Source organism: Zalophus californianus, chromosome 14 (genome assembly GCF_009762305.2).
Source record: "Zalophus californianus isolate mZalCal1 chromosome 14, mZalCal1.pri.v2, whole genome shotgun sequence".
NCBI classification, from domain to species: Eukaryota; Metazoa; Chordata; class Mammalia; order Carnivora; family Otariidae; genus Zalophus; species Zalophus californianus.
Window position 1 is genome coordinate 88,892,040 of NC_045608.1, and position 72,089 is coordinate 88,964,128.

Consider the following 72,089-nt stretch of genomic DNA (forward strand, 5'->3'; position numbering starts at 1 on the left):
GTGAAAGCCCTGCACCACTTGATCAGCTAAGTTAACTTTACATCATGCCTGGATGCAGAAGCCCTTGTGAGGACAAACCAATTCCATCCCATCAGTGCAAACACAACAAGAGGGTCAGTGCTGACGTATGCGCTGTCTGCTCTTGTTTTCCCTAAGTAGGCTTAATCAGGGTTAGAAGGGGAATGGGCTCTCTGAAGTTTAAATCACGGTAGGTAATTCACAGACAAGAATGGAAGAATTTGTTTACAAGCATCTTGTGTTATACTTATGAAAATAGGAAGGAATATGATTTCTTTATGCTGTGAGAATCACTACTTCTTCTGAGAAGCCATAGAGACGCTTCCCCTGCTTCTCAAATACATTTGAGAATTTTCCCCCATAAACCTTCAGATGCTCCATTTTAAAAAGTCATTTGGGCAGGATATTATATGGCTAAGAAAATAGGAATGGGATGGAAAATGTGGGAAAAGAGGAAACTTCAAGAGACATGAAAAATGTTTCAAGTATAATTTAGCAAGAAGCTCTGCCCTCAGAAGACCTTGCTAAATCTCTCTGTGCTGCAAAAGCTTTTCTATGACTAACAGAGGAAAGAATTCAGTCATCAGCCCATCAGCCTGAATAAATAAACACCCTCACTCCCACCTTTCCCAAAATTCAGTTAGGAAAAGCAGAGCTTATAAGAGCAAAATCAAGAACCTTAACAGAGCAGATTGATAAATTGGGCTTCGTCAAAATGAAAACCTTTGCTTTTCAAAAAACGCTGGTAAGAATTTAGAAATAGAAGCCTTCTTTCTACTGGGAGAAATCTTTTGAAAACCACATATCTGATAAAGGACCTAAATCCAGAATACATAAATCTCAATAATAAGAAACAAAACAGACTAATTAATAAATGACCTAAAGATTTAAACAAACATTTCATCAAAGAAGACATGTGAATGGCAAATAAGTATAGGAAAAGATGCTTTCCATTATTTGCTCTTACAGAAATTATAGTTCTTAATGTATTGCCTGAGCTTCAGACTTCTGCAAAAATTTTTATACTGGATCCCATTTAAATTTATATTTATTTCGGGATGAACAATACCTAAAACAAAAAAACCAAAAACAAAACCCCAGGTGAGGTATATATGTCCTTCAAAGCCCAGACAGCCTCACAAGACACTGCACTTTTTTCTCATTGGTAGGGTTTAGCAAAGATAGTAATTTATATCATGCTATCTATGGAATGCCTCCCAAGAACTTAACACATTAGCTTAGCCCTATATTTTATCTGACCAAATAAACCAACACCACCCAGTAATATGTGCTACAGCGGCTCTCATATCCTTTGGCTTTCTCCATGATATCATCAATGTCATCAACTAAGTTGCTTTGATGATGAATCATAACTAAATCTTATCTCACCAGATGATTGCTGTGCACTGGAGAATTTAAATATTCCTAAGAAAGACAGTGAATTTATTTTGTAGTCTTGCCTGTGAAAAACAAATCATGCCTGTCTTTCTTCCATATTTATAATGGTAAAGAAAGTGGCACCTGGGTGGATCAGTCATTAAGCATCTGCCTTTGGCTCAGGTCATGATCTTAGGGTCCTGAGATCGAGCCCCACATTGGGCTCCCTGCTCTGCAGGGAGCCTGCTTCTCCCTCTCCCACTCCCCCTGCTTGTGTTCCCTCTCTCACCGTCTCTCTCTCTCTGTCAAATAAATAAATAAAATCTTTAAAAAAAATAATGGTAAAGAAAGAATCAGCTGAATCTCTCAATGCATGGGTGTCACTTTTAGCCTGTTGGATTTTTTGAGGAGTGGAAGCTACTTCTGCCTCAGCTGAGCCATCAATGGAACTACTCTGTTCAAGCCGTGAGAGTCAACATTTAGTTACTCAGATCCACCTGTTTTTCTCATAGCAAATCAGTGCAAATAAGTACATCCACTTCCATATTTTTTTCCAAAAAGGCCAAAATTTCCTATTGACCTCCAGCAATTTGGTACAGTTTAATATTTACTATCAGAAAGAGTTCAGACAATTCTAAATGTTCCCATGTAAGTGACCAATTAAAGTTGCATAAAGGATAGATTTGTCTGACATTTGAATACTTTTCTTCTCCATTCATTTCGATCACACATTCGGTTGTAGTTGATGGGACTGTACAACATAGAGTTCCTTGTTTTCTGATCTGAGTCTCGTTGAACCCTAATGCCTTCTACCTCAGTCTCACTCTGCCTTTCGGGTTTATAGTCCTGCCCTCTGATATTGACCTCTTCACAAACAAATACTATAGTTCATCGGGTACCAAAACCAAATATTTTCCAAAAGATTTCTTCTACACAAGTAGGCCATTCAATTTTAATCATATCATTTGGCATTGGATTTCTTTTGGAGGTCAAACATGGAGATTTCAACCCTCATATCTAAACTTTTTATTTGTATATCTACTGCTTTAACAGATGAGAAAATTCAGCACGCTGCTCTAATAACATTTTGCCCCAGACTCCTTTAGCATAATGGATTTAAATTCATCCAAACTGGAATAAATAGAGTCTATGTAGGTGATATCACATTTTATGATTGTTTCTCCTACATTGAATGAATTTTATCACTGCATCTGAAGAAATGGCTTAAAGTATCAATTCAATTTCTTTACAAAATTACAAAATAATGTCCTTACCACTAGGATAGTGACACTTTCAAGGTTCCATTTTTATGAGACAATATTTGTTTTTAACTGCAAATGAGTCCTACCTATCAAAGATCTGTTAAAATTTAGATTTTGTTCAGTTAATCTGCAAACACTATTGAGTGTCTATTATGGAAGGCATCCTTCTATCTAAGCACTGAGAATATAACTCTGAAGAAGTAAATATGACTGTCTACTGTCTGTAGGGGTAGGAGAGAGGAAAGAGACAATTAAAATAATAAACAGTGGGAAATTATAATTTTGATGTTTTCTATGATGTGTGGTGGTTAAAGAGAATAAATGAACAGGAGTGTGCAACTCTAAATAAGTTCACGGGAGGCCCCTGGTTAGGAGCAGAACACACAACCTAGAATCTGAACAATGAGTAGGAGCCAGTTCTGCCCAGGACTGGGAATGTAATTGTAGCGAGAAGGAGCAGCAACCACAAAGGCTGTGAGGAGGGACAAGTGTGGTGTCTTGGAGAAGAAAAGTGGTCCAGTGTATCTGAAGCATATAGACTAACGGAGAGAGTGGTAGAGATTAACTGAGAGTAGTGAAAAACCAGATGCCCCAGCGTCTGGAAAGATAGGAGGTGTAATTTGGATTTTATTTGAGATTTAGTAAGAATGCCATCAGAAGGCTTTAAGTAAAGAAGTGAGATGTGCTGTGACTGCTTTATGGGGAAACAGTCATGGGGGGTGGCGATATTAGAGGCTCCCCTAAATTTTCCCCTTGAACTTTGATGTTCAAGTTGATTTAAACTCTACACAATTCTAAAAATGGTATTATGATTAGGATTCTGTCAAATAAAATGAGAAACAAAATATACAACCTCTTTATCTGTAGTACTTTAAGCAAAGTCTAATTAGAAGAAAAAAATTATTGGTCTACAGTACCTCACACTATAAGGCTTGTTTCTCTGTGAAACTTCATAAAAATATTTAATTATTTTCATAATAAGCATGATGCAAAACATTACTACTAAAATATTTGATATGTAATCAAATTTAGATCTTCAACTCTGAAACATACAGATATATTTATAAAACATTTAGATGGAACATTTAGATTTAGATGAAAATCCAGTGTCTCCAAATCATCTATTTAAACTCCTATAACTCGGGTGCCTGGGTGGCTCAGATGGTTAAGCGTCTGCCTTCGGCTCAGGTCATGATCCCAGGATCCTGGGATCGAGTCCCTCATTGGGCTCCCTGATCTGCGGGAAGCCTGCTTCTCCCTCTGCCCCTCTCTCTTTCTGTCTCTTATGAATAAATAAATAAAATCTTTTAAAAAAAATAAACTCCTATAACTCACTAGGTAAGTGTCACTTTCACACTTTATGGCAGACATACCATGTTATGCCTCAACTAAACAATGGAAATAAAAGAAAGAGAAATTTGTAAATATTGATACTTAGGATGACATGTAGAGATAAAAGAAAAAAGAACAACAAAACAACAGTTTACCTGGCACTACATTTTTTACTAGGAGTGTTTGGTGTGTAATAAAGATTGAAACATGTCAATATTTGTCAAAATATATCATATTTAAATATTTATGTATTTGATGTCAATAGAGAATCTAAGTTTAAACAAGAGTCTATACTGTTTATATTTGGTATGAGAGCATATGAAATCCTTTCAGTAAATTTCAGTAAATACATCCCTACTTTCAACCTCACTTCCACAAGTCCTTGCCCCACTCTAGATATTTCATAAAATAAATGCTGGTTATTATTTAGTGACATTTTAGTCAGAGGCTCAAGACTTTGGATCCCTCTATTAGTGTAAAAAATGAATTTTATATATTTGATCTGAATTGCTAAAACTGGAAATAATTATTTGTATGAAATATTTCAGAATATTTTATCTGAAAAACAAAAATATAATTTTCTTATTGGGAAGATATCCATAGCTTTAATTAATATGCAAAGATATTTCCAAATTAATATGATGTATATGTAATTTTGTAAAATATTAACAGTGTGTATGTATACAGGAAAGGGAATTTTGCAATCCATTCTGGATTGTGTGAAGAAAAGCAAGTAAAAATTTAATTAATGGCACAAGTCATATATATTTTTCAGACATGGTATTACAACATTATGATTGTCCTTTCAAGTTCCCCCTGTCCTGAAAAGTAGCTGCTGGCTATCCCAAAATGAAGTGGATTTATATGGAAATAAAAGTCTGCCTACCTTATTACATTTGTATACTACCTGACCTTTTTCTAATGTTGACATTTTAATCAAATTTCCTTAAACTGTGACTCTTTGAGTCACTACTTGGAGAAATAGGGGGAATATTTATTTTCTATGCATCTAATTTATAGACTATATTAATCCTGTTGTTTTATAGGCTAATGACACTGTAAATTACCTAGTGGGTCAGATCCTGTTAATTGCCCACCCAACGTCTATTCTCTCTTCCTCCTTTAATAAAAGATTCTTAGTTTTATTTGAAGTGGCAATAAGAGCAGCTAAAATACTCAGTGTCCTAAGCTCCTGTAAAGCCAGGTGTTGCCTTACGGTGGAGTTCTGGCCAGCACGGTTTAGGAGCAGGCTCATCCATGGCAAGGCCTCTAGGGAGGTTTAAGAATAAGCAGGCATGCCATTTTGCCCTTTTCCCTTCTGTGATGGTTAATTGTATGTATCAACTCATCTGGGCCACAGGGTGCCCAGACATTTGATCACTTTATTTTGGATGTTTCCACAAGGGTGGTTTTGGATGAGATTAACATTTTAATCGTTGGTACAGAAGATTGTCTTCCATGCAGGTGAGTCTCATTCAACCAGGTGAAGGCCTGATTAGAGCGAAGATTCACCCTCCCCAAGTAAGAGGAAATTCTCCATCAGACTGTCTTCAGACTTTATCTGCACCAATAGCTCTCCTGGGTCTCCAGGCTATAGGCTTACACTGCCCATTTGGACTTGGCAGTCTCCATAATCATATGAACCAATAGGTAGGTAGGTAGGTAAGTAGGTAGGTAGATAGATCTACCTACCTATCTGGATTTAATTCTTCTAGTGGGAAGGTGTATTAGAATTCTTCGGAGAAGCAGAACCAATAGCATAATATATATCTTATATCCCATAGGATATATTATATCAAGATAACTTTGCCAGAGAATTTCGCACCCGAATCACATTATATTGACATTTATCAACATATGCCTTGGCATTTTTCCCATCAGTTCACAAAGAGGGAACTTCTAAGAAAAAAAAAAAATGCTAGAATATGCATTACCTTTCTTCAAGTAAAGATAAAAGATGTTATTGATAATGTTTAAAAGTCATTAAGTTTCTTCTTGATATGAACTCATAGGAGCAATTTCACTTGGATTTCAGTGACAAAAATAGTTGTGTTTCTTCTGTCCAAATCTTCTCTTAGGGTAGCTCATGAGCTTGCAAGGAATTAGGTAGCTAAGCATGTTAACTTTGTCATTGGCTTCTAAGAAACAATGTTTAAATTTTTGTAAACCATTTTGGATACTAAACTTACAGATGATTTCATTCTACTTTTTCAGACCTTAATATTTTCTTTCCCAAGTTTGCTCATCCACTCACTTTTAACCTTGTTGTGTAGGGAAATATACATTTCCATAAGCCTTTCTTGCAACAAAGCTATTTTAAAAAGGCAAATTACAAAGACAAGACAGTAATTAGCTTGAAGGAATAATTATCACAATCATACTTTAGTTACTGAATGGAGGAATAAGGGAACGGGAAGGACCCCACATTTCCTAAACTCACACATCGCTGCTCTGTGTGTCAATAAAGTTAGGCATTTCCTCTACAACAGTGATATTGTAAGCATGGTCTGAGGTCCTGCAGCATCAATGTCACTTGAGAACATGATAGAAATGTAGAAACATGGATCTCACTCTGGGACCCACAGAGTCTGAATCTTAATTCACTCCACAAATGACTCAGACACGCCTAAGTCACTTGGTCTGAAGCTTGTAAAAAGGTGCAACCTGATGCTTCCTAGTGCCCCTACCATAGTATGGTAGAAACTCCAACTAAGGAATAAAACATATTCATCACTGCAAATTTATTAACATGCATAGGCATAACACAGAGGTTATATGAGGTGGTGACATCTATCAAATTTGCAAAGTGGTACAAAGGAAAAATATAATAAACTGTAAGTAGCTATAATCCATTGCCTATGGTGTGTAAATATTATTTTATGTGTTCTACAGGTTTTATTTCATTGAATCTTTCCATGAAGATTAGATGTGTTAGAGTCCATAAATATCCTCCAGTTCTCTGGAAAGAAAAGACAAACAGAATGATTAAGTGACTTGTCTTGAGATTACACAATTTGTGGAAACTGATTCAGAAGCACTGAGCACAACAGAGTATGTAAAAGACTTACTGCGTCTTCTTATCTGACAGATGTAATTGGATTTTATCATTCATAGCTGCCCATATGCAACTATTTCTGAAGCAAAATCTTATTAGAAGTGCGATGTTAGTAAAAAAAAAGTGTACATATTTCTGGAACTGAAAGTGCATTCTTTGTATATTTCGAGGTCCTGAAACAAAACTTCTGGATCCACTTATATTACAAATTTGTTTTGCATTTTGGGCTATGTCACTGACTCGTTTTGAACTTCTACTTAACTATTTACCTTGTAGCTGTTGGACCAGATATTGTTATCAAAGAACAATTGCTATCAATGAGGGCTTTATACTTTGAATGTCAATCTCATCTTTGGTCCTGTCAGTAGTTAATATCTTCTTATGGAATAATTGAAACAAAAAACTCACCACTGCTTTTGCAATATAAATGTGTCAACACAGTGAAAAAGGCAAGTATTGTCTTAGTTATTCTGAAGATAGTTTTGACCTTGCAAACATCCCAGGAGTGTATCGAGAATCCCAAGGGATCAGCAGACCACACCCTGGGAACAAGTGGTGTAGTAAACGATTTATCAGTATGCAAATGCCTTCTTGGTTACCCAGAAGTGTCTTTTGATTAATGTTTTTTTAATTTAAATTTTTTAATTTTAAATTTTAATGAAGTTAAATGTATTTTTTCTTGCAGGTATTTTTGTGTTCTGTTTAACAGACTACTGTCGATCTTAAATTTATCTTCTTTTTTTTAAGATTTTATTTATTTATTTGACAGAGAGAGACACAGTGAGAGAGGGAACACAAGCAGGGGGAGTGGGAGAGGGAGAAGCAGGCTTCCCGCGGAGCAGGGAGCCCGATGTGGGGCTCGATCCCAGGACCCCGGGATCATGACCTGAGCCGAAGGCAGACGCTTAATGACTGAGCCACCCAGGCGCCCCTTAAATTTATCTTCTTATAGAAACATTATAATTCGAGCTCTCACATTTATGATTAGGATCTGAAATTAATTTTTGTGCTTTGAGATATCTAATGTGGATATACAATGTGTATATACAAGGGATATACAATAGTTTCAGAACCATCTGTTGAGCAGGATGTCTTTGTCCCCACTTACTGACATGGTACCATTATTTGGTAAATCAAGTAACCAGGTATACATGGGTCTGTCTCTGAACTCTAATTGGCCTCTTTGTCTTTCCCCGTGCCAATAGTCCATGGTCTTAATTATTGTCACTCTATTGTATTTCTTAATATGTGGTATGAAGAAATCTTCCATTTGTTCCTGTTCAAGGTGGTCTTGTTATTCCTGGCCCATTAAATGACTAAATTTGAGAAGATGATTGTTTATAAATCATATGCATATGAACTACCATGTGCATATGAATCTGTAAGGGGCAACAGAGATGGGAGGAGGAGAAAAATAATAAATTAAAGGGTGAAAATTTCTGGCAGAACATTAAAAGAGATAATATTTAGTACTGAGAGTATGGTTATTTTAATTTTCTTTTTTAGGTTATGTTTTTTAATAAGCATGCATTAAATTTGAAATAAAAGAGTAGCAAAAAAGCAACCATATTTCCCTTTCTAATAACATCCCTTACAGAGATAAAATCCTTCATTTCTAAATGGCTGTAGATAGAGTTCCATTATATCTTCTCCATTCCTGGCATTCAAGTTCCTAGAAGTGATCAGCTCCATAATATGGCATGCAGAAATAAATTGTAAATGACTATGAATTGAGATCATGAATCCAAACATGCCATTGTACTTTTTGGCAAGAGACACATAAGTGTTAATCATCACATCCAATTTGCCAAGCAAATACATCAAAATAATAATAATGTAATTACATATTTGTGAGTTAGATAACACATAGCAGTCCTCTCTAGATTTGTGAAGGTAAACGCGGCCAATCTATGTTCATCTCTGCCAATGTTTATTTATTTGTTGGTTGATTCTCGGGCAGTCAGTAGGTAGTTGGCATTAAATCAGGAAAAAGAGATAAATATTCTAAAACCCAAGTCTCTTGAATGCTTATTGAAATTAAAACACCTGAAAACCCCCTGTACCCCTCCCCCCCTCCACATACACCCTAAGAGGAGTAAGAGGAAAAGCTGACTGGCCATGTCCCATGAGAAAAATATTTGCCACAGACACCGCATGCCAGGTTGCCTATCTGTCCAGAAAACTGTCTCTTTTGTTCTTACGGCTGGGCTGGCTTAGCACCCAGGACAGCATCAACGTTCCACAAAATGAGAATGACCTCATCTGTCAGGTCAAGCCCATCCAGAATGGAATCAACCAGAAGATACCTAATTATTCCTAGTTGTTGGTGGCTCTGGTTGTTAGATGCCTGGACACCCACATTGGAGCTGAATAACCATAAAAAAGCTAAAGGAGAACTCTCAAAATCTGCAGGGGCAGAGGAGAAAGGGAAGTGATGACATTCTCCTGCAAGTCCAATATATATATATTTTTTAAGAGCAGGGAAGTATAGAGTAGAATGTCTCTGCAGGAAGGGCTCAAGCATATGGAAGGGACCATCATTGCTTGTAGGCACTGAGCATGCACGAATGAGTGACCATGTGAATGAGGGAGTGAATGTGCTAATTAATAGGAGAACCAATGAGTTGCTTTCATATCTTTGAATAGTGGATGGTGGGGAGTTCTGCAGGGGTCCGGGGAAGGGGTTACAATCTTGGTGCTTGAATCCAGCCCTTGAGGGACCTGGGCGATGTGCTCATTTGTCCAGGCATGTCAAAATGAGCGTGTGGTTCTGGGAAAAAGGGCCATCTTGAGAGCAGCTGAAAGGCCCTGGCTGCTGGAAGTGGGAACAGGAAGAGGGCAAGGCCTTGGCGTGCCTTGTCTTCATCTACAGTAAGTTCATACCACAAGCTGCTTCCAGTGAACTTCATGGACTAGGTCAAGGCTAACAGCCTGTTCAAATGAGGTGCCAGATGGAAAGCTTTGCAGGCAGTTGTTTTTCACAAGGAAGGTAGAAAATATGTATTTTCAAAAAGAAATTGGAAGAAAAATATGGTTTTGTGGTGCAGAGATCTTTCCCAGTGAGAATAGACAAAATTAAGACAGAGATCTCTGTGAGAAGCTACACGAATGGCAAATGGTGACAGCAAATATGTCATTTAATCCTTGGGCATGTCCCCTAACGGAAAATAATTCTTTCATTGAGCCACAGCAAAATTTGGGGACACATAAGGGTTAAAAATCCCAAATGGAATGGAGTTAGGGAAAGGTACAACCTGATAGATAGCTGAATTCTAGTTTTAAGTAACTATTCTATCCAACATAGTGTCAAATTTTTAAAACTGTAGGTTCTGGCCTAAGATTGTAACAGCTCACCCTAACTACATCAGAAAGACTTTGAAGTAAAGACTGGAATGATTGGAAGAACGAGCAGACTATGGATCCTAATCTGAAATAAAAACAGGTCATCTCCCTCTCTTTTAGATCCATCTTTGTAGGTCAGTTTCAGTTCCCAAATAGAAAAACTGATGCATTAAAACAACTAGTAGAACCAGAATGCAAACGTGCACTTGGACCTGTTGTAAAAATTCTGTTTTGGCGCACAGAGAATTCAATCAGAGAACTCAAACCAAATACAAAAAAACTCCCACTTGGAGTAATATCTGATATCTGATATTTGGTCAAGCATGTCTAGATGTTGTTGGGAAGATGTTTTTTAGGTGAGATTAATATTGTCGGTAGAATTTGAGTAAATCAGATTACCATCCATACTGTGTGTGAGGGCATCATTCTTAAGAAAAAAAGACTTCCCCTGAAGAAGGGGAATTTTGCCAGCAGTGGGCCTTTAGACTAGAGCTGCAACACTAACTCCTGCCTGGGATTCCAGCCTGTTGGCCTATCCTTTAGCTTTTGAACTTGCCAGCCAACAATTGCATAAGCCAGTTACTTAAATCTCTCTCTTTTTCCTCCCCCTGCCTTCTCCACACACACACATCCTATTGGTTCTGTTTCTCTGGAGAACCCTGACTACTTATTATATATGTATATATATATGACTAAAAATGTGACTACTAACTCAATCAATCTATCGATTCAATGTAATTCTAATAAAAATCTTGCAAGATGTGTATGTATATAATTTTATATACCTTTATAAACATACATTAAAATTTACATGGAAGTTCAAAGAACTTAGAATAAGAAAACAAGGTGAAGGGAATTCTTTTAACTTATAACAAGAATTAGTGTATCATTTTTGATTAATTAGGATAATGTGCTATTAGGACAGGGATCAGCAAAAGGATGGAAAAATAAAGAGCCTTAAAAGGGACAAAAACTGAAATCTGATTAATGACAAAGCTGGGATTATAAGTGAGTAGGGAGATATGGTCTACATAATGAGTGACATTGGGCCAATTCAGAATCTGCGTGGAAAAACTAAAATTAGACTTAAATGTATGTCATTATTAATGCTTGGTATATTAAAATTCCAGTATAAAAAGAATATTTTCAAAGACAATATAGAAACACACCTTTATGACCTATGATAGAAAAGGACTTCTTAAATAAGAGACAACAAATATCATCCATATGAAAAGATATAGTGTAAATTCAACTATGTTAAAATTAAGAGCTGTGGCCTCTGGAGAACTGGGAAATAACATCTTTTGGTAGAACCACTGTCACTGTTAACCAAGAAAATAGGTACTGCTCCTGGCAGAAAGAGCAGTATTTTGTCTCTTTCTTTGAAGTCTGTCCCTTCTTCTTGCCCAGTCCTTCAAGACTAGTTGTTCAAGAAGGAGAATCAGGAAAGCAGGGAGGCGGGAAGAGACAGTAGCCCCAGCAGTACAGTGACGACACTCTTCTCACCCACCACAGGGCTTGCAAGTGCCTGACAGGCCTGAGTGGGTGCAGGGCAGAGACAACTTGTGAAGTAGGTGGAAATATACTAAACTAGATTTCCTAAATCCTTAAATTGAAAAGAAAGCTTTGGTTCTGCCCTAACTACAGTGAGATGGCAGTAAAGGGCACTCAGCACAAATGTAAAGTGATCATAGAAAAATGAAGAGATGCGCTATGTTGGTCCTTTGAGTTCTGTTCCATCTATTGATTGGTTACATATATTGGCAAATTGATTTCCAGAGACAGGACTCCATGTGAGGTAGAGAAGGGACACTATCATAAAAAATGGGGTGCAACAGCTTTCTATGCTCAATGGTCCATAATACAACCAAAGGTATAAAAACAAAAGATTCTTCTAAAAGCACATATTGAGCATAATATTCATATTAGGAGATTTAAGAGTTATAAAATTAAAAAATATTTATGAATGTTGGCTTATGGGGATGGATTCTTTCAAAGGTCTATCTGCTTTTTATGTTTCGCCACCACTGGGTTTGTCCTGTGTACGCCAGTGGAACCACATCCACACATCTGACTAACTCAACTTTTTAATTCCTCCAGTGCAATTCCCGAGAAGCACCATCGGGTCCTGGCTTAGTCATCGATTGCAGAGCTGAGGTATGCGATGGACACAGGTGTTTGCCACATATTTCTCTTCCCTAGTATAGTACTCAGGTTTCAGTGAGTCTGTTCTAGCTCCTCAAATACCAGGAAAAACAGCAGTAAATGTTGCTTTGTATCTCACACTTGAATATTGTACAGATCTCTGTTGAAGAGGAAAATACATATGTCAGATATCCTAGCGGGGTTTGAGTGTTCATGCCTCATTTCCTGATTTGAGAAACACTGAGCAAAATAACTGTATTATTTTTTAAGTGTCTTTCAACAGGAAATTATCATAAAAATATCTTTAAACATAAAATATCTTACTTAATCTAAAACACAATTTTAAAACATTCTCAAAGTCTTCACAAACCATTTGTAAATCTCAATGAAACTTAACTCAACAAAAGGAGTTCATCTTACTCTCTACTTAAAAGTTTTCAGCAATCAGTGTTAGTGTCCAATCTCAAGCTAGGGAGCTACAATGATAATGAGGGTGCTACACATTGATTCCCGACAACTCAGACCTAATTTCCATCTATTGCCCAGGTGAGTATTTCAGCCTATAACTGCTTCCTTATAAATTAAAAGGTATATTTTTGGTAGCAAATGAAAGGCTCAATTTTAATTCATCTAATAGTCTCCTTAATGATATCTAATTAGGACATCTGTTAAGGGTTCATGATGTTACATTCTTCATTTACTTTTTCCCATTAAGTTAGCATTATGGTTACTTCACTCTTTTATTAAAAGTTCATTATTAATGGGCACATATATAGATAGATATGTAATTCATATATATGTATATGTAACTTTTATGATGCTAGAATATACACCCTAAGTAGACTGAATGAACTTCTTCTATTTTTAGTTAATAATTGGACTAATCTTATTAAGGATTTAGGATCTCCTTTTCCCCTTTCTCAGAATATCTCTAGATTGGAGTCCTTCCATAGAAGTTCCATCATTAGCTGGATATATCAGTTGACAATGACTCAGTGATCTAAGTGATGGTATAATGAGAACACATATCAAATGTCTTTCTTTTTTGCTTTTAAGAATTCTGTTCTTCATCAGTATGTCAGTACCGTGCTTTGAAATATCTTCTTAAATGAAAAAAATAGAGATAATTTTTTTTATCCCCCACTTGTAATTTTATGGGACCCAAAGTCTCATTATCAAATGTACCTTGTTGGATTTTTTTAAAACATCTGTGGACAAATACCCTTGTAAAATAATATGTGTTTCAGTTCTTAGAATGAATTTCTTTAGCCTTACAGATCATTATCAAAATGAAATCATCCAGATTGAAGTCCTGAATGTTTTTCACCTGAAACTACCATGTTAATATCTTTACTTCTAAAGATATATCTAATTTCAGTGTGTATCTGGTTTTACCATGCAACATTGACTATAAGTTCAGCCTTAATCCATTGTACATATGTATTTAATGTCCCCAATTAATTTTATAGGCCTTCGGAATGATTACATTCTATTAAATATTCCCAAGTAAGTTAAATTCACTGGGCAACTATTTAACTCATTCTGGTCACTGACTTATCTTGTTCTTTTGAATTAATAATGTTGCTCAAGTATCACATAACCTTATAATACCAGTTTCTGCATAAATCTGTAGAAGAAATAAAACAAACCACAATATCTCCAAGAATGATGATAAAATGGTGTTTGTTGAAATACCTGTGGAATATCTTCTTTGTGTAAAACGTGACAAATAAATCCAGGGGGAGAAATAATCATATCTCGAAGAATAAAAACACAGAGATCACCCATAGATCACTTAGAAAAACATGTACACCACATTTGAGGAATTATTATAATTTCTAAAATAATAGCTTTGGGCTGATTATAGTAATAACACAATGGCACTCCTGTTGAAACACATTTAGAGAAAATGTTTAAAAATTATGAGAAACTGTTTAAAAATCATGAGAAAATGCAAAGGTGTCTATTTGTTACCATCAGTAGTTTTAGTAATAATGCTGATTTTTTTAATGGATAGCTTTAATTTTTTAACTCCTAAGTGTAGAAGAAGAGAAGAGAATATATAAAACACTTCAAAATTTTAGTGTTAAAGATAGGAACAGAATAGAGAGCCCAGAAATGGACCCTAAACTCTGTGGTCAACTAATCTTCGACAAAGCAGGAAAGAATGTCCAATGGGAAAAAGACAGTCTCTTCAACAAATGGTGTTGGGAAATTGGACAGCCACATGCATAAGAATGAAATTGGACCATTTCCTTATGCCACACACAAAAATAGACTCAAAATGGTTGAAAGACCTAAATGTGAGACAGGAGTCCCTCAAAATCCTAAGGGAGAACACAGGCAGCAACTTCTTCCTAGAAACATCGCCAAAGGCAAAGGAAGCAAGGGCAAAAATGAACTATTGGGACTCTATCAGAATAAAAAGCTTTTTACAGCAAAAGAAACAGTCAACAAAACCAAAAGATAACCGACAGAATGGGAGAAGATATTTGCAAATGACATATCAGATAAAGGGCTAGTATCCAAAATCTATAAAGAACTTATCAAATTCAACACCCAAAGAACTAATGATCCAATCAAGAAATGGGCAAAAGCCATGAACAGACATTTTTCCAAAGAAGACATCCAAATGGCCAACAGACACATGAAAAAGTGCTCAACATCGCTCGGCATCAGGGAAATCCAAATCAAAACCTCCATGAGATACCACCTCACACCAGTCAGAATGGCTAAAATTAACAAGTCAGGAAACGACAGATGTTGGCGGGGATGCGAAGAAAGGGGAACCCTCCTACACTGTTGGTGGGAATGCAAGCTGGTGCAGCCACTCTGGAAAACAGTATGAAGGTTCCTCAAAAAGTTGAAAATAGAGCTACCATACAACCCAGCAATGGTGCTACTGGGTATTTACCCCAAAGATACAAATGTAGGGATCCGAAGGGGTACGTGCACCCCAATGTTTATAGCAGCAATGTCCACAATAGCCAAACTATGGAAAGAGCCAAGATGTCCATCGACAGACGAATGGATAAATAAGATGTGGTGTATATATATATATACAATGGAATATTATGCAGCTATCAAAAGGAATGAAATATTGCCATTTGCAATGACGTGGATGGAACTGGAGGGTATTATGCTGAGTGAAGTAAGTCAATCAGAGAAAGACATGTATCATATGATCTCACTGATATGAGGAATTCTTAATCTCAGGAAACAAACTGAGGGTTGCTGGAGTGGTGGGGGGTGGGATGTATGGGGTGGCTGGGTGATAGACATTGGGGAGGGTATGTGCTATGGTGAGCACTGTGAATTGTACAAGACTGATGAACTGCAGACCTGTACCTCTGAAACAAATAACACATTATATGTTTAAAAAAAAAAAGAAGATGGCAGGAAGGGAAAAATGAAGGAAAGGGAGACAAACCATGAGAGACTATGGACTCTGAGAAACAAACTGAAGGTTCTAGAGGGGAGGGGGGTGGGGGGATGGGTTAGCCTGGTGATGGGTATTAAAGAGGGCACGTTCTGCGTGGAGCACTGGGTGTTATGCACAAACAATGAATCCTGGAACACTACATCAAAAACTAATGATGTAACATATGGTGATTAACATAACATAATAAAAAAAAACTTATTTGACATTTCTGCCATTGAAAAGTGGGATCTATTTCTGCTCTCCTTGAATTTGGGTTAGCCTGTGATTGCTTTGACATTGAAATACAGTGAAGGGGTGCTACTTCATTTCTGGAAATAGCCTCTAAGGGAACAGGTAGCCCTTGCCTTGATCTCCTCACCCAGATGCCATGCAAGCGGCATGACTGCTGCATAGACGAAATTCACAAAGTGGCCCAGAGACCACGTGGATGGAACCAGATAGCCATCTGAGCCCCATCTTCCACCTATCCCCACCAAGATACCAGGCATGTGAGCAAAGTCTTCGTGGACAACCTGGCCCAACCCCAACAGATGTCAGCTGAATACATTTAAACACCAGACGAACTAGGCGCCCGGGGGGCTCAGTCGTTAAGCGTCTGCCTTCGGCTCAGGTCATGATCCCAGGGTCCTGAGATCGAGTCCCACATCGGGCTCCCTGCTCAGCAGGAAGCCTGCTTCTCCCTCGCCCACTCTCCCTGCTTGTGTTCCCTCTCTCACTGTCTCTCTCTCTGTTAAAAAATGAATTAAAAAAACACCTAAAAAAAAAAGTCTGATTTGAAAAATAAATAAATAAATAAATAAATAAATAAAAGACACTGGAGGGACAAGAGAATTCCCAGACTTCCTGGCTTTCTGACCCACAACATCGTGTGATTTAATAAATTCATGGGTTGTTATTTTAAGCCCCTAAATTCAGGATGGTGTGATAAGTGGTGATACATAACTGGAACAAAATAGCTTTGTACATGTATGGTTTTATTTTCAAATGAAGTGATGTATGCTGTTCATTAATTATGAAAAATCTTCAGTCAAATAATTAGCAAGGATTTTCATGCAGGTAATCTTTGAGCCACAGATTAAGAGACACTACATGGGAAAGCACTGTATTTCTGTTCCCCGTGGATAATGTTATTGAGAATCAGACCTGACGGAAGATTCAATATATGGCAGTTTTTAATTATTTATAGTTAGTAATATGACAATTTCTATATTTGTCAGTGATCCATGCCATTTTTATCGATCTTTGCAAAAGTGATTTTTTTCTTTTGAATATAACAACTGATTAAAATCTTTCTGAGAAGCGGAAAGATTTCTCCCACTAGAAGTTCATTGTGAAAGTATGGTGTTTGATCTAAAGAAACTGATTATAAAGGAATAAATCTTAATAGCAAGCAAATACTATATAGAGTAATAAAAATATTTTTTCAATTATTGAATATAATCTATTGTACCTAAAATAACATGATTCCAAGATAAATGAAACACTTCAAAAAATCAATGAACTTGACAAATTTTGAAGCATTCCAAGAACTGATATTTTTCAAGTTGACAGAATGTTTCTTATAAAGTGGAGAAATTAGCAAACTTCTAGCCAAATACAGGTTTCCTATGAGTGTCCCGAGGAATATATGTGCAATAAAGAATTATTTTTAGGGGATCAATCATGTAATTCTTTCTATGAACTGAAAATCGCAATCATTGTTGATGTGATATGAAGAACTCTAACTCAATATAATCACATTAATTTGTGTTATGAAGCTAAGAAATAGGATTTTTAAAAACAGCAACTAAAAGGAAAAAATGCTGATTAGAGCTTTAGGCAATTACACAGTTTTAAAAACAAAAAATAGAATTTGTGGCTCCTAGGTAAGATAGCATTGAGATTCAAGTTGCCAAAGGAAGCCCAGCATTTGACTCCACATTCTATCATTGTATTTGCAAATCCTTGGGGCCTAGGGCTGTTAACAATAGTTATTTCTTAGGGATAAGATTACCTGTGATCATCATAGCATTTGTTTTCCAATTAATAGTTGAGTATTTCACAATGATAAATATTAGCAAAATATAGTGAAGTAGATTCATTCCATGAAATTATACTAATATAGAATTTATGCCATCAAACTGCTTTCAGAGGATCAAAATAATTTCAAATGCCAAGGGTATTTTGTATAGCAACTTCTTAGAGATGGCATAAATTGGATCTTAAGAATGATGTATTAGATCCAATTTAAAATCATTGTGAGATAGATAATTCCGAGTCCACTTTTATATGGCAATCCATAGAATAACATCAGATTTAAAGCCAATGGGGAGGATTGCTTTCAAAGTCTCTTCATATTATGGAGTGATTGAGAATGCTCAGAAAACCTGAGAGTATTCTCCTATTTTTAAGGATATCTTCTCATGAGTGTTCACATCCAATAATATAAGAAACTATGTCTCCTTCAGGTCTACAGTGAATGAGCCTGCAAATTAGAAGGACTGGGATAGATGCTGTAGCAGATTTGGAAATGAAATACCCCAACCCAAATCCAAGAAGTCAAATGTTTGATGAAGTCTCTGGCTGGAAATGAGGTTTAAATAATTTTAGGGGCACTGAGGACCCAAAGACAGCTCATCTTGGGGTTGTTGGGAAAGAAAATCCCATTTCTATGCATTTTTCCAGCAAACTGGCCTATCAAGGACCATGTAAGATGGGGGTTTCTTGGCAATGGTGAGCCATCTAGCAGGACCTACAGAAGTAGTCAAGAATTGATAATCACATGAGCTCAGGAAAATCAGAGTAAGCTTAGTCAAGTTAAGAAAGTCATTTTATCTGACTCTTTCTGTTTGTCAATCCACAATTCAATAATATACTTACTTTGGGGTCTAACAAATTTTAAGGAGTGGTATGTGTCAATATTCAGGTATGTTATTTTCATTCTTAATGTTGCCAAGAATCCTAAAGACAACCAACCTTGCCTTTCGGTGTTTGCATTAAAATGGAAACTCCAAACTCTCCAACTTTATAGAGTAAAAAGGAAAGTTAAGGGCAGAAAGAAAAGTAATGTTGGTTCCCCTCCTGGACAACTGAATTTTTCACCAAAGGATAAGGAAGAGGTTCTTGATCATGCTCCTTCAACAGCAAAATCTGCAATTCTTTTTATTAATGTCAGAGGACATAAAATTCACTCTTACCTTAGCCTACCATGTTGATGGAAGAAACTCAAAGAGAGAATTTCACAAGTTAGGCATATTTTTAAACTATGAGGCATTTAAACAACTTATTTTAAATACATTTGCCAATGAAATTACCCATGATTATGCAAAGTATCTCAAGCTAACCCAAACAGGGATAAAATGTCATATTAAATTCAATAAGGTGAATATCAATCTTGAGTTATTAGGAAGCTTTGCTTATGTTACACATTGTTCAAAAATATAAGTTAACATGGAATTGTGCTGATTAAATATTGTTGGCTGCCATGGATGATCACACAAAGAGTGTGTCAAGCAAGAGGCCTTCAAGGAGTAAAGATTTGTTCCAGTTTATGCTTACAGATTTTGGAGACTATAAAATGCAAAGCACAGTCTTAAGTATTTGGCCCCTGGCCATGTCAACAATATGTTATATAAACTGCTTTTTACTTCCAGTGGAAAAAAAAAGTGAATTATCACACTGGCAGCTAAGGAAAGTTCATAACAGCACTCTAGAAGCAAGCCTATGATCCTGTGTGTCCCAGGGGGCCACTGAGCAGGTCGAGCCTTTGGTGAAAGACTTGTGAGAAGAAAAAAGAGTAAACTACTTTCCAGAACAACAACAACAACATTCATTATGTGTTTGCAGTGGGGGAAAAGAAAGTGTGGATCATAAAACAGCAATAGCATCAAATTTATTTGAAACCTGTTTAAAAACGCCAAGCAATGCTTACTATAGAAAATTAGAATTTGAACCAAGACATTTGCAGCATTAGCTTGTAAACCCTGTAAAATGTGATTAAGACAGGAGGTAAGTATGAGAAATAATTTCTACTAACAATAGTGAACAAAATATACTACTCACTCTTAATGAAAATGAAAGTCTGGGGGATTCTTTTATATATTTTTTAAATATATAAATGTCTGGATTATGAGGAATCTGACTTTTCTATTACAGCACAAGAGGAAGTAGAGCTTAGAGGTAAGAATATGTGCACTAGAGTCAGAAAGATCTGGGTTAAAACAGTAACTCAGTTACATGGTCACGTTGGAAAATTATTCAATCTCTCTGAAATTTGAGGATTATCTCTCTGAAAATGAGCATGAAAAATAAAGTCATTGAGCTGGGAAAGCAGCAGCACCAGATCCAAGATGGCGGCCAGCAGGAGGCTGATGAAGGAGCTTAAGGAAATCCGCAAATGCGGAATGAAAAACTTCCGTAACATCCAGGTTGATGAAGCTAATTTATTGACTTGGCAAGGGCTTATTGTTCCTGACAACCCTCCATATGATAAGGGGGCCTTCAGAATCGAAATCAACTTTCCAGCAGAGTACCCATACAAACCACCAAAGATCACATTTAAAACAAAGATCTATCACCCAAACATCGATGAAAAGGGGCAGGTCTGTCTGCCAGTAATTAGTGCTGAAACCTGCAAGCCAGCAACCAAAACCGACCAAGTAATCCGGTCCCTCATAGCACTGGTGAACGACCCCCAGCCCGAGCACCCACTTCGGGCTGACCTAGCTGAAGAATGCTCTAAGGACCGTAAAAAATTCTGTAAGAATGAAGAGTTTACAAAGAAATACGGGGAGAAGCGACTTGTGGACTAAACTCTGCCGCGACCGATTGCAGCGACTGTGAGCGGAGACCCTGCAAAGCAGGAGTCTGGAAAATTGACACGTGCCGCCGCCTGGCGTTTGCTTGTGGCAGTTACTAACTTTATACAGTTTTCTTAATCAAAAGTGGTCTAGGTAACCTGTAAAGAAAAGATTAAAAATTTAAGATGTTCTAAAAATAATAATAAAAGTCATTGAGTCAATCCACATTAAATAAGATAATGCTATGCATATATTAAGTGTTCAATATTATTAGTCAGTGCAGAATCCCTAAGAGGGGCCCTTTTAATGTCATGGCTCAGTCTTATAGGAGGGAAGTCAATAGAGATGACAGGGACTCAGATCTTATAGGGTCTGTAAGACATTGTCAGGACTTTGGGTTTGACTCTTGATGAAATGAGTTCAAAGGCTTTTGAATGAAGATTTGATATACATTAGCTATAATTCTTTAAATAAAATCTGTGTTGAGAATACACTAGAACCCTGGTGGGCAGAACCAGAGGTATCTCTTGGGAAACTATTTCTGAAAAATCATGGGGTGACATCGTGATGGAAACAGTAAAAGTAGGGAGAAATCATTCGGTTTAAATATATTATGGTAGATGGTAGGGTTTCCTGACTGATTGGATATGAATTGTGAGAAAAGGAAGGAATTAAGAACAACTCTTCCTATACTTGTTGACTCTATAACTGAAAAGATGAAGCTTCCATCAACTGAATTGAGAAAGGTTGTAGGAGAAACAAGTTTGTGGGGAAAGACCAGACACTCAGTTTTGGAGATGCAGAGAATGAACTATATCTGTCTATGAGATTTCAAGTAAAAATGTCAAGTAGACAGATACCTATCAGGAATTCATGAGAAAGATATGGGCTGATACTATGTACTTGGAAATCATCAGCATATACATAAAGTCATCAATAGGCTTTCCAAGGTCAGCCTCAAGAGGAGACATCAACAAAGAAGACAGAAGTGACCAGTGAGGCATGGGGAAACCAAAGAACCACAGTACTTTGTGGTTAAAAAAAACCAAGGGAAACAGAGTTCTTCTGGGTCAATGCTTTTGCTCGTTAGAATAAGACTAGAAGACCTGTCAATCGACCTAAAAAATGTCCAACATGGCCATCATTGGTGAAATTGACAAACAACTCCTGTGTAATCGTGGAAACAAAATCTTGATTGTAGTGAATTTAAGAGAGATTGGAAAGAGAACAAGAGAAAACAAGTAGAAGCACCTAACTGTTTCAAGGCATTTTTCTACAAATGGGAGCAAAGAAGTGGAATGGTAATTTTCAGAGGAAATGAAGTCAAGAGGCTGCTATTTATTTGTTTGTTTGTCGCTGATGTTTCATCACGTGGGAAAGCTGAGAGCATGTTTACATGTTAAAGATAACATACCAGTAAGGAGAAGATTATTGATGTAGAGAAAAGAAAATAGAAAACAAGAACATTTGTTTTTTCTAATGATTTATTGTGGAAATTTGGAACATAAAAAGGTAGAAAAAATATTATTTAGTGAACTTCCACATATTCAGAAACCAGCTTTAACAATTATGAACACATCAGTTTTGTCCAGTGATAACCCCTCCTTGTTTTTATTGTAGTTATTTAGTCAGTATTTATTTATGTATTTTAATTAATTTTTGCTAGGGTTTTAAAGCAAATTCCAGACATTGTATCATTTTTATTTTTTATTATTTTTTATTTTATTTTATTTTTATTTGAGAGACAGAGAGGAAGCATGAGTGGAGAGAGGGGCAGAAGAAGAGGGAAAAACAAACTCTCCACAGAGCAGGGAGCCCAGTGTGGGGCTTGATCCCAGGATCCTGAGCTCATGATCTGAGCCAAAGGCAGATGCCCAACCAACTGAGCCACCCAGGTGCCCTTTTTGTATCATTTTTAAACTAGAACTTCAGTATTTGCTTTAACTGAAAATAATATTAGTATTTTACATGACAACATGCTATTAATCTAGCTAACAAATGACTAATCACTTAGTGTTACTTAATGTTATTTAATATCTTGTCCATATTCAGATATTTCCTGTCGATTCAAAGATTTTTTATAGTGGTATATATGTTTAATTCAGGATTCAAACAAGGCTCGTGCATTAATTCTGGGTGTTATATCTTTTTTTTAAGATTTTATTTATTTAACGACTGAGCCACCCTGGTGCCCCTGGGTATTATGTCTTCTTAATCTGTTTTATGATACATTTCTCCATTCCTTTTTCTCTTTTATCATCGATGGTTTAGAAAACTAGGCCTATGGAATGTCCTATATTCTGCATTTGGCAGATTGTTTCTTCCTAATGTAATTTAACTTGTTTCTCTATCCCTCTATATACTGTAAAATTGTATTTAGAATAGAGAGTTAATGTGATTAAAGTTCAGCTGTTTTTGGGTGATCAGACTTTAGAGGCCATGCTTTACATTTTCTGTTCTGTCATACGAAGAGGCACTTCATGCCTGCCTGGTCCCTTTTGGGGACGCTAATGTCAGCCAGAAATGTTCAGTTGGAATCCTCCCTTATCACATTCCCCATTAACACTTCACCTAAGGGTTTTAAGCATTCATTGATGAGTGTCATTGACTCAATCTATTATTTCTTTAGATATTGCAATATGGCATTTTTCTAATGCTATCATTCCTTCTGGAATTCTTTCTCAAAAATTAAGAAATTGCCCTGAAATAGAAGTCATGTATACAGCTAGATGGATACTTATTTTCCAATTTTCATGCATCAGAGTAGTGCCTTAGCAAAGTCCAGTTGCAAACAATAGTTTTCTTTCTAAGAATTTTTATAAATTCATGGATTTTACATATTTTTAATGTTTTCCATTAAAAATATTATTTTTGTTCCATTATTCCTGTTCATGCTCATAATATCTCTCTTAAATGAGTGTGAGCATCTTCAAATTTTCTTTTTTTTAAAAGATTTTATTTATTTATTTGACAGAGAGAGACACAGCGAGAGAGGGAACACAAGCAGAGGGAGTGGGAGAGGGAGAAGCAGGCTTCCCGCTGAGCAGGGAGCCCGATGTAGGGCTCGACCCAGGACCCTGGGATCATGACTTGAGCCGAAGGCAGACATTTCACAATTGAGCCACCCAGGTGTCCTGTATCTTCAAATTTTCTATTGTGTTTTTTTTTGTTTTTTTTTTTACAGCACCTCAGGAGTCTTTAATGGCTTCCTTATTTTTGAGGACAAAAAAGTATTCCCAGACTCATCTTATGTATTTCCTTTCCCAAATCCACAATGAGGTATATCTCCAGTAATCTCTGGTTGTATCCAGAAAGAAATTGTATAAAAGGACCACGAACTGTGTGGTCATCTTGTTCCACATATAAGCTGTCCCTAAACTCAGTAACCAGGCCTCCTGCTGTATTCTTTGTCATGAGCACATATAACTTGTTTTCTCAATGGAAAATTTTTAATATTCAAGTTTTTAAAATAATGATTGAGGTACTTAAAAAGTTGACATTTCCAGTTGCCCTATGTATATATATTCCAAGCTTATTTTGAACAAAACCAGGATCAGCATCCTCCTTTCTATTTCTCTCTTGTGTCTTATTTTTATTAACTCCAAACTCTGCATTACATAGATTCACGTCGTTGTGTTTCTTCCCCAACTTATACACCTTCATCCATGTCTGTCTCCACACAGTATGTAGCGACTACCTGGTCTGAAAGGAAATCTTAAGTGATGAGTCCCTAATTTGATTTTACACTGTTTCCCTTTGTCACAGAAAAGCACGACTAAATCCTGTGAGCCCTGAAAGAGATAGATTCAGATTTTACAAAATTTATGTCTCAAGTGTAAACGTGATGACCATACACCCCCAAAGTATCTTAAAATTGTCAATGTTTCTTTCCCACAAAATATGTACTTAAAAAGTGCTTGTCACTTATATTTTTATACTATCTTTGAAGCTGCATGTATAATTAAATATGTAAAAATATATGAATCATTTTATATATCTGAAAGATGACTTATAAATGAACATATTGCTCAGATACTCCATGGCTATTTACCTAGGAGTTATAAAACTATTTTTGATGGAAAGACATGACCTTATTTCATGACTTTCACACTTACATGTAAGAGCCTCTGCTTGGAGGTATATTACTCACTAAGCTAGACATTATGTAATGATCTGGGCTTCTATATCCATGATAGGGTCCTGCCATTTCTGCAATGATGTAATATATGTGGAAGACATGTTGAGGATCTGGTCTTTTTTCCTAATTCTTAATTCCTTTCATATCCTCAAGTACAGTGAGAAAATAAGTTGCAAATTAGTGCTAAGAAAGTACTTCCCAAAATAATAATTTTGTGTCCAGAATGTATTAAACACCTGTAAGAGTTTGATGCCACAATTCCTCAGATGAGTAAAGTTAAAATTCTAAATGGTATAGATACTTAGCAAGTGAATCAAACTTCTAAATTTTATTAAAAATTGTAGTTAAAAATAATTTTTGAAGCACGATCTACTATGATGTATAATTAAGTGTTACACAAAGATAATAGGGTTGTTTTTATATGCATGGTGGTATTCCCCTGGTGTAAACAATTAATCTTTTCAAGATAAATTCAAGGGAAAACGTCCCACCTTGTATTTTCAGGAAGTTTTTGTTGCACATGACGGGTATCCAACATAGGTCTCCAACAAGTCTTGGCAAAAAGATATTATTAGAACACTAAGTTATCTCATGTCATTAAGGGTAGTTTTTAACTGTCAAAGCAGTAAGGATGCAGTTGGGATCAGGGAACAAACAGTTAGCAGATTTTGTTGGCTTGGTTGCTTTCTCTTATGTTGCTTTACTGTCTGTCATGTTCCTCTTACTCTTAATTCCCTTTCCATCATCTTGACCATCTCTCTCTGTATCTTCCCTCCCTACCATCCTTACACATTTGATGTTTTTCTCTCTTCTTCATCTCACCTACTTCTCAGACATATACCTCATAACTCTCTATCATATGCATATGCGTTCTGTGCCATGAACACCATTATATATATATGCACGTGTATATACATATGCACATAAGCTGTTACATATATTATCATGGGCATACTCCATATCAGCCTCATGTTTCCCTCTCACCTTGTACTTCTTGTTTTTCTGTCATCTAAATTTTCTTTCCAGCATTTCACTCTATATTCTCTTTTTCCTGTCTCTTTCTGCTTCCCTCTCTGCACTCTGACCTCCCGTCCCCTTCCATTTGTCTCTCCTCCTTCCTCTTTCTCCACCTCCCTCTTTACCTCCCCTCTTTCTCTCTCTTTCCCTCTTTCTTGTCTCAGTTGGGGTTAGATGCTGAGCTCCAATAGACTCATGTACAGAAGGACACAGTCCTATTATTGATGTGGCCTAGGAAGGTGGTCCCCTGGGCCCTGAAATGTGATTTCCAGGCATGGGAGAGTGAATGCATGAGAGCATCACCACTTTAAATAGAGCCCAGGGTGTTGGGAGAGGGTGGGTAGGGGTGGGTGAGAGATGGCAGTTCTCAGATGCTGGTTAAATAAAACATAGATGTGCAGGGTAAGGATCCAAAAGTATTTCTTAAATAAACTTTGTTACATGATATATTGGAATATCAACAACATATCAACAGTAAAGAACCGTAAGGGGTTAGGGTAGAATCAGAGACATGGGAGTTCACATAGCCATTGCTTGACGGACCATGTATATTAGAACAGTTCAGGGGTTGTAGGAAACGCTACCTTAATTCAAATAGCTATGGAGCTCAGGGGATTTCAGTCTGGTAGGGGACCACAGGAACCAAATTATTAATTAGTGACAAGACTGACATCAAGAGGGTGGGAGAATGTGATGTCCACAGCTAAGTTGTTGTGTAGATACCAGAGATTTTCTTAAGTTCTGCTTTCAGAACAACAGAATTAATTCCAGGGGATGAGAATATTCAATATAAGGAAGCTTGGTGAATTGGCTGAAGCCAAACATACAAGTCAAACTACCTGTACCTACAGCTGAAAACAGAGAAGGAAAACCATGACGAAAACTACAATTTTTTTGTATCCAGTGACAGAAACAAAATATGTGTGAACTGATAAAAAAGACACTCAGAAATGTATTCAGTATTTCAAAGCATATAAATGTGAATTTAAGTGGATTGTTTCCTGGTATCTTGTCCCATATGAATTGCCCTTGATGGTTTACCCTACTTTGAATGCACACACTTTGTTTTAAGCTTCCTGATGCTTTGATTGGCCTCAAATGACAAGAGTAATTACACTGCATGTCCGTTTATTGAGAGGATTGTCAAGCAAACCCTCAGCACATCTGTGATTACACTCTTTACCCCAAAATTTTCAAGCTTGTTGATTAGATTAATAATGAACGGAGGCAGCTTCCCCAAAGAAATCTCATGACTCATGGGTACTAAATATATTACTATCCAGAGTTAACTTAGGTTCTCAAGAGAGTGATAACAGAAGCTACGGGGTGATTTTTAAGCTCTTTAAACAAACCTTTATTCCTGTGTTGTATGTTCTCCATAGTTTTGAATCGTCTCTTTTGCTGTCTAAAAGTATGAGGGAAAAACATTTTTCTCCTTCAGCTTTTGCTTGTTTTTCAAAGTTTTTTATTCCATTAACATTGAATTAACAAACACTTGAGAAACTACTCTGTGCTAGGCTTGTCTTGGCTATATGGATCAGGAATATCGGAACCCAATAATGCATCATTTGTTGGCTCCTGCAGAAGTCCCCCGAACTTGCTCAGGGTGTAGGGGGTAAACTTCGGTCATGGGCATACACCCAACAGTGAGCAAAATGGCAGTTCCACAGTCATGAACTACGACCAAAACGGTCACAAAGGCAACAGCATTGGAAGTTCAAGAGAAGGGCCCTGGTCAGGAGTGCAAGAATGCAGTCAAACTGGGACCTGTCAACACAAACGGTCCCCAACGTTTGCATCAGACCCTTCCAACACCCTGGTGCTAATTCTCTGCATTACTCAGGTTTTCTCTCATTCACGTCTGTGCTCATCTCCTGAAAGGGTCTAAGGACCCAGTATGTGGGTCCTGAAAGCTCTGAATGGCAAGATGGCTGCCCAAAAGTCGGCAGCTAACTATGAGTGATGACCTGATGGATATACCATTGCCCCAATTTGCTGAAATATTTCTGGTACAAGACAAAGAGAGGCCAATTTTCTCAGCTCTGATACCAGTTCTTTGGTTTTACGTTAGAGTCATCTTGAGAGATTTTAACCAATATGTAGCTGGGCTTCCCCCTAGAACTGCTGGGTCTGATTTCCCCAGGGGTGGGAATGGGCAATCTGTTTAAGAAAAAAATTCTTCAGTAATTTTGACACAATGCTTGCTTTGAGGCAACAATTTGATATACTAATTAGGGAAATAATATGTTCAACATAACACTAACATCTGGTCAAAACCTGAGGCAAAATAATAAAAAAAGCTACCAAAACTATTTGTCACACTGTGGTATGAAATAGGAAAAAAATGGAAATTACCTCAATGTCAAACTAAAGGGGATTAGTTAAGTACATATTAGTTAAGTACAATCAAATATGACATTGACATTTAATGACAATGTAGATCCAAACATACTGACATTAGAATTATCTACAATATACCATTCTACACAAAAAAGCAAAATGCTGGGTACTAATGCACAGGTTGAGCCCAGTCTAAAAAAAAAGAAAGGAAGGAAGGGAAGAAGGAAGGAAGGAAGGAAGGAAGGAAGGAAGGAAGGAAGGAAGGAAGGAAGGAAGAGAAAGAAAGAAGAAAGAAAAGAAAGAAAGAAAGAAAGAAAGAAAGAAAGAAAGAAAGAAAGAAAGAAAGAAAGAAAGAAAGAAAGAAAGAAAGAAAGAAAGAAAGAAAGAAAAGAAAGAAAGAAAAGAAAGAAAGAAAGAAAGGAAAGAAAGGAAAGAAAGAAAGAAAGAAAGAAAGAAAGAAAGAAAGAAAGAAAGAAAGAAAGAAAGAAAGAAAGAAAGGAAGGAAGGAAGGAAGGAAGGAAGGAAGGAGGGAAGGAAGGAAGGAAGGAAGGAAGGAGGAAGGAAGGAAGGAAGGAAGGAAGAAAAGGAAAATATACTAATTTATGTATATGTATAGAAAAAGGTCTTGGAATATATACAATGATAATGCAGTTTTTCTCTGGGTGGATAATTACGGGAAATTTTCTTTTTATTACTTTTTTTTTAAAGATTTTATTTATTCATTCATGAGAGACAGAGGGAGAGAGAGAGAGAGAGAGAAGCAGAGGGAGAAGCAGGCTCCCGCGGAGCAGGGAGCCCGATGAGGGACTCGATCCCAGGACCCTGGGACCATGACCTGGGCCGAAGGCAGACACTTAACCATCTGAGCCACCCGGGAGCCCTCTTTTTATTCTTCACACTTATTTTTTTTTGTAATGACTCATTTTTACTTATATAATATTTCATTAAAAATCCAGGAACTGGGACGCCTGGGTGGCTCAGTCATTTAAGTGTCTGCCTTCAGCTCAGGTCATGATCCCAAGGTCCTGGGGTTGAGCCCCACATCAGGCTCCTTGCTCAGCAAGGAGCCTGCTTCTTCCTCTCCCTCTGCTGCTCCCCCTGCTTGTTCTCTGTCTCTGTCTCTCTCTCTCTCTCTGATAAATAAATAAAATCTTAAAAAAAAATCCAGGAACCACTATAAATTATAATTGGTATCAGAGAAATGTGCAGAAAAATAAGAGGAAAAATGTCTAGGGACATAAAGCCTCTGTCGTCAGCACCAAGCTGATAATTCTCTAATTGTTCGATAATTACCACTGTTAGGAGTGCCTCACTCACTCCAAGAGAATCACTTACAGTAGTAGAACTGCTCAATATTTAATAGCCCCTCATTTTGACTGTTTCCTGATGCAAAGAACACAGACTGCCATCGATTATACATAGTCACCTCTGAATTTGCCAAGATCCTGAACATCAGCAAACAGAAGATGCACATGGAATAATTAACAAGTAAGATAAATGACCTGTCATGTATGGGAAGCTTAGAAAAATCATCACTAACCAATAATTTCCCCTTTAAGTAACTGTTAGGAGTAGCCAATTAACATAAGTAACTAGACCACATTAATCTTTACCACAAATATTTTGGCCTTCTCAATGAACACAAACATCCAACAGTTCAATTTCAAATGCCAAGTTTCATAGTCAATGAGGTTACTTCATTTCTGTCAGGTCAGCGACCTGGATGGAGTACTTATTGCTTAAAAAGGACTGAGATTCCTATTAACTCATTAATTAACCAGAAGCCTCCAACAAGAAAATGTGCAATAGAAATCAAGTGTTATGTGTGAGTAGTGTCTCCCAGGCAGAAACCCCCTGGTGAAGAAAGTTGGGTTTGAAAGTGTGACATTCTAAATGTAATGATGGAGTTTTGAAAGATCATTGAAAGAACGCTTTGAACTACATTGCTGGAAATAGCAAAAGTGTAAAGTTGGATATATGGAAATTTGAATAATACATTCAGTAGGTAAAGTATTACTACTTCGGGAAGATTACATAGCTCACACTTCACTGTACTTTATCCCACACAGTTTAATGCATGTTGTGGGTTCAACAACATTTTAAATAACTGAATGAAACCTTAGCATGTCCTTTTTTATTAATGCTACATTTAGTTAGGACCAGTCCAATTCCCATAACATGAAAACACATCAATTATGCTGTTGCTATCCATTAAAATTTTATTTTCCACTGTATAGTAAACAATGTTCATGTTAAGTTAGATTTCATACATTTCCTATGAGCCATAATTTCAAGCATGCAAATTATATGAATGGGGAGTAGTGACTTTATTACTTATGAACAAATTCCTATGTCCTACATTATCCGTATAATGAAAGATGCTTAAGAGCTCAAAATATCAGACAATGGTGTTGTTTAATATTGGAATTTCTTATCTTTATCAGAATAAAAAGAATGACACAGCAGATGCTAATATTTTCTCTTATTAAAAGCTAATTAAGAAATCCCTACTGAAAACTTTACATTTAAATGCCTAGTTCTTTGGAGAGACATCTAAGTCAGGCTGAATTAAGCAATGAAGCACCATATTCATGGCCCTAAGAACTATGCAGTGGTTCCTAAATTTGTGATTAACAGAAAATATCATAAGCCTCTAAGGAGAAGAAATCATTCAAAACCAATTTTAATTCCCTAAGTATGTTATTTTTAAAGGATCCAATGAGCCAAGTTGAATACTGAACTTAATTTTCATCATAAAGTACACAGTTATGATGCATTTTGAGATAATTCAAAGAGGAGTTTTACCTTTCATATGAAATAAAATTTCCATTCATTTAAACTCTAGATCTGTAAACAGCATTACTAAGTCAATTTATCAAGGGAATGAATAGTATAACTTGTGATGAGGTGGCAAATGGAGAGATTAAATGTAAAGAGTAAAATTATTTTTTAACATTGAAATTGCTTTCCCCTTTTTGCGCTGATGTAATTCAGGCCTGGGGGTCAAACAGTCTGGGAAGTCTTCAGAACTCATGGTCCTGATGATTTTTGCCCTTATTTCTAAAGGGAGGACCTGGTTCATTTACATTAGAGTATCTGTCAGAAAATACTCCTTCTCTAATAGAGGCTTATTAAAAGAGCATAATTTCTTCTAGAGAGTTTTGGGGGGAAAAGTTAAGTGTTTGTGTTTAGTGTAGACACACAACCAGGACTCAGCGGGCAGCTACCAATGTATCAATAGTGGTTGTTCTGTTATATGCCCTTGCTTGGCTGGTGCCCCTACTGCTAATACCATTAAACATTTTGATTATCACCGCTGTGTATTAGCATTTTGAGATACATATTGTCTCGAAAGCATTTTTATCACATGAAATGACTCACATGAAAAACACCTTTTCCCCAAAAGACTTTATTTACACGGTTGAAATATGTTCAAAAATTCCACAAATCTTTCTGAAAGGTCTTCTGCATGCTAGACACAGTGGGGACAGGTAAGGGAGACATTCTCTCTGCCCTGTCACCATGACGTTACTGTCTAGCAGAAGGTTTCTCAGAGCAGCACTACTGACGTTTGGACCAAGTAATTCTTCGCAGTGGGCAGTCTCCCTATTTGTTGCAGGATGTTTGGCAGCATCCCTGGCCTCTGCCCACTAGGTGCCAGTAGCGTTCCCCTCCCCCAGCTGGGATAACGGGAAATGTCTCCAGGTATTGTCAAATGCCTCCTGGGTGGGGCGAATAGCCTGCAATTGAGAACCTCTAGTGTATCATGTGAGAAAAGGAAAACTGGTTATTAAAATACAAAATTGTAAAGATTCAATAGAGAAAAATTCAGAGGTGCTACAGGAAGGGGATGTGGGGGCAGTAGGTGTTCTGTACAACTGCAGGGTCTGAAACAAGGGGTAGACGTTGACAAGTAGAAAAGGGACAGGAAGGGCGATAATGTTGCTTTGCAAGCTTTCAGTCGAGAAAGGCATTCCGTCTATGCCCATCTTTGGCATATGGAGTCTTAAAGTACAAGTACTATTTAAATGTTTTATTCCTACATCTTAACTTACTGGGCTATCCTTTCTATCTTTCTTTTCATAACCATATCATAGGAACACTTCTTCAATTTAATATTTGTGCTTCTCCATCCAACTCTAGTCCTATATTAATATTGGTATTTATAATGTAATGGCAACACATACTGTCTGTTTATCTTAGTTCTAAGTACTGTATATGATTTAATGCTTCTAATAACAATGTGTGGAAAGTATTACTATTATCTCCATTTTCCAATAACGAAAATGAAGCAGGAAATGGTTTATTCACATTATCCACATAGCTAATAAACATGGCACTGGAATCTGAACCCAGGCCATCTGGCTCCATCATCGATATCCTTAACCATTGTGATACCTAACTAAATAAAACTTCCTACTTCCCTTGTAGTCCTCATTGATCTACACATGGCTTCATCCAGCCTGATACTCACCCACTAGAGTGGATTCAAACCCATAACTTAAATATCCCAATAAATCAATCTGTGAAGGCAAGCTTATTCCAAATAATGCTACTTAAAATCATTAAAACGAATTTACTAGTCTAAAATTATCTGTAAAATATTGTATTAACCTTTATAACATTTTTCTGCATTAGGACAGAACAAGTATCACTAACCCCATTTTGCATACTGTCGAACTAAAGGACAGGGGAATTGAGCTGTTGTCCACATTCTCAGAGACCATGTGTTGAAGGAGGTTTAGGGCACAAATCTCCAAATGACGCCCGAACTGCCTCCCATGCCCACCAAATGCACTTCTTTCGCCATAAGACTTGAGCAGCTGGTATACCCTTTATTTATCTGCTTTTCTAATTGCAGTCCTGAAACCATTTGCTTTTCACTACAGTTTTCTTTACTTCACTCGGCTTTGATTCCTTCTTTATTTCACAGCTTTATAAAATTCCTTCCTTTGCAAGAAGCCTTCTTTCAGTCTAACTTTCCATCAGGGCTCTCCTTTCTGGATTTTACTGCTGTTTCTTGGAAGGACACTCTTTTTGAAGCCCTTGTCCCACGTTCTGACATACCTTTGAAGCAGTCTTACATCTCAAACATTTTAAAGAGCTACAGGTTGTATCTACACTTTTGTTGACAATATATTATGTAATCCTCATACCTTATCTTAAATGGGCAAAATGAAGCCTGAAATTGTTCAAATAATACTTAAAGTTCCATTTTTCACATTTCTCACTCCATTTTTCCCCCTCACAGACAGTTGAGGTAGAGATGAAACAGGACTTTGTAAATTTTTCCACGAATTCATCCAACAACCCAAGAAATATTTTAATGATACGGTGTGCAAACTCACATTCATTGTTATGATAAGTATTGTGTCTAATGCTTAAATGTATCTAATGTTACATTTTATTTTATAGATGAAATTATTTTCATAAAATTGTTTAAACTCAATTTGCATCTTTTAAATGATTTTTTGAATCTGTGGATAAAAATAATATTTGTGAAGACTTTTATGTCCAGCATTATGGCAGACAAGATAGCCTGAAAAGTTTTGCAGTAACAACTAAAATGCTGGAGTGTGTGTGTGTGTGTGTGTGTGTGTGTGTGTGTGTGTGTGTGTGTGTGTGTGTCTGTGTCTGTGTCTGTGTCTGTGTGCATGTACATGTATATATATCTGGCTAGAAAAAAAAGTAAGGAAATCTTAAAAAAGTCACTCCCCTGAAGAAAAAAATTCTGAAGCATGACTCCAAAAACATACACAAGTATAGAAGCTCCTGTCTGTTCTAAATGCCTCTGGTGATCATCTGTGCTTCAAGCTTTTATTTCAATGGGAGTGAAGTCCAGGTGGGAGATTGCACACGGGAAGCCCTGTGTGAAATAATGAAGACTATAAAAAAAGGGAACTGGAGAAACCACTAACGGACAGCAAATAAACCCCAAACACCTCAGAGACAGGTAGTGTTAAACCCACTATCTCAAAGGTGAGTCAAGGTGTATAGGGATAGAGAGAACCTCCTGTGACGCCCTGCCCCAATCTTGTTTTCAAGTAGGTTTTTCATCTGAATTAACGCCCTGCCCCAATCTTGTTTTCAAGTAGGTTTTTCATCTGAATTAATTAATCTGAATTCTAGATTCATCTGAATCTAGAAAAACAAACAAACAAGCAAACAAACTTTCAATGTCATTGGTTAAGTCTGGAAAAGTAGACCCGGTCTTGGTTACATAATGACTTGTAGATGATGGCAAAGACAACTTGAACCTGCACGGGAAGGTTTATAAGCAGTGGTTACCATCATCTCATTTAAATTTAGGGTAATTATGCTGGTTGTTGCATGAAGAATAGATTAGAATGGGATACGTGTAAAAGCTTTGAAACCACTAATGGGGTTCTGTACAGTTGAGTAACAGAGTGGATGATATTTCTAATGAGTGGTAGAAGCAAAAGGGAAAAAGATACATGAGTGAAAAATTTTAGAGGCATAAATAATGTCTGCTCACAGATGAAGTTCAGATAGTGAGAGAGAGAGAACAGCAGGAAAAGTCCCAAATTTCTGGGTAGACTAGGTAGATACAGGTTGGTGCCATTGTTAGAAATCCTGTTTGGGTGGCAGTGGCGGAAGATGAAGATTTCAGTGCAAAAGGGAAGTGAACAGAAGTTTAAAGCTTTTGAAAGTCCTAGAAAAGTCTCTCTTGTGAATTAATTACTCTCTTTTTATAAGATTCCCTATTATCTTCTACAGAATACATTCTTCCTTGTTTCCTATTTACCCATATTTTCTCAGATATTCTTTAACCTTGCTCTCCTATGAATTCTAGATGCCCTTTTTTTTTTTTATTTCTTTGGAAAACCCTGCTGTGATTTTTATTAGACCAACACTTAATTCATATATTAATTTGTGGTAAAGTTCTATCTTTATAATATTGACTTCTCCCATCACAAAAAAATATATCTCCCTCTTTATTCAGGGTTTATTTTATATCTGTCAGTCATTTCTTCATAAATAACTTGCACTTATTTCTATTTATTTATTCATAGAAATCTTATAGTTTGGGTTGCTAGTCTGGATATAAGCATTATTCCTCTTTCATTTTCTATTTGGCCACTGCTGTGGTTAGGAATACAAATGATTTATGATTTATTGATCTTTTATTCACCAAATTTGTTAAACTCTCAATTATTTAGCAGATTATCTGGATTTTTCCCATTGGTTTTCATATGGAACGTCATATGTGTAAATCATATCAATTTTTTTTCTTCCTTCTAGTCTTTACCTCTCAGTGATTTTTGTGGTTATGTATAGTTTTGTAAGTGGCATTGCCTGGGATCACAGACTCTGAAACCAGCATTAACTTTCCGTGTTGACTTCCACTTGGTCACTGTGGATAGATGATGACTGAGAGGTCAGTTCAGGGCCTGTGCCTCCCACAAATTCCTCTACTTAGGGACTGAGGGCTGTGGTGGGTGGCACAATGTGAGTTTACATATTTATCCTGAAAGTATTGATGTGCTCTTTCCCATTAGGCAAAATCAAAATTGAGTCTTGTTGGTACTCAGCCCTTTATTGTTGCCAGACAGAAGGAGAGCATAGTATCAGGACTTGTGGGGAATAGACGGTATTCATGAGGTTACCTGGACAGGTCCAGACAAAGAACACATGGATACATGAAAACAGAATGAAAGGAAGAATTAAATATAACAATGTCAATACAAATATAAGTTAACAACAAAGGCAAAACTGGTGTATAAGAAATGGAAGAAAGGGAAAGGTATGGGCAAATGAACCAATGCCACATCACACAGTATACAATCAATTAGCTTCTTCAAGAGCAAAACATAAGGGTCATTTCATTTAATTCATTTCAATGACCATGACTGATTTGCATTTGTATTGAAAGCTACCTCCAGTCTGTTTTAGAAGTAGGTTATTATATATATGAAAAAAAGAAAATGCAATCACTATGCAATAAAGTCCACTGGAGTGGTGTTTCTTTGACAACCTACTTTTGACAGGTAGGCCCCAAAATAGGCCCCTGACAAGTTACAAAACTTGTAGGAACAGTATGCACTATAAATCTTCTCTCTAAGTAATACACAGAAAACTTCTGCTCACAGAATCAGCAAAATCAGCAAGTCCATGGTCTGTAGTATCCTTAAATTAACCAATTTTCACTCAAGCGGATCAAGTTTGCTGGAACACAGCTTGAAGATTTCACAAAGGGAAAATAGATGCTGCATGAGAAATTAGAATGAATGTTCAACCATATAAAATTTCCATGAACCAAATGACAAGTATGCTATTTATTACTCATATAATATGTTTTAACAATTCAGTGGCATCCATTACATTCACAATGTTATGCAAACATCACTTTGTTTAGTTCCAAAATATTTTTATCACCACCCCAAAGGAAAACCCCAGCCAATTAAATAATTAATCCCATTTCTCCTCTTTCAGCCCCTGGCAGCCCACATCTACTTTCTGCTCTCTAAATCCACACTGTAGAATGTATCAGTACTTCAGTAATCTTTATGGCTGACTAATGTTCTATTATATGTACACACCATATTTTGCTTATCCATTCATCCATTGATGGACATTTGGGTGTTTCCACATCTTGGCTACTGGAAATAATGTGCTTTGAATAATTGTGTATAAATATTTGATGGAGTACCTGTTTTTGATTATTTGGGGTATATGACCAGAAGTATAATTGCTGAGTCATATGATAATTCCGTGTTTAACTCTTTGAGGAACCACCAGTGTTTTTCCATTGTGGCTACATCATTTTACATTCCAAAAATTTATGAAGGTTTCATTTTGCCCACATCCTTACAAAGCTTGCTACTTTTTTTGTTTTTAATTTTAGCCATCCTAGTGGGTAAAAGTGATATCTCCTTGTAGTTTTGATTTGCATTTCCCTAATAACTAATGAAGATGAGAATATTTTCATGCATTGAACATCTGTATATTTTTCCGGAGAGCTTTCTGTTCCACTTACACATAAATGAATTATTGACAAAGAAGATTTTCTTTCTTCCATTTTGCTGTTTTCCATATATTCTATACTCCTTGTGTTCTGCATTTCCCCTAGTACTTCCTCGCTTTGTGTTTAATTGATTTTTTTGTAATGTGCCATTTTGATTCCCTTTTTATATCCTTTTTGTCTAGTTATTAGGTTTTCTTTCGAGCTTACCATGGGGTCTACTATTAACATCCTAAGTTCATAGCCATCTAGTTTGAATTGACCACTTTAGCTTCAATGACATACAAAACTCTGCTCCTACACAGATCTAGTTCCCCATTATATTACTGTCACAAAATATACCTTTATACATTACATACCCATTACATATACTTGTAAGTATTATTTTAATCATTTGTCTCTTAAATCATATAGGAAACAGAGGAGTTAGAAACCAAAAATACAATAATACTGGCTTTATATTTACTTTTGTGGTTCACTGTACCAGAGTTCTTTATTTCTTCAAATAGCTTTAAGTTACTATCTACTGTCATTTCATTTCAGACTGGGGGTCTGACTCCTTTTGGCATTTTTTATAGGGCAGGTCTACTATGCTGAACTCTTTTATTTCTTTGAGTAAACTTTTATTATTATTAAAAATAAGCTTTTTGTTATCTAAGAATGTCTCAATTTCTCCTTCATTTTTGAAGAATTTTAATGAACATAGAATTCTTGGTTGCCAGGTTTGTTTGTTTTCCTGTCACCGTTTTAAACATGTCATGAGACTTCCTTCTGGCCTTGGTAGCTTTTGATGAGAAATTGCGTTAAACTTATTGAGGATACTTTGTTTATGTTAAGTCACTTTTCTCTTTCTGCTTTCAAGATTCTCTCTTTGCCTTTGTCGTTCAACAAGTTGATTAGAATATGTGTAAGTGTGGGTCTCTGTTTTTATCCTTCAATTCCTTAAGCTTTTTTGATGTGCAGATTGATGTTTCAAATTTAGGAAGTTTTCAGCCCTATTTCTTCAAGCAGTCCTGCCACAGTCTCTCCTCTCCTTCTGGGACTCCCATTATACATATATTGGTATGTTTGTTGGTGTCTCATTGGTATCATAGGCTCTTTAATTTTCTCTCTCTTTTAATTCAGTTCCTCAGACTGGATTATTCCAATTGATCCATCTTCAAGTTCACTGATTCTTTCTTCTGCCTGGTCAAATATGCTATTGCAAATCCCTAGTGACGTTTTCATTTCAATTATTAAAATTAAAATTTTCAGCTCCAGAACGCTATTGGTTCTTTTTTATAATTTTTATTTCTATTGAATATTCTGTATTTGATTATGCATCATTCACCATGTTTCCTTCAGCCCTTTGTCTATAGTTTCTTTTATCCTTTTGAGTTTATTTAAGATAGTTGGGTCAAAGTTTTTGCCTAATAACTTTAATATCCTCAGGAAAAGTTTTCTCATTTCCTCTGTAAATGGGTCATATTTTCTAGGTCCTCTGCTTACTATCTATTTTTTTGTAGAAAACTAGACATTTTGGATACTATAATGTGGTAAATTTGGAAATCCTTCCCCTTCCTAGGGGTTTGGGCGTTTGCTTGCTGTGGGCTGTACGTCTGTTTAGTGACTTTTCTAAACTATTTTTGTAAAGTCTTTATTCTTTGTCATGTGTAATCTCTGAAGTCCCTCTTCCTTAGCTTGTGCTGAGCTAGTGTTTTGACAGAGATTTCCTTGAGTGCCAGGAGAAGGAAGGAAGGAAAGAAGGAAAAATATCATGGTCCCTATGCTTTAGCTCTGTTTTCAAACACCTAGCAACACTTGGCCAGGCTGTTTACAGCTTTGTCTGGGTTTTCACTTTTTGCCTTGAAGGGTAGAGATAAGCCATAGGTGAAAGCTTAGAGTCATCTTAGGTCATATCTGAACATGCGTCCTCTCTGCAAGCATGAGTATTCTTTCTAAATTCCTCAGACTACATGGACACTTTCCAATGTCTTAATTTCACTAATGAATTCTTCCTTAAGATTTTCCTTACAGTTTTTCAGTTAATCTATTTGCCTCAACCGTAATCTTTGCTCCATAAATCTATGGGTTGTTCATTATCATTAATGTTCTCAAAGAATGTTTGAGTAAGGTCCCGAGTAAGGTCCTAGTTAGGTGAAAGAATGGCAAATACCTTGCATCAGTTATTGAGTTATCCCCAGACAGATTAGAACAGACAAAAATGATTGTTTGAGAGTGAGGTCTGCTCTGTTCCCTCTGAAACCAGGGACCAGAGTCCCACACTGGGAATGTGGGCTACCATCTTCAAGACTGACACAAAGGGCTAGGTCAAGAGCAAGTAAAAATGACACAAGAATTTCCTACCATTTTTAAGGTTTTTTTTTTTTTGATTCAACATTCTTTGTTCCTATAAATCTTTGACTATTTTCCAGAATTCTGACAAAATTGATTCTGACATTTCCCCCCAATATTTTGGTGTTTCTGTGGAGGGATGGGCCCTGGAAGATACCTAATCTGCTATTTTCACTGATGTAACTGATTTATAGGACTTTTAAGCTTAGAGTTAAAATGCTGAGTCAATACTCTCTGCATAGCAAAATAATCCAGTGCCCTGCTTTATCTGAAAAGATGCATACTTGGGGCGCCTGGGTGGCTCAGTTGCTAAGTGTCTGCCTTCGGCTCAGGTCATGATCCCAGGGGTCCTGCGATTGAGCCCCGCATCGGGCTCTCTGCTCCGCAAGAAGCCTGCTTCTCCCTCTCCCACTCTCCCTGCTTGTGTTCCCTCTCTTGCTGTGTCTCTCTCTGTCAAATAAATAAAATCTTAAAAAAAAAAAGAAAAAAGAAAAGATGCATACAATTTGACAAAATAACTCAATGGACATCAACTCTGTTCTGATACCTCAAGAAGGTAAATGTTATTTCAAAGGGCCTTATTTCAAAGGCCCCTTGCCAAATTGGTTGATTATACTATATACAAAATTTAAATGATTATATAGAGATAAATGCTTACAGAGCCTTGGTGAAGACACAGCATGCCCCCTGCAGAGTTTTCGCCTATATTCAAGACCAGAGCATAGAAACCTAAGAATTAGTGAATTTATTCCAAGAACTAGGAATCTGTGCTCAAGTCATGCACAGGACCAGGAGTGTTCCCACAGAGCAATTATCAACAAGATGCAATCAGATAAACAAAGAGATTGATGACAAAGGAATCTCGTATTATTCCACCTCCAGTTTGTTTTCCTGCAACACATACAGTTATTGATGGTCCAATGGGTACTTTATATAAGTGAATTAAAATGTCTGTTCCTCACAACAACTAAACTAAGTGGCAGCACAGTAAACTGGGGCTCAGAGAAGCTAGGTAACTTGTAAGTAGGATGCAATATCTTTAATGCGATCCCAGGTCAGAAGACCCTAAAGTCAATTTCCTTTCTACTACATTTTCAGGGCCTTTACATTTTATAAATGTACTTTTTTTTCTTAAGAAACAAAATTGATGAAGAACTCAAGTATCTCTTTGCACGAGGTGTTTTCAAACCAGTTGCATACTTTCAGGAGGCTGCACCACTCTTCTGCTGCCTAATGGTGACTGTGATGACTGCAAACTTATTGTGATTCATGCACTTTGGCTGAGTCTCAGGCCAGTGTCAGCAGTCAGTCCCACCCTCGCTGCTCTCATGAGGTGAAGGTCTTGGCAGAGTTCGACCTTGATTTAGCTCATGCGCAGTTGATCATGGATGATGCTGCCTAGTTGCTTGAGCGGTCATCATTCACTGACAGGCGTTCTAAATTATGTGCCTTCAGTTCAGAATTTCTCTTGCCACTGGAAATTTCCAATGATTCATGAAGATCATATTTTTCTGAATTCCAGGAATGGCATCATTTTTCAGTTACATCTCATTGTTGGGATTAGTAAAGAATGAACACAGAAATACCTCAAAAACTTTTGGATGACTTTGATAATTTTAATAGGTAAGTACAAAAGAAAGAAGTAAAATTAAAAAAAACTTTCCAATGTTCATATTTATTATTCATTCAACTTTTATTAAGTGCCTGTTATGTATTAAGTTCTGTATGCCATACATATTTGAATTATTTGGAAGTATTTTGAAATAGTTTACTATTTGAATGATCAGAATAGTGCTCCTTACTCCTATAATACTGTATGCAGTCTTTTCATAAGAAATTAGTGACATGATCTAAATCCATTTCTTGATCATATGTAATCAGTTGCCAGCAGATATTTTAAAAAAATTAACATATAGTAGGGGAAAATGGGACTTCTCAGAAATGACCTTCAATATTTTATTAAAATAGCATTAAAAGATACCACTCTTGGGGAGAGACAACAACAGACCAGGGTGACAGAAAGAGAGGGGGGCGGGGGAGACTGAGTCTCCTTGGAAACTTTAATCGGAACTTTAAAATCCAAACCCATCAGCAAACATCTGATTTAATATTACTGATTTGATCTGATAGAAATACTGACTATATCCTTTCATATAAGAGGATTCTTGGAGTGTAGACTCTGCCTCCTTTCAGGTTTTATAAAGGCCAGAGGTGTGGTTGTCTAAGTCTTTAGAGTTTTTAGCTACAGTTTGCTAGGATAAATCAAAAAATTCTTGTAGACACCTTGTGCTTATTTGGAATTCTGAAATCCTACAGTGTGTGTGTGCTGCTTCTATTCCCCTAAAGAATTAAAATTACATACTAAAATTTAAATGTATATGTACTAAAAATCTTAAAAACAACCCAATAAAAAATGGGCAAAATAATTGACTAGAACCTTTACAAAAGATATGAATGGCCACCAGCATGGGAAAAGATTAGAATTAATAAAAGAAAGCAGATTAAAGTTGTCACCAGATACAAACATAATAGTATGGCAACTGTTGACAAGGAAGTGAGGTCATTGAATTTCATTGGGGATCATAAAGTAGTATATATGTTTTGGAGGACTAATGGCAGTTTCAAAACCTATGAACTAGCAATTCTACCTCTAGCCAAGAAAAATGAAAACACAGATCTGCAAAATGACCTATAGGCATGTTTTATAGAAGCTTTACTCATGATAGTTTTTAACAAATCTCAAAACAATGTAAATGGCCATCCACAATGAGTGAATAAACTAATTGTAGTGTGTCCAAACATTGGAAAGTACTCAACAATGATGACAAAAATGTATTCTGTGATTTTATTTAGGGACACCTGGGTGGCTCAGTTAGTTAAGCGTCCACCTTCCACTCAGGTCCTGATCCCAGGGTCCTGGGGTGGAGTCCCACAGCGGGGAGCCTGCTTCTCCCTCTGCCTGCCTCTCCCCCTGCTTGTGCTCTCTTGCTCTCTCTGACAAATAAATAAAATCTTTAAAAAAGTGTTATGATTCTATTTATATGAAATTCCAGAACAGACCAAATAATCTATGGTGAAAGAACACAGACCAGGGATGTCCAGGAATTAAAGATGGGGGTGGAACACTGAATAAAAAGGGCCGTAAGAGAAGTTTTGTGAGTTGATAGAAATATTCTGCATCTTGGCTGGGGAGTTACATGGTTGTGTATATTACACACTTAAAATGGGTACATTTTTATGAATATAAACTATATGGTATAAATGTCGATTTAAAATTTAAAAGGAAAAATTCAAGGGACTCTTTTAAAATGAATTACATTTTCAGTTTTACATTGTGGCATTCTCATATTAGAAATACATAATTCCTTGCATTATGAATATTGAACAACTAGATAGAACCTAACAGTTTTTCTGTTTGTAAAGCAAATGCTGCAATTGAGTTATAAGAAAGTCAAAGATGCACATTTGCTACTTAAAAAAGAAGCATATACTTTTGAAGCCTCTAAGAGTAAAAGGCGAATAAATGAACACTCTTTAGAATAGGGAGAAGGAGAAGCAGGTTTTCCGCCGAGCAGGGAGCCTGGTGTGGGGCTCAATCCCAGGACCCTGGGGCCATGACCTGAGCCAAAGGCTGAGGCTTAACAACTGAGCCACCCAGGTGCCCCTCAAATCTCAGTCATTTTTGCAGGTAACAATCCTACACTGGAATCTTCTTAAGCCCTACTTCCCATCAACATTTTCCCAATTATAATAAAAGATTATCCTATGGTTTTTTTGTGTGTGTATGTATTTGTCCTGATTTGAGAGTTTTTCTTTGACTTAGTAACTTGATATGTTTTTCAAAGGTCAAAAGTTATATAATTCCATGGATATGTTTTGTTTTCTAAATATTGTTACTTTTGTAATCCTTTATATTCATTTAATTGCAGCTGTGAGTTAACACTTCACATATGTTACCATCCATATGAAACATCTCTCTAATGTGAAATAAAAGCAGTTATACCCAATTCTCTCTCCTACTCAGTTGAAAGCATCATAGTGTAAATAAATGTCACATTAACTTTCATTTGAAAATCACAGTACTAATGTATCTTTTGAGTTGAGAATATTCTAAAATCTCTCTTGAAAGATTATTTATAAATTATATCAAGTCACTTGGAATCAACTTGAGAATTAAAAGCTGATAGTATATCGCTTCTGAAAAGATTAGCAGTAAATCTTTGCAAAGCCAAAGACCCAAGCTTAAGGAGTAATAAATGTAAGGTGGGGGGAAGTGCAAATAAGTTGTAAGAATCAAAACTTGCTACAGTAATAATTGCCTATGGAATACAATAATTTCTTGTAAAAGTGTCATATTTATTTTATGTAGACTATTATATATTTTTCTTTCATTTGTAGTTTCAATGATACTAATAATAGCTACCACTTTTGAGAATCTGCTGTTTTCAAAATAGTTCACCAGGGTAAGTAATACTGTCCACAATAGCCCTATATTCAGATGGGGAAATTGAATGACTAGTCATTCAGACTCACTGTCTTCAATTTCCTCATCTGAAATATGAGGGCTGAATATGAGGGCTATCACTGAAATATGAGGGCTATCACTGCTGAGTTTGTCAACAGACTAAAATCTGATGCTATATATGTTAGATTCCACTGTCTTCTTCATCAAACCAGATGAATTCACTGTTCTTTTGAAAAGATCACCTGGTGATATTCAGTATATGTTGGTCCCTCTGGTTCTTTCATGTTACACTGCCAATAAAAGGAATTATTTAGGAACTCTTCATTATAAATCATTTACATTTATTTTAACAGAATACATTTTAAGATGGTTTTCACAGACATTTCCCAGTATTGATCAACAAAAAGTGTAAGGTTTTTTGCCAGTCCATGAGATTATTTGCTGTTCATTATAACAATGCCATGGTGCCTATCAGGGACTCTCTAAACTGAATCCACATTATCTTAAAAGAGAGGATAAGATAGTATGTGAGAAAATGATGATGAGTCCATGAAGAAGTATTCTAGATGCCACAGAAGTGTGAAAACACAGTTGACAAACTAATTCCTTCTCCTATAATAACTGCACAGGTTAATTATAGATATTCCCAAGGCTCTTCAGAACTTGAACACATTTTTCTGAAGAAATGTTTTTATAGTTTATTTCTATGATTACAGTGTCTCTATAGTATAGCCCATAAAATGTATTCCATAAACTTAGCCAAACCTTAATTCTTGTGATATTGGCTTGAGTTCTGTAACTACATAGATTATTGTATACATACACATTTTATACATACATATATTATATGTATACATGTACATATAGTTATATAGGTAAAATTGTATTCTCAGTGAATACCTATAAAGGAGTTACCTTTATTTTTCCCAGTTCAGAAATTTTATAGCCACTGTCATTGCCTGGCAGTCCTTGTATTTTAGTCTCCATTATTAAGTAAACCCCTTAAAGTTGTTGCCAATCCAGGTCAGATCTAAGCTTGCCCTTGTCTCCTTAGACATAATAATTTTGATGACATTCTATTTCTCCCACTTCCTTCTGAGCGCCTAACCAAGAAGGAAAATTAGTTGAGATGAAGATGGTCACTTGACCTTCCTACACATACACTTTTTTCATAATATCTCAATATGCCTTGCTGGAAAATTCAAGAATGTTAATCCAAATTACAATAGTTGTTAGCTTTAGAAAGTCTGTAATCAAAGTTCAGGGTCAAATATTTAATTGTACCAATAAGTAATTGTATATTTCCTTACATATTCTGTGTCTCTGAATCTGTGCTCTTATATAATTTAAATATTTAAATCCAACCGTTGTCACCAAAAGAAAGGTTATCAAAACCTAAAAACAGATTTCTGTTTTTTCCATAATGGTTACATGTTGAATCGAATGATGTTATATAAAGTTCCTGATTACATAACAGTAGTGGAGAAAGAAATGAGAATTCAGAGATCCTCTAGGAATTGCTAATACATTGGGTACATTTTCTATAAGAGAATACAGTAAGACTATTATAAAAGCATTGTTTTGACATTAAATGCAATTTGAGGGCAAAGATTGTCTATAACTTTGAGAATCACATTCAGATTCCAAAACTGATGGTCTACATCTATTACTGCTGAGTTTTTGTTGCACACTCATTTATATACTTCACTGTAAAATTTTTCTAAAGTCATTTCAGTCTTTGAAAATATGGTATTTATCATCAGTAGAGAAAAAAAAAAACCAAGAAAACAGAAGGACTAGAGAAATGTTTCTCAAGAAAAGACTTTCAGTTGGAAATTAGAAAAAAATTAGAAAATAATATTCTTCATTCTGCTAGGAGTGTTAGACTGAAGAAAGTAAGCAAATGGGTAGTCTTTTTTGTTACACTGTCATCCTTTGGGCAGTTTGATTCCAAAGATGACAGTGTAATTCTAAGCTGGTCTCAAGGAGCTTTGGCTTAAAATTATAAAGAGACTTAAAAAATGATTTTTCCATTTTGTATGTAAAATTTTATATGGTATATCTATGTCATAATGATAAGCCGGGCATAAATTATTGTACAATGTATGCAGAGAGGGGGGCAATAAATCTATAGTAATTCAAGAAATTTATGTGATCATGGAAATATTCTAAAATCTTCACTACCCAGTAGAGAAGCTGGTCTTATGTGGTTATTGAGCACAAAAAAAGTGGTTAGTGCAAATGAGAAACTGAATTTTTAATTTAATTTTAACTCAAGTAGTCGCATATGGCTAATGTCTACCTTATTGATAGCATAGTTGAAATGTGACACTTTGATTTTAAGTGTGAAGAAGTTGAAATGCAGAGCAAACTTACAAATATAGCAAAGATAGCAGAAACAACAGCAGACACCCCATCTTATCAGCTTCATGTCCCTTCTTCCTTTAAAAACAAAATTATTTATTTGAGCTCTCTTAAGGATAACAGTATGTTGCAGGTTAATCATAGATAAAAAACGAATTTTTAAAATGACCCACTGAGGGATGCCTGGGTGGCTCAATTGGTTAAGCGTCTGCCTTCGGCTCAGGTCATGATCCCAGGGTCTTGGGATCAAGCCCCGCATCGGGCTCCCTGCTCAGTGAGGAGCCTGCTTCTCCCTCTCCCTCTGCAGGCTGCTCCCCCTGCTTATGCGATCATTCACACTCTCCTTCTCTCTCTGTCTCTGACAAATAAATAAATAAAATCTTTAAAAAAAATAAAATAAAATAAAATGACCCACTGACTCAAGGATGAATGTGTTAGCTAACGCTACGGTGGTAATCATTTTGCAATATATTGATGTATCAAATCAACACATCATGCCCCTTAAACTTGCACAGTGCTTTATGTCAATTATCTCACAATGCTGGAAAAAAATAAAAGAAAAAAATTAAGTTGGACAAAAAGACATTGAATTTTTTTTTCACATTTTATCCCGTTGTTGTTTTTTAATGGCACATTGTCATCAGAATAACTTGAAGAGAGGGTACCAAACAAAAATCAAAGAGATTGAACTGATGTCTCTGTATCAGCATTGGACTTGGCCTCATAAGCTTGCAATTGGGGTGTATAGGTCCTCTTTATTGTGGCTTTACTTGAAATATTCAACTGTATGTAATATATTGAACCAATAACAGAAGCAATGGGAAAAGTTTCTACTGAATGGCTTAATGTACTTAGTACATATAAGATCCATAAGGATAACTGTTTAAAAATGCAGACCCTGGTTAAGATTAGAAATCCTAAGTTTAGCTCAAGATTCAGTAGGCCACAGGTAGAAACTAATAATCAACATTTAACAGTTTCATAAGTAATCCAGCTGGCAGTGTCCTATTTTAAAAATTCAGCTCAGGGTTCATAGCCCAGCCTCCATATTTCTTAAGTTTGATACTTGCCTTACCCAGCTATCTGACCTGGGGCAAGATACATACTTACACCCACCAAACCCCTGTTAACCCAACTGTGAAATGAATATAAGTTACATGGCAAAATTAGGTCAACTCAGAAGTGATGTTCATACATTATGGAGAAATTAAATGAGAATCTATAGTGAATGTGGTATGTGGTACATGTATGATAAACTTTTGATAATTGTTTTTAAGAGCTTTGTTGAGATATAATAGGCATAAAATAAACTGCACATGTTTAAAGTATAGAATTTGGTAATGGCTTAGAGATTCTTTTAAGTCACAAAGTTGGAGCAATTTTAGGGTTTGCTTCATTTGGTTTTCCTCCTCTCATGAATGACCATCCTCAGCTGCCTGATGTCAAATGGCTTGAAAACTGCTATTTCTATACCTTGTCCTGATTTTTACTGATTTAAGGGAGGTGGGCAAACCCAGTCCCCTCTTACTCCAACTTGGCCTGAACTGGATTTCTGATTATAATTATTGCTGACCCATCTCATATGCTTATATGGCAGCAATGTCCAAGTCCTAAACATAAGGCACTAAGGAAGAATGAACAAGTATGGCAAACAGTTCTAGCGTATCAAGAGGTGTCTCCAGCTTCCCACGTTTTCTCCAGAAAATGTATTTTCCTATCCAGAATAGCTTACACTTCCCAATTGCTCAGTGACTAGCACTCTCAACGGACGCATGTCTTTTTCCTTTGTCAAAATCAATCCCTCTCCCCCAAATTGCTAATAACATGTCAGTACCATTATCTGCTTCTTTGCCTTCTAATTACAAGTAACCATGCTCTGTTGGGTGACATCACACAGTTAATTTATCAATTCAGTGTAAGATATGTAAAATTCTGTTGGACCTCGGACCAACAGTTAGATCTAAAAAAAGAGATTAGGGGAAAGTGGAGAATTAATTTCAGATTTGGTTTAAATGAATGATGTTTATCAAGGTCATAAGTCTATTCCAGGTATGTTTTATAGATCTTTCATCATGTGTATGTACATTATAAAAGTAAGCCATTGAACCACTATTTGGAGACCTGTATTCATTTATGTGGACATAAGGGGTGTGGTGGGTTTGAGAAAGAAGAGAAGCTATCCTAAGTAGTTTTAAGTAACTGAATGCTTACTTGAAGTTTTGGTAATAATATAACATTCTAACAGACATTTAGGTAGTAGGAGAAAGGCAGTTTTTCAGTAGAAAGAGAAACCAAAAGTATGTGTTTTTAGAATATAATCCAGGGAGGCCCAAGAAAGTTGGCACAGTTAAGAAATTCTAGTAGGGTCTTGGAGTGGAAACGAAAGAAGTTTCAGGACGGAATAAAGACAATTAGAATGTCTACAGAACAACTTTCCTTCCTACATAATTCTGTCTAAGATCATTTACGGTCAGTAGTCAAATTTCCAAGATGAGAGAATGACTTATGGCAAACATATACTCACACTTTTTCAGTGCTGTAGTAAGTTTATATTCAATCAAATACAGGCTATGAAACTTTATTTCCTCTTTCAAAACCATCATTACCCATCAGCATTTGAGGTAAAACGTTCAACAATGTTTCCTAATGCTGCTTAGACCTCACTCATTCTTGTTTCTTTACAAACCTTGAAATTCTGATGTTTCATGTATCAGAGACAAATGATTCAGAAAACACTTGTGGGGACAAAGATAGCATTTCTTGACGAATTTGCTTTGAGGTTATTTTACCAAGGGCAAAGTTGCATTTAATAGATAATAATATCCCACATGAGGCAATGATATGATAATTAAGCTTAATCTATGTCTAAATGATTGCATTTTGATCATTGTGTGATAGGAAGATTTTCCCAAACGTCCAAGACTTAATCTTAGGTCGACAAGTATTTTATGATGGCCTGATTGGTATGAATCTGAGAATAATATCCCACATGAGGCAATGATATGATAATTAAGCTTAATCTATGTCTAAATGATTGCATTTTGATCATTGTGTGATAGGAAGATTTTCCCAAACGTCCAAGACTTAATCTTAGGTCGACAAGTATTTTATGATGGCCTGATTGGTATGAATCTGAGAATGAATCTGAGAACAATAACCTGAAATTCTCAAGCAGGCATTGGGTGACCAAGAAGCAGAGCATGCAAATCTGCAGAGAAAAAAATAACTGAAGCTTATGTGCAGAGGCTAAAGGAGAAATGCAAGGGTGCTGCGTGCTACAATCTAGGTCACTGAATACTCTCCAATTCCCAAATTGGGGTGTTTGGATCTGATGAAACAGCCCTACTTTCCCTAATTATAATAAAAATAAGTCATTTATTTGTTTTATATATTTAACAAGTTTATTTGTTTATTTTACACATATTTTCAATAAGACTTCTAATTAATTCATAGTAATAATGCCCTCTCTCATTTCCTCCAGTAATTAAAACCCTCAGTATCCTCCATTAGTTATCTGACCCCATTTCCTTCCTCTCCCCAATGTTAGGTCCTCATTAATATCCTACTGCCCCGAACATCATCATTGACTGTCTTCATTACTGATTCTGACACTGAATCACACTTGCTTTAGAGTATACTTTCATTCTGTTACAGGCAACTTTTGGATCTCTTCAGCTGAATTACAAACTCTTAGAAGGCATAGGATAGACTGAGATAGACTTAAAGTCCTGGAACATAACAAATTTTATATTCATATTGAATAACATTGAACTATGTTGATTACATGAACTACAATTGTGAATATAAGAACTAAGCGATTGGCCAGTGTTACCTTCTACTTGAGAAATGGTAGTATTTCTATTGTCAGTAGTAGCAGAGCTATTAGAAATAATATAATAATAGTAGTAATATTATTATAACAGTACAGTAGTCCCTTTACCAAGGTTTTGCTTGTCCCGGTTTGGTTACCCCAAGTCAACTGCAGTCCTGGACTTGTCAGAAGATCAATAGGAACCTAACGCTATATCTCAAAGCCTACATCCTTCACCTCACCTCATCTCCTCATATAGGCATTGTATCATCTCACATCACCACAAAAAGAAGGGTGAGCACAGCATATTAGGGTATTTTGAGAGAGAGACCACATCCACATACGTTTTGTTCCAGTATATTGTTATAATTGTTCTATTTTATTGTTAGGTATCGTTGATCTCTTACTGTGCCCAATTTATAAATTAAACTTTAACATAGGTATGCATGTATAGGAAAAAACATAGTATACATAGGGTTCAGGACTATCAGTGTTTTCAGGCATCTGCTGGGGGATTTCCTAAGGACCTTTTATTTTAATTTTCTCCATTTTAGCTTTTCTTAAATTTAGAAACTTATAACTCCAGTGTGATATATGCATATGAGTGTGTGTATCTGTGTGTGTGACAGAGACAGATTCAGAGACACAATGAAGAAGGTATAGATTTTGCTAAGCTCATTTTCTGAATGTATCAAGGAATTGATATCTTAAGAGTCTGGTATAAAGAAAAATGAGACTGTTCACCTCCAGCTCAGTAGTTTGAATTCAGCTCAGCTCAGTATTAACTCTAAGTATGAAATATGTGTTATTTAGTTTGGCTCCAGAATAAAAATAGAACAGCTGCCCTATTCAGAGCTGAAAGCCATCCATATTCTCCAAATCAGCAGCATACTATTCATGACGAGTGTGGCTAAACACAATAGGAAGCATTAAGGTGGTTTATTGTACCACCTTACTCAAGCAATATGTAAATATATTCTAAAATCTTCCCAAACTATTTTTATTCAAAACGGGAATTAAACAGTTTCCATTTTGGTCATACATCAATAGTGGAATGTATGAGTCTATGCTTTACTAAGACTTTAGAATTGGGGGCAAGACCTTATTCAAGCTGTAAAACTGTGCTGTTAAGTAGGAAGTTTTCTTTGTGGCTGGAGAGCATACCTTAAAATCCAGTGTATATTTTTTCATTTTAACATTCTATAATTATATTATACTGAGGAATAATGCCTTGGTTCAATGTAGATGCTTCTTAATATTTTTGTAATGAATGGATGGATGGATGGATGGATGGATGGATGGATGGATGGATGGATGAAGGGTCTGTGAGCTAAAAATGGAAACGGAATCCATAGTATATCCAGTTATTTTTATATAGCTTGAAAATGTATCATGAAAAGCCTGAATTATAAAGGACACAGTACTCTTAGACATGGCCTAGAAGAGAAAGCACAAATGGAGGGAGACCTCATGCCCTTCATCCATTTCCTTCCTCTGAAAAGGCTACATTATCCTTTTTACTTTCTGTATTGAAACTAGGAGCAATATCTTTTGTACAATTCAGATTCAACATCTCCTTTCCTTTTGCTTCATCCTACTTCACAACCCTTTACTTAAGGCTGATTGGTCTTAAGTCAGAATGCATTGAGTATTTTCATGTGCAGAGATGTTGTATGGACACTTGATAAATGTTTATTGAAATAAATTGGATTAGTTGGTGCTATTTTTCATTCATTCATTTCCAAAATACTTGAGTCTAGGATACTCTTAAACACTGTTCTTGGTGTTAGAGATACAGCAATGAAGAAAACCAACAAAAATTCCTGCCTGAGCAGCTCAATAGAGAGATAATAGGTAATATAGGAGAGGAAGGGTCACTGGAGAGACCAGGCCAACACTTTGGAAGGCCAGGTATTAAGAGTGATCAGCCTGGGTGTCTCAGATGGTTGGGCGTCTGCCTTCGGCTCAGGTCATGGTCCCGGGGTCCTGGAATCGGGTCCCACATCAGGCTCCCCGCTCAGCAGGGAGCCTGCTTCTCCCTCTGCTTCTCTCTCTCTCTCTCTCTCTCTCATGAATAAATAAATAAAATCTTTAAAAAAAAGAGTGATCGGCTACAGGGATATTGAAATAAAAAGGACTCAACTTATGTAGGAATTCACTAAAGGAGTGTGTCCCAGGAAGCAAAAGAATCTTAATTTCATTTTTAAACAATTACCACAGTGTTGGCACATAGTAGGTTTTTAATAAATGTTCGTGGAAAAAATCTTACAACACTGATTTGTGTATGCAGAGTTATACCAAATGCAAAGCCGGGGGAGGCCACTTTTACTCTGTGAGTCCAGGGCCATATTATGTCCCATAGAAAAATTTAACCTGTGTGTGTCTGGGTCTCACAGACTGCTCTTCTTGTATGACACATATGCTGGAACCTTCTACACTAGCCTTAACACATGCTGGTTTTACCTTTATTCTAAATATTTTTGATATGAAGAATCTGCTAGTTCTAGCTATCAAGTCATAACACTTCTCAATTGCACTGATTTTTAGATTAACAAAAAACACCTATGATGATTTGGGGTCATATACCACAATTAAGGCATTAAGGTACATCAAAGGAGAGTATACTGATTACTGCTCAAAAAGAATTAGAGATATATTTTAAACCATGAATTATCAGTCATGTAGATCTTATTTTAAAATACATTTACTCAGGAGCACCTGTGGTTAAGTGTTTGCCTTCAGCTCAGGTCATGATCCCAGGGTCCTGGGATGGAGCCCCGAATTGGGCTCCCTGCTCAGCGGGGAGTCTGTTTGTCTCTCTCCCTCTGCCCCTCCCCCCTGCTTGTGCACTCTCTCTCTCTCACTGTATCTTTCTTTCTCAAATAAATAAATAAAATCTTTAAAAAAATATATGTTGACTCAACTTTTCATGTTATGTAAAATGAGCAAAGTCTTAACCGAAACACTGGAGCTGATGATCAATAAAATCATTTTTGCTATTATTCAGTATAGAATGTAATATTTAACATTATAGATTATTAATAGAGCTTTCACAGATTTTGATGATTACAAATGATGAGATATTTAAAGAACTTAGAACATTAGGTATTATGCATCTTCTAAACATATGTAAGTTTTAAAATAAGCAAATATTTGTTTTTGTTTTTTACCGTGTAAGAGTTGAATCTGTAAGTTGTTTCTTGATTATTTTTATTTCATCCAATTGCTAAACATCTGCAGCATAGAAAACTGTAGTCGATTTCAGGAAAGAATTAGGAAGCAATGAAGGGAACAATTCATGTCTTCATATAGAAAGTCAAAAAAACAGGCAAAATCCAGAAACATGGAAGGAGCTGAATTATTGATGTTAAAATGAGGGCTTGAGAAAATTGTCATTTAAGTGGTCCAGGTCCTCTGTCTGGTTAAGAAACTGCCAGTGAATGGAAAGAGATTTGCAAAAAGTTCTCACTATAGTAAGATTATCACAGTCAGACACCTTAATGAGACAGTTGCACAGCTGAAGAAAAGATTACATTTTTTACTTGCCGTGAAGCAGGAAGGTCAAGAAAGACATTTGAACGAAGTTGCTAATTGCAGATTAGGCAGAAACCCTTTATCAGGTTTCTTTGATGAATCCTTTCCTATCAGCTTTTAAGTGCTACTGCATTCAGAGCCTCTGTTTTAAAGAAAAGTTCATAATATAGCTGCTGATTGCCACAGAAAATATTGGGGGAAAATGCCCAACAATCATTGACTCTAGTTTTATCATTCTGAAAGACAGACTTTTCGCTGTAAAGAGGTGTGATCACTATATAACAAAACAACTCTCCAGTTGGTTCTCCCAGTCACTGGTTAATATTGATTAAGGCAGGACTTCAGACCAAATTCTCCAATCAAAACACCTACTTTTATTTGAGAGTTGAGTGAGGGCCATGACTGTTTTTCAAATTGAGTAGGTCGTGGATGGAAGGTCAAGATGGAAATGCCACAAAGAAAGAGAAAGAAGTAGGCAGAGATGGGTGAAGTTGGAGACACAGTCTTCCTGAGAAATAGTGCTGTTTGGTCTTCTGGGCCATTTATGTTATGAATACATTTATTCATTTCTGCCTAATGCACACATACAATTCTTGACTTTTTTGTAAAGGAGCCCTATTAGCACAATAACACAGAGGAACAGGAAGATAGGATGCACTGATGTTTCTAAAGCAAACCTGATAGTTTATACTTATTAGTTTCCTATTGCAGCTATCACAAATAACCAAAACTTTATTGGCTTAAAACAACACAAATGCAGGGGCGCCTGGGTGGCTCAGTCATTAAGCTCCTGCCTTCAGCTCAGGTCATGATCCCAGCGTCCTGGGATCAAGCCCCGCATGGGGCTCTCTGCTACGTGGGAAGCCTGCTTCTCCCTCTCCCACTCCCCCTGCTTGTGTTCCTGCTCTCTCTCTTGTCAAATAAATAAAGAAAATCTTTAAAAAAAAAAAAACATGAATGCATTACCTCATCAATCTGGAAGTTGGAATTCTGAAATGAGTCTCACCAGCCTGAAGTCAAGGTATCAGCAGGGCTGTGCTCCCTTTTGGAGGCTCAGGGGGGTGTTTCTTGCCCTTTCCTGCTCCTGGAGGCTGCCTGCCTTGTCCAGCCGCCACAACCAGGTGAGGTCTTTGTCACATGGCAGAACTGTGAGGGAGGGTCTTGGGCCTCCCTCTCTCCCATTTAAGACTCTGGTGATTTATTAGCCCCACCTGGATAACCCAGAATAATCTCCTGAAGGCTAGTTGATTAGCAACCTTAATCGCCTTTTGATTTGTAAAGTGATATAATCACAGGTTCTGGGGATCAACACCAGGACATTTTTGGAAGTCCATTATTCTGTGGCCCAGCCCTGCCCCACACAACCACCATCACCAGCAGAATCATAGCAAACTATGTGTATTTTCCACTTTCAGGCAGTTTTATTCCAGGTGTACTTTTCTATGCAACATTTAAATTTCCTCTTGAGTGGGGAAAGGGGATAATGGTAACTCAAACAATGAATGAAGAAAACCTGACTCATGATGGGCCTGTACCCAAAGCCTTACAATTTACCTATTAATGATGATGTTGTCAACTTAGATGAGATGGTGCCTTAAAAAAAAAAAAAAAATCAAGAGAATTATTTTGAACATATACACTTTTACAAAAAATTAGAATATTCTCAAGGAATAGTTTTTGCTTACCACATCTCATTAAAATGATCGTCCCAAAAATTTTATTTAAGATTCCAGGTATCTATCTACCTATCTATTTAAGGGTAGATAAATACAGTATCTATGTATCAATAGATAGGTACAATTGTTTATTAAAATATTAATACTCTGGATAATCTTAACATTTAGAGTATTAAGAGTTCACTAGTATCAAATTCATTTTAGATAAATATGCTAAATAAAATATAAAAAATATATGAAGTGTTGTATATATTTTTTACATTACATTGAACCTTTATTTACATTAAATTTATGCCAGTTTTGAAAAAAATGGAAACCAATAAATGGATCCCATGTTTTCTTCTATCAGCACACAGCTTTAAATCAAGTTAATTATAAAGTCATCAGTTTACTAAATCATAGATGAAGACATTGGACTAGAATTCTGAGTTACATTCTGACTATAATTCTGTGCAATTGAAGAGAGTTTTTCGAAGTATGACCACGGGATACTAATATGTCAGTTTCAATGAAAACGTTACGGGCAATTATCACCACAGCTATCTCAGAGAGGAAACAATCATTAGCATATTAAGGCCTCTGAAAGCTCTTAATGAAGTCACTATTTAACATTGCCTAACCCAGAAACTTCTGGTTTGAGCCTCAGAATAAACACTGGGGAATGCTAATTTAGAATATGGTTGTAATATTTTAAATGGTTAAGTAAGTAAATATACACTCCACCTTCATCCTTACGACATCATTATTGTTCTCTTTTATTTCCACTATTATCACTTTTATTATTCTGCCTGCCAGCCCCCAGCCCCAGGGTCTATTTGAACCCTCCTCCTTTTATTAATTATTTATTCACTTAGTTACTTTCTTACTTACTTACGTTTAAATAATCTCTACACCCTACACAGGGCTCGAACTCACGACCCCAAGATCAAGAATCAGATGCTCTCCTGACTGAGTAAGCCAGGCACCCTCCAACCTTCCTCATTTTAGTAATGACAGCCTTCTTCCATCTTAAACTGTTTTGGTCACATGGTCACACAGCTAGAGTTTATACTTTTAGCTTTCTTTGACCAAACTGTGAATGTCTGAGGTAGTATCTTACTTAGAGTTTAGACTGGATTGATGCCAAGAGTACAAACACAAAAACAAAAACATGAGTCTCCTGGACCAGAGACAAAAGGACTTTATTACTCATACCAATTGCAGTGTCCAGATGTATTAGTTTTCTGCAACCACCATAGCAAAGGACCACAGATCAGATTGGGTGGCTTAAACAACAGAAATTTATTTTCTAGTTCTGGTGGCTAAAAGCCCAAGTTCAAGGTGCCCAAGAACAAGATTGGTTTCTTCTGAGGCCTCTCAGCTTGTAGATGGCCTCCTTCTCCCCAGGTGTTCATGAGGTCTTCCCTCTTCTTCCTATACGGACTCCAGTCCTATCGGATTAGGTCACTCTGTCTTCTGAAGCTGTTTAATAAACAAACATCTTTAAAAAATAGTTTTGAAAAAAAGGCAGTTATTGACATATGCTGCTTGCAAAATGTGCCAAAATGTGAGACCCCAGGAGGATTGTCCACAAAAATATTCAACCCTGGTTTCTATATCCGCTTGCCTCTGGCTAACTTCCCAATGAATGCAGCATTCCATTGGCTCAACAGAGCTGGTACCAAATCCCCTAAATTTTTCTTATTTGGTATTTTCTTACACTACTATCAATAGAACCCCAAGCATCCCAATGGGGCGACCTTGCAGTGTTGACCTCAATCATGCCCTCAGGGTCCCAGACCTAGACAGGTAGAAGAATCCCATAACTAACTGATCCTACCCCTTCAGCCAGGTGTCTTTCCCCTTGAATTTCTGTATTGAGCATTGAACTTGGCCTGAGACATTAATCAGATATTATACTATTAGATAATATTATTAATCAATCTGGAATATTAGAGATTATAAAATTTGGCCATGAGCTACAGGAACCAAATCTAGCACAAATCTATCCTCAAAACCACCCAGGCCAGTGAGCTGTGGGTGCGTCACTGATTTCAGCTAAAGTTAGGTACAAATTCCATGTGATTTTTTTCTAATTGAATTGCTGCCATTGTAGGTAAAACTGTCCACAGGGAGGATGTAAATAATGAGTGCATTATCTCTCTGAGATATTCCCTGAGAATCTAAGGGAAGCCTCATTTTGAAGAGATCTCCGCCATCATTAATCGGCTTATGATGACCTCCTCTTGTCTTTTCCACAAAGCCATGCTTTTGTCACCATCGAATCATCATCTCCAAAACTCAATAATCCTGAAGGGGCTGGGATTCTACTCTACTTAGGCTAGCAAGTGAGCCCACCACAGTTTGACAGATGCTGGTGGAAGGCAATAACTCTATCCAGAGAATAAGCTTTTTCTGTAGCAGTTCCCGGTACCTCCACCCCCACAGGGTTGTATGAGGAGGGCTGGATAACACAACACACACAGGGAACTGACTTACAGAAACAGAACCCAGAGTTTAGGAAGCTAAGAGCTAAGGGGCAGCAAGTATGCCCGACCTTGGTCTTAAGGGGAGACATTCTCTTTACCTCCCAACGCTATTCAGTATACAAACATACCACTTTGAAAAAAGTAGTCCAGAGCCAAGGGAACCCAGCGCCTCCTCCACAGGATGTGCACCAATGTCCGAGATCCAACACTTTCTTTGTCGCTAGAGATTAACATATGAGTAAGTGTTGACCAATAGGCTGTAAAACAAATATGCCCAACTTCTACTTCAGGTCCTTATGCATGAGGATGTTCTTTCTTGCCTTCCATGCTCCTTTCAGGTCTGTTTGGTTTGGACGTAGACATTGGTGAGCTGCCTTTGAGGACACCCGGTGCGGCTGCTTTAGGTGCAGAGATGGGAACTACATGTTAAGAATGCCAGAGCCTCCGTGCCAGAGAGGGTTCTTGAAAGGCTTGCTGACACAGAGTCTACCCTAGATCCTTGCATTAGAGAAGAAGAAGATTTGTATTTTGTGGTCTATGTGTTTCAACCGCTTGGCCTTGAGCCTGCCTAACATAAGCATAATCCTTGTTCAGGTATAATATCCATTGGTTACATCGGAAGAAAAATATCTATTTTAAAATAATGAGTACTAGGTAGTTTAGACTAATATGTTGTGACAGAAATTTAGATTCCTTCAACACCAATCAAAAAACCAATGGACTTTTTTCTAATCTAGGTGCAATTCAATTATTTCCAGAACATCTGGAATATTTAAGAGAACTTTAAGAAGCAAAGGCAGAATGTACTTACAACATATATATCTTGAAATTAGAAAAGTCAGATTTTCTTATGGGAATCACAGAAGGTCGATGTGTTCATGTGGAAGGTACTATAGCAGGTGTTTCATATCATTTAGATTTGTGGGAAATAGCAAGATCAGATCACAATAACAAATGGTCAATATCATGTAAACAAGCAAATAAGTTTGAAATGTGTGGTGGGAGCTTCAAAAGGTCTAATCTAGAGAAATTTGGAATTCACAGTAACCCAAGAAAATGTAATAATTTAAACTTCAAAAATAGAAGACTAAAAATAAATTTCAGGGAAATATTTTCAATTACTACAAAGAAAAATTAATAATTAGAGGTTAAGCCACCTGAGGAAGTAGGCCACAAGTAAGGTCTCACCTCAGACCTCCTAAAGCTGAATCACGGGGAGTGGGAGACAGATTGCCATCTGAGATTTAACAGGCCCTTCTGTGACCGTAAGGGGGGGCTAATGTTGGACAACAACTGGTCTAAGGTATTTGTACGATAGATAAAAGGAAATAAATACATTTATTTCTCTTCTCTGATAAATTATGTGACATGATTGCCACTTCATTAGTGAGCTGGTCTTAAAGTGTTTTTCAAAATAAAGAAAGCAACAAATAGTACCCATTATCATCACATTGGAAACCATTGATTCCATCTCAGCTCTGTGGGAATAGAAAAGACTAGGTTATACATTTACCCCGTATATTCTCAAAAGATTTACTTTTTAATCATGGTATTTTCCCCTCTGGGGAAATTTAAACTTCAAAAAAATAAATAAGTAAGAAAGGATTAACACTGATTTTGGATCAAAGATTCCTAGACAGGTATATTATTTCTGTAAATATATTGAGTAGCTGTAATGAATTAGTGTCAACTGGTTTTCCTGTCTAATGCATGTTTTTACATATCCAATTGCTCAGAAAACTCTAAAGAAATCAATGCTTTTTTTCCAATTAGATTCACAGCTGGTGATTCTAAATTTGACCTTTTTAATGACTCTATAAATTTCATATATTTGATTGTGTTGTATTTATCGCAAACATGTGGCTTTCACTCTTGTCTTTAGCAAATTAATTTTTCGGAAGTTAATCTCAAACACAGTTGCTAGCAAGATCTTTTCCCTGCTTCAGTAGTTTGTTAGCACAAAATATTAACAATAAGCCTAGGGAATTCTTCTTAATCTAAAACAAAACAAAACAAAAAAAGTGGTATGGGAAAAAAGCAGACTGTTATGCTATGATAGTTGCTATGGATACTAAGCTCCTTCACGGATCTGAGCTGTGTGCAGGAGCATAAATATTAGCCATTTGATTAACTTGTGATTTTATTCAGAAATGCTATAATTCACATGTTTCATATGTTCTACCATAGATTAAAGGATTTTCACTCATAGATAAGACAACTTTAAGATGAAAACTCTCCCTCTCTGATTTCCATCTGGAACAATGATTAGAAATACATCAAGAATATATGAAACTTTAAATAATAAATCCCATTGATAAAAACTTGCATAGCCAACATATATTTTTTGCTCTTTTGAAGTAGGGAAATAAAAAACAATATTAAAGAAATCTTATAATGCACCTTAGCAAAACAGTTTGAATACCATAGTTTATAGTAAGGATTGTGAATAACAACATTCTCTGTTGAATTTTTGTAATATATACTTGACCTTAAATGAGGTTCATTTATGTTTCATCTGTTTCATCATATTGCTCATATAATATTTGCAATTTTATTTTTTCAATCTCAGGCAATATATATCCTTTTATTCTTCACTTATTAAAAACCAAATATAGAGTTATATTTAACAACAGCAGGACACTTTGAGTCCCAACTATTCTAACTAAATAATGACATACAAACATAAATGAGTCATAGGTCACCTTGACGTTACATTGATGGGATTCCAACAACCCTGTTTTCTATCACTCCTGGGATCGTCCTGTCTTACACTGGAAGCATCTAATTTCTCTAGATATGTGTTACCTAATAGATTCCAACCCTAAAGGCCGAGTGATAACCAATATAAATCTTCTCTGCCTCCAACTCCATACCAACTGCAGATTACAGACACAACTGTCCAATTAAGTACTTCCAGGGGTCCTTCCTTGACTAATCAAGTTACTCATCACCTCCATCATTTTCAACCTATTTATTCTTCTTTAGAGTATTGGACTCACTTTGGAGTACTAACTATACTCATTTTGCACCATGCTAGTCCCAAAGACATTACCCATGTATCTAGTAAATTATAATTGCTCTTGCTCATTTTTGTGTTTAAAAACTTGCTAAATAAAACTTTTTTCTATTTTTTTCACTTTTCTTAACTTATCCTTTAAGAAAATATATATGTCTGTTTTTAAAGATTTTATTTATTTATTTGACAGAGAGAGAGACACACACACACAGGGAGAGAGGGAACACAAGGCAGGGGGAGTGGGAGAGGGAGAAGCAAGCTTCCCACCAAGAAGGGAGCCCGATGCAGGGCTCGATCCCAGGACCCTGGGATCATGACCTGAGCCGAAGGCAGGCACTTAACGACTGAGCCACCCAGGCGCCCCAAGAAAATATATATTTTTTAACATTAAAAGACAGAATCCTTGCAGATAGGTCTCAGAACCCAAGAGTGGGAAATAATTAGCTTGGAAGAAAAATAAATTATTTAGACTTCTTTTTTCAGTGTTAAATAACTTCATACATTACAAATATATTAAATAAATATTTTAAGACAAGCTTTTCTCTTATGTTCAAATATTTTGGTGGCATTTTGGAATATATAGGAAAGCAGTACATTGGGTCTGGTATATTTAAATTATTTAAGACTGGCTTTTTAAGGTTAATTTGAAGTACTGTTTCAAATAAAAAGGAAAAAAAGTTTTGGTCAATTTGTCAATTTTGTATTCTTCAGGCTTATCTTCTACCCAAAATGCTCACTCTCACAATCAAGGTTTTCTTAAAAGCCTAAATATTCTACAACTTTCTCATTTAAGACAATGTAAAAAGACATTTTGTTCCCATATGCGACATTGCAGCTAATTCAGAGATGATTTAAAGCAGTGAATTTTAGATATTTATCAGGGCTCTGGCTGTGTGTATATATGTATGAGAGACAGAGATTCGTAGGGAGTCATTTAATTTTACTGTAAGGTACATATTTTTGGTAAATATATGTATATAATATGCAAAAAGCAAAAGCACCCACAAACGCCTACCTTCCCATGCATGGAACCCCAAACATGTCTCTCCAACCTGAGATACTGTCACCTCTCCTCCCAAAACACCACCAGATACACAATGAACTGGTAGCTGGAATATAAACCATACTTTTTATCGTATCTGGCACCCTGATGATTTAATCCACAACATAACCGGTATACAAACCAAGATAGGACATTATAATCATGATAAAAAAAAAAAAAAAAACTGTGTTTGAAAGGAAAAAAATGAAACCACAGATCTATCGCATATCACACTCCTGCAGGATGAGACTTTTATGGGCAAATCTGTTCTTACAGAGACTCTCATGCATGTCAACCCTCTGGTCACTGAAACTGCCTTCTGGAAATTGTGGTGTAATTGTTCAAAGTGAGGGCTCTGGGATCAGAGAAGCTGAGCTTGAGTCTTGTCATCAACTATGCACAACCTTTGTGAGGTGTGACCAGAGACCCTCTCTGGGGATATCAGTCCTGACTCATTGTTTCCTTTAGTTAAAAGAAAAACTGCAACATGAGCTCTTAGAAGGCTGACAGGCACAAAGTAAGCGATCACCGAACATTGTTAGTGTCCATATTGTTACTTGTTTGCACTCTTTCTTGCCATTCATGATGTTATCTGCAAAGGTCATTGCGGAAGATGCTTTAACAACCCACTTCTTATTGACGTACCTGGTGTCTGATTGTTATACTTGCTGATTTTACTTTCTTTGGCAACACAGCTTTAAAACTGAGGACTTTTATCGAGGGCTTCTGATTCTGCTGACTAACTAATGCATGGGGACCATCCTAGTAAAGCCAACCAGAAAATGCGAAGAAAATATTTTATAAAATACTCTTGGAGGGCATGACAGAAATTATAAGGTGATGAAGAATTATTGGGCCAAGCACCTGGAGGAGAAAACCCTGAGAAGTAAACGTGACATTCAGAATCGCTTTTCTGACAGTGGCAGCCAATTCTTCAGGGGAAAACCGAAAGCATAAGATTCTAAGAAGCACCTTTGACAGCTTCAGGGGCCTTATGGGGCCAAAATTAGAGCACAGTGTCTGCAAAAGAGGGGAACAGACTCATTAGCACCCACCTACTGGGTTATGAATCTGGGGTGCAGATTCACAGAAGCAAAGATATCCTCGAAACACACCAACCTCCACCAACACCTGAGGCTAAATTTCAATCACAGAAACGCTTGACATGAGATTAAATTTGATTCATAAATTACCTATCAGCAAAACTAAAAGAACTTGGCAGAAAAATTTTGGTTAATTCTCAAATTATTTCTAAGTTTAAAATATTTGTAATTTTATTAGAATTAGCAAAAGACAAACTAGACAGAAAGTGTGATAGTCATGAAAAACAATATACAATGGAGACAGATCCCATAAGATTCACATTAATGAAATTACCGAACTCAGGCCTTAAAAATCTAATCTTAAGATTTTTAAAATAATATAGGACAGAATTGAAGCTTTTGTTAGAGAAGTGGAAAAATATAAAGGAGAACTAAATTGGAATTCTAGAATGGTATGATAGCTGAAATTAAAAACTCAGTAGAAGGGGGTGCCTGGGTGGCTCAGTCGGTTAAGCATCTGGCTTCGGCTCAGGTCATGATCCCCGGGTCCTGGGACCGAGCCCCACATCGAGCCCTGCACCAAACCCCACATCGGGCCCCCTGCTCAGCAGGGAGTCTGCTTCTCCCTCTGTCCCTCTCCCCTCTCATGCTCTCTCTCACTCGCTCACTCTCTCTCTCAAATAAATAAATAAAATCTTAAAAGAAAAACAACTCAATGGATATATACAAGACGATTTGAAGAGAGGATCAGTAAATGGAAAAATAGTTCAGGAGATGATATTCCAAATGATCCACAGAGTGACAAGTTGAAAAAACACAAAAGAATGTTCAATTAGGTAAAACTGTTAGGGACTGAATGTTTGTGTTCCCTCAAAATTCACAGGTTGAAGCCTTAACTCCCAGTGTGGCTGTACTTGGAGAGGGAGCCTCTGAGGAAATAATTAAGGTAAAATAAAATCACAAGGGTGGGACTTTAATCTGTCATGTGAGGACATAAGGAGATGGTGGCCATCCACAAGCTGTGGAGAGAACTCTCACCACAACCTGAATTTGCTGGCATCTTCATGGTGGGTCTCCAGCCTCCAAAACTGTGAGCAAATCAATTGTTCTTCAGGTCACTCTGTCTGTGATATTTTATTATGGAAGCCTGGGCAGGCTGATACATTGATAAGAAGATACATCGATGAGGTCTAATATACATTAATTTGACTTTGAGAATAAAAGAGAAATAATAAGGGAGAAGATGATTCTTAAGACATAACTGTTGAATTTTTTTTCCAAGAATTTATTCAAGGATATGTTGCCACAGATTCCAGAAGACCAAAGGAATAAAAACAAAGAAGTAAAGATAAAGTAAAGCAATAAAAACAAAGAAGGAAAGCCAAGTCTGGGTTTATTATAGTAAAAGTTCTAAAAATGAAGGAACTTTATAATCACAATTACTATGAGTGTTGACAAATTTGCTAAGATAATTTCATGGGGGAGAGACAGTCTTCTCAATTATTTCTCTTCTTATTAGGAAGTTGTAAGAATTCTTTATACCTTTGCATATGTATGTTGCAAATATTTTCTCTGATTTTGTGAGCTGCCATTTTGTTTTTTGTTTTTGTTTTTATTTTTTTTAAACAGGACATTTCCTAGAGCAAAAGTTTTTAATCTTCATGGAATCCATTCTGTCATTTTTTTTGTACTTTGTGTTTTTTAACCCGTTTAAGAAATCTTTGTCTGACAGAATGTCACAAAGATTTTCTTCTTTGTTTTCTACCAGAAGTTAGCAGTTTTACCTCTTACATTTAGATCTATAGTCCATTTTTTTTAAAGATTTTATTTATTTATTTGAGAGAGAGAGGGAGAGAGAGAGAGCACATGAGAGGGGGGAGGGTCAGAGGGAGAAGCAGACTCCCTGCTGAGCAGGGAGCCCGATGCGGGACTCGATCCCAGGACTCCAGGATCATGACCTGAGCTGAAGGCAGTCGCTTAACCAACTGAGCCACCCAGGCGCCCCTATAGTCCATTTTGGATTAAGTTTTTTACATGTTGTGAAGTAAGACTTGAAGTGAATTTTTTCCATATACATAGCCTATTGTTCTAGTACACTTGGTAAAAATTACCTCAGAAACTTTGTCCAAAATCATTACAGCATATATACTACATAAATCATATTTTAACTTGTCAAGTCATTAAATCTTATATCCTATATATTATGTATGTATAAACTATTGTGAAGTTCAAGGAAATAAAGAGGTTGTTGGTCTGGATGCTGCTTTATGCCAATAAATAACCCATAATAATTATATATACATATATTTATAATTTATATTACAATACTATATTTAATATAATTTTTAATTGTACAAATGTCATATGATTATATATTAACATATTTATTTGTTATATATCTATATCTATATGTTTATTTCTGGACCGTCTGTTCTTTTCCATTGAAGTATATATCTATCCTTATGCTGAAATCACATAGAAAGTGATCATAAATTTTGATAAATTTGATAAAATTCAACAATTAAGAACTCTGCAAACAAAGAATAGAAAAATACTTTCTCAATCAAATGAATGATAACCACAGACTATATTCATCAACTATAACACCTAATGGTGAAATCGCAAAAACAGTCCATCTGAAATCAGGAAGAAAACACAAATGTCTGTTTTGACCACTTCTATTCAACACTGCAATGGGGTCGTTGAAATGTAATAAAGTATGAAACAGAAACAAAATTGGAAAGGAAAAAAGATAACATTAGTCTGAAACTATAAAATCATATACTTAGAAGTTCCGAAAAATATATAGCATATTATAAAAATAAACAGGCTTACAAAACTATTAGATAAAAGATCAATATGCAAATACCAACTGTATTTCCATATATTTATGGAACACAATTAGAACATGAAATAAAAACATACCATTTACAAGAGCATTGCAATTACCATGGGCCCAGGAATAAATCTAACAAACGATGCCCAAGATCTCTACACAGAAAACTGCAACACATTATTGAGAACAATTACAGATTTACCAAATAAGTTCAAGGAAATACAATGGTCACAAATTTTGAAATATATATGATGTGTATCATACATGTGCCAGCTTATCTCAATGATGCAGTGTTCCTCAGAATTCCTTTCCCTGTGTGGTTCTCAGCTAACATTAGTAACAACAAATATTTAGCATGTGATAGAAGGAGTAGAATTAAAGATGCCACCATACGTGTAGGCACTGTAGTAGTTCATGCTTATTGTGGTTTATTTTTGACATGAGACACCACCCAGACTCTGAGCCCCTCCAGCTCTCTGGACTTCCTAGTCTGGGGCCAACGATATGCACAGCTCCATTGCAATGCAAGCCAACTTCCCCTGCAGGTCATCCTATAGTGCTGGAGCTGGAGATGATGAGACCCAACACCAGTTCCAATTTTTCTTAATGGGTTCCACTTGTCCTGATAGGATCCAATTTATGCTTCACCTTGGGCTTTTCCTCTCTAATGCATATCTGGCTGACTTAATGCAACGGTAGCCTCAATATTAGATCCAGAAGCAGCTGCCTACCCAGACGACTCCTCAGCTTCCACTACTGCACAACATTTAATCTCTATAATAAATTCCTTATTTTGTATCACTCATAACATTTCTGCCCTTTGACTGAGCCCTGACTGATATAATATGAAGTTGTCAATTGTCTTCCAAACTGTTTTTATTAGTTCAGCAATTTTCATCAAAATCCCCAAATAGCTATTTGTAAAGATACTAGCAGGTTGTTTTATGGAACTGCAAACAATCAAGAATAGTTACGATATTCTTGAAGGACTAGATACAGAGGCTTGTTAGAATAATTAACACGTGGTCATTGCAAAGATAAACAAGTAAACCAATGGGACATAATAGAGAACCCAGAAACCAACCTATACATATATGAACAAATGTATGTCATCAGTGGAAAATGCACTTCTTTGCATGGTATAGGTTCAATTAGATATTTATTTTGACAAAAATGAGAAAAGGGCCTGCTGTTACAATAGATATTAGTCCTCCAAGAACCAGTGCCATAGTGTATATTTATATAGTTTGTATAAATGTACATTTATATATTTACATGTATAGTATGTACATTTGTAAATGCTTAAACATGAAATGTATCTGTGTGTAAATAATTCACAAGAGGGAACTTACAGTGGAAAGTCTTAATTTGACAGATGAAATAAAGCTCTTCTATGTAATGAATGACAGGTCAATTAATAAATGCAACAAAATTTCACCAAGATGCATAAAATTAGCAAATTAGCCATACATACCATAAAAATCCATGTAATCTGAAAAAAGAATTTTATGCTATCAGTTACTTAGTAAAAGAATGTCATCATGTAGCACTTTCTTGAAAACAACTATTTATATGAAACAGGATAAAATTTTAGACCGTGTCAGAGTGGATGATATAGGGAAAATAGAAAGTATTTTAGTAACATATATACAAAGTTACATGATATAAATGAATTTGAAATGCTGTATACAAGTAACATCAGAAAATAACATGGCAAGTTTTATAAAGTGAATAAATACCAAAGTGATCAATCACATGATACAAGATTACAGGTATAAAAAAGATTAGGTAAATGAAGAGTTTTTCAGACCTCTTAAGAGGATTATGATCAATGTGTAAAATCATAAAGGGCATGGTGAATATTTTTTTAAACAAATCTCAAGAAGTTAACTCTTATTTATTTATTTATTTTAAAGATTTATTTATTTATTTGAGAGAGAGAGCCCGCATGAGTGGAGGGAAGGGCAGAGGGAAAGAATCTTAAGCAGACTCCCCCTGAGCACAGAGCCAGACATGGGGCTAGATCTCACGACCCATGAGATCATGACATGAGCTAAAACCAAGAGTCAGAGGCTTAACCAACTGAGCCACCCAGGTGCCCCAGGAAGTTAACTTTTAGATGTGAAATCAACAGTTTAGAAAGATTTAGATTAAAAATGTGACTTCATATATCACATATTAACTTTCACAAATGTTACTCTATTGTATGGTATTATTTAAACATTAATGGCTTTAAGTAAAATTTGGATAAATTCATTATCCAGGATTGGTCTGTTAGTGACAGATGTTGACGCATTTCAGCTTACATTTCTAGTTTTGTATGATTATGCCTGGGACAGAGCTGTGATATAAACCACATAGCACTTGTTGTCTCTCAGAGATAAAATATTGACCTGGCTAGAAATGATTTCTTGATTTTTCCAGCTATATCCATTCTCTATCTAATAAACAGAAAAATAGAATTCCTTAGGATTTGACGAAAATATTTAGAAAAAGCACAACTTTTTTTTAAAAGGAACAGATATATGTACAAAAATTTTATAGTTATACGTTTCAGATATATGTACAAAAATTTTATTTATTAATTTATTTATTTTTAAAAGATTTTATTTATTTATTTGACAGAGAGACACAGCCACAGTGAGAGAGGGAACACAAGCCGGGGGAGTGGGAGAGGGAGAAGCAGGCTCCCTGCTGAGCAGGCAGCCCGATGCGGGGCTCGATCCCACGACCCTGGGATCGTGACCTAGGCCGAAGGCAGACCCTCAACAAATGTACAAAAATTTTAAAAGTATATGTATTTTTAACTTTAGGAAATAGAGTTATTAGAATTAAATTTGAACATTCACTTCTTAGAAAAACTGGAAACATGTTTGGATATTTGTTACTTCATTTTATTTCAAACAATATGCAGGCAATTTACATTTATAGTTGACCTTTAAAATGAAACATTTATAAAATAAAACAAGTTTGAATAAAACAAGTGTAAACAATAGAGCAGATTCGAAAAATCTTTTCGAAAACTAACATGTAATTTGTCATGAGAGGAACATATTTTCTGATGTTGCTATATTTAATTACACCTTAGTAATAAAATCTTGGAAAAGCAAATATGTACAGTGAACTTTTCACTTGGTTTCTTGCTGTTTTTGTCGTAGTGAAACAAGTTATTGTAAGTGATAAAGTCTAATTTTTGACCTGTATTTGGAGAGTCTATATCTTAAACAAGCCTCACTCACTTGCAGCCAGGTTATAACTAAAATATAAAGCAACTAATAATATTTCCTCTTACTTTCTTACAGGAAACACATTCAAAGGTAACCACACATTTGACAAGAAAAATACATAGATATAGTATACAAGAATCACTCCAGGACTACTAAAAAGATAAAGGCCAAGAATTTTTGCATTTCAAAGTGTCTTGGTCCAATTTTCACAAAACAAACAGGAAAAAATATGCTGAAAACTAGATACATTTTCCAAAGGTGCCTCCACAATATTGAGACTTTACCACTTCAACAGAGCAGATAATTAAACAATTGCATTAATTATAAATTGACAAAGCACAAGCAAACCTAATGAATTATTACTATAGGTTACAAACATAGCAAAAAGAAATTTTGTAAAAATTATTTTTAGAACAGCAGCAATACTTTAGAATTTCTTCCAAAATTCTATGTAAATAATAAATCCTGCATTTGATGTATCTCATAATATTTCACTGAAAAATATGAATTGCCTTTTTTAGGAAATTATAATCCTTGCTGTGGGAAGGATTTTTGATATGACTAAAGTGCTAAGAAATAACATTCCCAAGTGCTTTCTTAAAGTTGTTTTCATATCATTAATTATTCAGTTCATATGTGGGCAGCAACATTCAATGTTTTCAACCAAAAATGAAGACTAAAGATGTCCGTTTCTGAATCTCAGCAACTCTGCTAAATTCTTTGGCCATCTGGGCATTGCAAACTCCATCCTAATGGTCATAGAAAGAAAGCTTCCCGGAAGGGTTCAGTTTGGGACATTTCTTTTCTGGACTTACCAACAAATCTGCAGAGAAAAGATGGCACCCAAGCAACTGATTCTTTCCTTTAATTATAAATTTACACCATCCTTTTCATGCTCTTCATTGAGGCAGCCTCAATTTCTCCTAAATCATTAAAATATGACATTTGGGGTTACTTCAATGATTAAGGAAAAGTACTCAAGATAACGTTACAATACCAATTTTGATATAAATGCTTCTCATCCCCAATATTTGTAAAAACATTAAAACCCAGGAACTTAAAAAAGAAGAAGATTCTGGAGGTGGAATCCTCATAAGTAAAGCAGTTTAAGGAATCATAGCGATGTTGAGTATGTTCAGTTCTACTTCCTCGTCATGATAGAAGATTCTACCTCTATACTATATCACTGCACATAATGACTGCCTGAAACAACATGAAGTTAGCTATTTTATGTTGTTTCCTTAGTAAACAGAGAATGCAATTTCCATAGTTACATAGGGAAACGTGAATTCTATTTATTCTACGTATTTTCAACCGAGCTGAAGGATGGAAAAAGTCATCTTTTTCATCAAAATCAGATAAAACAAGAAAAGACATCAGTTAGTTAATTTCTGAAAAATAATCTGATATATTCAAAGCAAAATTATGAAACTGGCATTGCAATAGAATATTATGAACAGGAAAGCATAAGGGGAGGAAACCATGAGACTACTCCCCCTGAAAGAGAAAAGGGAGGGGGGGAAAGAGGGAGGGAAGGAAGGACGGTGGGAGGAAGGGAGGGAGCAATGAAGAAAACAAAAATGAAGTAAATTGGGTTTCATAAAAACTAAAAATAGAATCATAGAAATTACAATAATGTTGGAAAAAATTAAAGAGCAGATGTATTACTGAAGAAAACCATATTGTTGAAGTCCTCATAGAACGTACTGAAAAACAAATTATAGATAGCTGTCGTCCCTTAACGAGGAGACCAGAACAAATAAGCGGATGGATGGATGGATGCGCAAGTAGACAGATACATATATGTGAATAGGCGCGTGTGTTATACGAATGTACGTATGTCATAGTCGTGTGCATAGCAGATATATATGTCTGTTTATCCATATTCATTTATTTGTATTTGTCATACTAAAAAGTTTTCTAAGGTGAAGAAAAAAATTTACTTAACCAAAGTAAAGTAGTAAACATTTGTCCACTCCCAAATACATCATTGTGGTAGAGGTTAGAAAATAAGAGAAAATTACACAGTCATTGAAAAGAAACAACTTTACCTACAAAGAAACAAAAATAATACAGAATACATACATACATACGGGTCCTGTGAAAATAAATTTCAGAAAACAATGGTATATCCTCTTCAGAAATTTGAGATAAAGATTGTGAGTTAATAAAAAGAAACACACTATTAAGCAAAAATCAGGAAAAATGGACTGACATTCTTGAAAAAATTAATTTTTGTAAAATTTTTAACTTAAAAATTTTAATTTAATTGCAGAATATGGCATTTTTTATGAATTATTATATGGAGGAGGAAGAGAGGAGGGAAAGACTCCAAAGGACGTGGGAGACCATGAAATTTTAACAAACAAGATGTGAAAGTAAATATGGTAAGAGAAACTCTGAAGAGCACAAAGTGTGATACATTATTTACTACAGCAAACATATAAAAAGACATATAAAAAGAGAGAAAAACATTTTGAAGTAACTTTTGTGCTAAAAAAAAGAAATGAGGACTGCAGACATAAACTTCAAAAAGTCTATAGCATAGCGGTGCTGTCCAATAGAACCTTCCATGACTATGGAAAAGATCTGTAGCTACACTGTCCAACACACGTGGCTAAGATGGTGAAACTGGCTTTTCAGTTTTATTCTACTCAATGTAAAATAGCCATGTCTAGTGGGTACCATATAGGATGGTCCAGTTCAGTAACATAAAATAAATTTTAATTTCGTTGTCAGTGCTCTTCAAAGACTACCAGAAACAGACCTGTAGTTAAGCTAACAAGTTGGAATTCCTCCTTGTTGCAGTGAGGGGAAACCCACAATACTTGGGAATGAGGAGTATTTCAACAAGAGGGTGTTAGACAGGCTCTATTATGGGAGGTGGGCTTTGGTTGGTGGCTCGGGAGAAGTTTCTTTTTCCATTGGGTGCTGCCAAAAAGTGGGGCCATTCCATGATGGGGTATCGTAATAGACATGATCTAATGGGAGGAGAGGTTTGCATGAGGCTAAAGCTGTAATAGGACGAGAAGCAGTGGTCGCCT

General features: G+C 36.2%; 1 protein-coding gene and 1 long non-coding RNA gene across 3 annotated transcripts; one reads left to right on the forward strand and one right to left on the reverse strand.

Moving 5' to 3' along the window:
• The first annotated feature begins 20,301 nt into the window (after positions 1-20,301).
• On the forward strand, positions 20,302-20,763 carry LOC113913343 (ubiquitin-conjugating enzyme E2 L3-like). 2 transcript variants are annotated; one of them, XM_027577636.2, is made up of 2 exons: positions 20,302-20,328; positions 20,425-20,763. In XM_027577636.2, exons 1-2 carry the CDS (start codon positions 20,302-20,304, stop codon positions 20,761-20,763), a joined length of 366 nt encoding a protein of 121 aa, XP_027433437.1. The 2 variants fall into 2 exon arrangements, with proteins under 2 accessions (XP_027433437.1, XP_027433436.1); XM_027577635.2 differs by having other exon boundaries at positions 20,302-20,763.
• A 15,035-nt stretch (positions 20,764-35,798) lies between these two features.
• Positions 35,799-37,784, reverse strand: LOC113912405. The gene is made up of 3 exons (XR_003516813.1): positions 37,696-37,784; positions 36,356-36,474; positions 35,799-35,874 (listed from the first exon to the last, which is right to left on the reverse strand). It is a non-coding gene; the product is annotated as an uncharacterized LOC113912405 (long non-coding RNA).
• Positions 37,785-72,089: the final 34,305 nt, after the last annotated feature.

Bases quoted from the DNA above. Each gene is read 5' to 3' on its own strand.
- LOC113913343 (XM_027577635.2), top strand. From the start codon at position 20,302: ATGGCGGCCAGCAGGAGGCTGATGAAGGAGCTTAAGGAAATCCGCAAA.